General features: G+C 39.1%; 1 long non-coding RNA gene across 4 annotated transcripts; it reads right to left on the bottom strand.

The window, feature by feature from the left end:
- Window positions 1-11771: 11771 nt before the first annotated feature.
- LOC121033900 (uncharacterized) lies at window positions 11772-68897 on the bottom strand. Of its 4 annotated transcripts, none has more exons than XR_005792186.1 (7): window positions 68532-68897; window positions 57616-57822; window positions 54591-54779; window positions 53981-54085; window positions 53119-53212; window positions 34336-34423; window positions 11772-12149 (listed from the first exon to the last, which is right to left on the bottom strand). It is a non-coding gene; the product is annotated as an uncharacterized LOC121033900 (long non-coding RNA). The 4 variants fall into 4 exon arrangements; XR_005792184.1 differs by lacking the exon at window positions 11772-12149 and adding an exon at window positions 33224-33570 and having other exon boundaries at window positions 68532-68895; XR_005792187.1 differs by lacking the exons at window positions 11772-12149; window positions 57616-57822; window positions 68532-68897 and adding exons at window positions 33224-33570; window positions 55287-55435.
- Window positions 68898-72089: the final 3192 nt, after the last annotated feature.

Here is a 72089-nt window from a genome sequence, read left to right as displayed (position 1 = left end):
ATCCGCTGCCGGGGGGTTGGCTCTGCAGAAGCACAGCGTTGGGTGTTTGCCAGGAGCAAGCAAGTTCCCTGGCAGGAACTGGTTCCCTTTGGGATTTTGGCTGGGGGATGGGCGAGGGAGATGGCGCTGGCAAGCGCCTTTGTTCCCCACCAAACTGAGTGCTGTCCTCCGGGGGCTCAGCAACTCTCCCTCCCTTTGTCCTCCAGCCTTCCCGCTTTCCGAGCAGAGCTGTTAACTTATGACCTCCCAGACGCTAAATCGCGCTTGCTGTCGGAACACACTCCGTCTGGCCCCTCCGCTTTTGCCAGCCAGACTCGGGGGCTCTGCTTGGCCGGCAGGCTGCCCCTCCACCCCGGCTCCCTCCCGCCAGTCCGTGGAGCGCGCATCGCCTCGCCGCCCTTCCTACCCTCTTCCGTGGGCCTCTCGTCTGCGCTTGGCTCTGGAGACTCCCTTCTGCTAATCCTCTGGCGGCTTTCTGGGTTATTTAGGCAGGTGTAGGTGGAATCTAAGTGATCAGCAGGACGCGTGGTGAGCCCAGGGTCCTCCTATGCCACCATCTTCTTAATCCAAAGTCCCTGACTGCATTTTAAATAAAGTTTCTTTTACGCTCTGATTTCCTCTTTTATTTTTTTATTTTTTTTAAATTTACACCCAAATTAGCATATAGTGCAACAATGATTTCAGGAGTAGATTCCTTAATGCCCCTTACCCATTTAGCCCATCCCCCCTCCCCCCAGCCCCTTCAGAAACCCTCATTTTGTTCTCCATAATTAAGAGTCTCTTATTTTTTGTCCCCCTCCCTGTTTTTATATTTTTGCTTCCCTTATGTTCATCTGTTCTGTATCTTGACGTCCTCATATGAGTGAAGTCATATGATGATTGTCTTTCTCTAATTTCGCTTAGCATAATACCCTCTAGTTCCATCCACATAGTTGCAAATGGCAAGATTTCTTTTTTGATTGCCAAGTAATACTCCATCTTCTTTATCCATTCATCCATTGATAGACCTTTGGGCTCTTTCCATACTTTGGCTATTGTTGATAACACTGCTATAAACATTGGGGTGCACGTGTCCCTTCAAAACAGCACACCTGTATCCCTAGGATAAATACCTAGTAGTGCAATTGCTGGGTCATAGGGTAGTTCTATTTTCACTTTTTTGCGGAAACTCCATACTGTTTTCCAGAGTGGCTGCACCAGCTTGCATTCCCACCAGCAATGCAAAAGAATTCCTCTTTCTCTGCATCCTCGCCAACATCTGTTGTTGCCTGAGTTGTTAATGTTAGCCATTCTAACAGGTGTAAGGTGGTACCTCATTGTGGTTTGATTCAGATCCTTTCTTGAAAGCACTGCTGAACAAGAGTCAGGTTTTCTGCATTTAGCGTTTTGTCCCTTGGTGCCCGGAACAACCTTCCCTGGTTGGTATGTCTTCTCATGAAGGGAAGGTGCGCTGATTAGAAACTATCAAGGCCACATTTGATTAATAAGGAAGGGTAGGAGGGACAACTTTTAGGTATCTTCCACCTAAAGTCTGTTTCTTCTCAAGGCTGTAAGTGCTGGAGGTCCTCTCAAAGCACTGAACCAGCATCACCCTACCTGGTGCATCAGTTATGAAGAGATCTGACAGGCAATAGGTACAAAGTTAAAACTGATTATACAAAATAAGACTAAAAGCAGTAAAATGACTCTAGTTGGTATAATATAAAATTAAGAGCCCAAACCAAAGAGGTGATCAGCTAAGGACATGGATCATTAGGTGGAATTGATTGTAGCCAATGTATTCATTCTCTAATTTTATGCACCTGGGTTTCTGCTTCCCAGGGGAATTCATCCAGGTGCAACAGGTATTCACTATTGTGCAACACCTTGTTGAGTAAGTAATAATCAAGGGCTATGCAATTATACAAAATTACTTTAACCAGTGAGTCAAGTGATCCTTGTTGGGCTGTTAACACTTTGCTTATGGAAGAGATTTCTAATCATGCACCCATTGGCATTTACTCTAATCCATCAGTGGGAGAAAGGGTCCCCAAACCGAGAGTCATGTGTGCCTCCTGGAAGATTCCGTTTATGGCAGAGAGACAGGCTCAGTGGGATGGACCAGTGAGAGGATATTGATTTGCTATGGCTGTTAACAGGGGCAGTTAAATGCCCTGATACACATTGACCTCTGATTCACCAGGTATCTAAACATGTAAACACTCATATGCGACTGGGAAATGGTGTCCACTGCAAACAAACAAAAAACCCAAGTGGAGCACAGAGGATGCATGCTAAGGTCTGGTTATCCATAGATTTATTAGCTGGAATTTTCTGACCTTTCCAAGCCATGGGTCAGAATGTTGGGATGACATTCTGTAAGAACTTATCCCTTCATGAAGAGGTCTTTTCTAAAAGCCTCACAGAAAGGTATAAGCTCCATTGTATTTTCTTAGGAGGTGGGGGAACAGATCATATTTAGATAAGGAAAAATAGAGGAGCAAGGGTTGTATGACTGACTTTTGTGGAAATGTTTAGCTCAGTAGTGGTTGAAACAAGAAGTAGAAACACCTGGTCTTAAACTACCCACATGAGTAACACCCCTAGGCTTGTAGGTAAAATCAGCAGCAGTATTTGAGACTAAAGAGAAATTAGTTACAAGTAAGACCAAGTGGTCTCTCACATTGTAAACACTGGAGTTTCTTGGTGAGAGATCCAACAGTCAGGTTTACCCCTTTTGCAATAGACTATGGAATGTGGATAAGAGTATTGCCTCCCCAAGAGAAAGAGGGGGAAAAGGTAAGAAAGAGCAGTGGGAAAAGGGTATAAAGGTCTGGTCATTTTATTCTAGGAAATCTGTCTCCTTCAGGTGTCACTTGCTTCAATTCCTGGAAATCTTGACTTTTAGTCACCAGTTGGTGTGCAGGTCCAGAATGGATTGGTGCTTTCTTTAGATGTAACACATGAAGCCAAGTATCTATTCCTTGGTGTTTGGTTGCACAAGGGTTGGTTAACAGTACCTGATGGGGTCTTTCCAAAGGAGTGGAAGAGAGTCTTTCTAGAGGTGTCTTTTCCAATAGATGAAGTCCCCAGGTTGCAAGAGGTGATGTTTAAGGTCTTCATTTCCTGGGAGCACTCTGTAAAGAATGCTCTACCACAAACATGGATATTTTAAGAGAAGCAATTAGGCCTTTACAGTACAGGAATGTATCTCTCTTTATCAGCTGTGGGTCAAAGAAGCAGGGGCTAGGTGCCTTGAGAGTTTTTGGCTGCAAGGAGAATTAATTCTTATTGAGCTTAAGCAAATATGTACATTGTCATGAAAAGTAAAAATACTTGATAATTTTCAGAATTCTGGAGGGATCCAGAAGGGAGAAAAAGATCCATGCTTCAACATTTTGTGGAAAGATCTATATTAATAAATTGCTATATGCATAGCTTCAAGGATAGGAGAAAAAGGGGGGTTTAAAGTTTAGAAAACAAAACATTAAAGCCACCAGTTTTCTATTAAAAATTTTAGAAATTCTTCTGCACAGTGTCATGATCTTAAATTTATCAAAATCCATGTCCTAGAGTACTTGTCAAAAGCTTTCTTATGAATGTCTTTGAAGAACGAAACACTGGGCCTAAATGACAAGACTTAAAAATAGCACTTGTTAGAGAGCTGATGAGAGTTCATTCTGCTGTATTTGACAAGGAAATTTGGTTATTTCTGTGACCTACAACATTTCAGGATAATAATTAGAATTATGACTAATAACATTATACCAGGACATATCAATTTTAGGGGTTTTTTTTGTAATTTGTAGAACACTTATGTATACCTATATAAATATAACATAAAACACAATATTCTCATTTGCCAATACTTCCCGTGTAATTTAACATATCAACTAATCCTCATCAGTGAAACCTCTCCCTTTTTATAAGGAAAGGGAACACATTTTTTGAAAACTCCAGGGACTCTCCATAAGTTACTGAGTTTACTTTTAGGTCAAAACAACTATGTTCAGAATTTTACTTGGGGAAGTGTGCAAAAAGAAAAAAAAAATCAAAAGGATTCAGACACTTGACCAAATAGGACCACAGATCATTATGAAACAATAGTTAATTGTCTACTTGGGCAAGTGACAGTAAAAGATGTCAAAGGCAAATACATGGTTGTAAGCAAAATTTAGCTAATATGCAGAAGACTCCGTTTACTTGATCATAAAGATAACATGAAGTACAAGGAAATTATTTTGATACAAACAAACAAAAACTTGCTTTCCTAGTAGATTACTTTAAAAGCTAAAGAAAACCTTTCACAATATCTTTTCAAAAACAGACCAACAGTCCAAGAAAACTTTGCCCTTTTAACACAGAAGAGGCAGTTAAGTTTAACTAAAGTGCACTAATGGTATTAAGGGTTAGCCGACCCTTAATTTTAGCCAACTTGACCATATATAAAATTTCTTTTTCAAAACTTATTTTCCATAAACCTTCAACAATTGTCTATATCTGTTTAGGTTTTGCTTGTCTTTTACTTATTCTGGATAAACGATTTTACTTGAGGACAATTTTTTTTTCCTTTACCAAACCAACCAACCATGTTCTTAACACCTTTCCTTTATCTCCCTTCTCTCCTGCCAAAAAAAAAAAAAAAAAAAAAAATATATATAAATATATATATATACACATATATATATATCTCACATTCAATTTTCTTTATGTATTTTTCATATAGTCCTTTTCTTTCATTCTTATTTCCAGTAGCTTTGTGGATGGGTGGGGAGAACTTTTGCTGACCATTTCATCTTCATTAGTTTAAGTATTTTCTCAGTTTTAAAAACTTACAAAGCTTATTTAAAAAGATGATGTTAGGCAGTTGTTATAAAATAATTCCAGAGTTATTCTTACAACATAATGCAATTCTTATGCATTACATTTAATGAATATAAACTCCTATATAATGTAGTTAAACCATATTCCTGCCTTCAGGCTCATCCTGACCTCTTTATTAGACTGAGGATGATAGAACAGGCAGGGGCAACAGTATCTCATTATTAATGAAGAATATCACTCGAGGCAGAAAAAAAGATTTGAAAAATAACTTCTAAACTGATAGCAGAGTCATAGATACCTGGAAAACCCCACCAGAATTAACAGCTTTGCAAGTAGTTATAAGAAACAGGGGAAGTTCTTTTAAATATACCGCTGCCTGGCTGCAAATCTGAAAAGGCCATGAAGTATGAGCCTATCAAACAGTGATTATCGCTTGGTCTTGAGGAGTTATTCCTGTGTGTGTTCAAAACAGAAAAAGTGGTTCTTATACTGGCCTTTTCAGTTGGCCACAGATTTTGTGGCACAACTTACTATGCTAGAAGAGCAGTGGTTTCAAACAGATTGGATCACTCTGCAGTAAGAAAGAGTATATTTTATGGCCCAGTACATACATACATGCACACCCATATGTTTAATAAACTGAAATAAGTTTAATAAAGTAACATGGATTTCCTATTTCCCAGTATATGCCATGCATTACTCTCTTGCATTTTATGAAATTACTCTTCTTTTATATACAGATAATCTATAGTGAATCCACTTATCAATTATAGATAAAATCGAAGATCTCCATTTACCTCTGCAGACCTAGTACATAGATTTTCTATTTACATAAATGTTCATCATAATTCATCAATGGTCTGTGACTATAGTTTGAAAAACAAGTTAACAAATTTTGTAATACAAAGATAGTCTGAGCTCTCTGATTAGTAAACTCAGAAAAAGTTGTTTATCTGCATTATATTCAATGCTGAGAACTCTGAAGATCTACCTTTTTAAAAATTAACCAATGATCTTAAACTACCAATTAGTGATTATCTCAGATCCTATGAACTTGAAAAACATTTAAGTTTGTTTATACGTTTCTGAAAGTATATTTGATTTATATAAATGCTTAATATTCAATTAAATGGAGCTCTTTGATTAATTTTGGTAATACCAGAAAAACATCATGTATCTGTAACCTATAACCTAGACATATATAACATATAGATTCAGATGTGTTGTATTAGCTTTTGTTTAGAAAATGTAGTCCCGTCTCAGGTACAAAACTCAAGAGACAATAAAATTGACCCTTGAACAATGTGGGCTGGAATTGTGCCGATTCCCTTACATGTGGATTTTTTTTCCAGTAAGTACAATATTGTACTATATACGTATTTTCTCTTCCTTGCCATTTATGTAATGATATTTTCTTTTCTCTGGACTATTTTTTGTAAGAATACAATATATAATATATATAACATACAAAATACGTGTTGACTGCTTATGTCAACAGTAGGCTATTAGTTAAGTTTGGGGGGGAGTAAAATGTTATACTTGCATATAATGTATATACACAAGTATATATTGTAAGGGGGATAATGTCCCTAATCCCTGCATTATTCAAGGGTTCAACTAAAGGGGATCCGAATTGTGCAGGTGGACTAAGTTGGAGTTTCCTGCTCAGATTGCTAAGGACTTTTATTAGAGTTTTTATTTATTTGTATACAGTATGGATCCTTTCAGAACTGTTTTTAAAGTCCTTGTCTTTAGAAGATTGTGCATATCAATCAAAGAACGCATTGCATTGTCTCTCTGAGGTTTGTAATCCTCATTAAGGGGGCTCCTTAAGGAGGATTTATCTAAAAGCTTTACCAGAGTGGCCATTATAATTCCAAATTCTTCAAAAGTTGACACATCTTTTCAAGAAAGGCACTAGCTGCTGGTTCAATAACCAGGTGGAGCCTAATTTGCCTTTGGATTCATAAAGGAATCTTAAGTATGAGAGGTCTTATTTTTAAACAACTGTTCTAAAACATTGTGAATCATGTGTTTTCCTCCCTTTTGGATACAATGAGTGACTGACCTGGAAGCTTCAAAAAAGAGAAACAAAAAAGCCTGCACCAGGAAGGGTGATGCCTTCATAAAAACAAAAACAGATTTCAAATAAAGCTAGAGAAGTCAAAATGAAAACAGAGCAGAGCTCCAAGTCTAAAAGAGACTCAACCTCAGAACTCCAGGGTCAGCAAGAAAGCAATGAGTTCAGTTGACTTTGTGGGTATTTGCACCTGTTTGTTCACCAACCTCAGAGTTGTTGGGGGTCTTCTCTGGATCTGCTTGTCTGACAGCATTAAATGTCCACCTTAAAACAGCCAGTTATTTTATTAGCAAAATGAGTTGATTCAGGAATAGCAGAGGAATTGCAATTTGGGACAAGCAAACTATGGCAAACCAATGGTGAGTGTGAAGAGACCAAAGGAAGGTCAGTTTTTACTAAGCTTTAGAAGAAAATTGGGGAGGGTTGTTTGGAACAAAAGCTCATTGAATAATAAGAGCTTGAAGTGACAATTTCTCATTGGCTGCAAGCAATAGTTCTTGTTGCTGGGGCTGAACCAGCTCTTCCTTCTTTTTCTTAAAAGCAAGAGATAAAATTCCTGTGAAGGTGTCTTACCTTGTCAAGATACAAGATAAGTCTTCTTTCTTTCCGCTGGTTAAGCAGGCTGCAGGAGTGGTATGTACACGAGAGCTCCCTCTTTCAGGGCTTCTTGACTCCATTATAAATGAGGTTTCCTTTACTCATTTTTACAGGGAAAAGATTTATGAGTCTCCATAAGCCCTAACTGACCCAATGGGCAATAACCCCTCTGAACGCAGAGCTCAGGGTTACTGGACAGGCTTGGCAAGGCAGGGCAGGAAGGGCTGCCCAAGGTATCCTCTAAAATAAGACACTCCTGGGAGCCCTGTTTTCTGGAAAAGCTCTGGAATCCTATAGGCAGCAAGTCCAAATGGAAATGGACAGTCTCCAGTTTGTAGCTATTGCCCCAGGGTGATGCTTGGGGGTGGTACCTTCTATATTAAACTTTTGTGGGTATTTGGGGTCAAATTCCAGCTACACTAGCCTGGTGAGCCCTGACTTCTTGAGGCTGGCTGAAGGGCTTCCGATTCCAGGTGCTTTGACAGCACAGTCCAGGGTCACTGGGAATCTGGACCTTAGCAAGTGTCAGGAGATCACTGGTATCAAGAGCATAATGTTGGGAGCCTGTGGATTCTGCCTAATTTCAAGCCCTAACCTCCATAGACACACTTCTTTCTTTTAAAGCAAAGCTGGAGGAATCTGCATTTACTTGCCAATTGACCAGGGTATGTTCCAGTAAGAGACATTTGGGAGATTTGATTACTGGTAAGCCCAGGACCCCATTAGGCAGCCAGTCTAAACAGGAACAGATTGTCACCAGTTTAAAGCTGCTATCTCAGATTTTTGGGGGTGGGCTCCTTCTGCCCTGATAGAAAGGTAGTTGAAAATGGCTTGGGTCCCAAACAGCCAAGGGCTGGCTGACAAAGTACAGACTGCACATGTACAGGTCCACAGGTCAGAGTAGTCAAGGACCTAGAAAGGGCAGGGTTGGGTGAGGCCATGTCACAGGAGAGGGATATTGGGGGTATCTTCCATCTGCCTAATCCCAAGCAGTAACCTACAGAAATGAACACATTCTCCCTGAAGGCAAAGCTGAAGGACTCTAGATGGCCATGCCAGGCTGTGGCCAGGCAGACAGGCCTATAGTCTTCCAGTAAGAGACCTTTGGAAGACTGCTGGAAAAACTCAGTACTCCATCAGGCAGCCTGTCCAAATGTGGACTATCCTGTTCAAAGCAGCTGATGCAGAAGTATTTTGGGATTCCCCCCCCCCCCCACCCAGGAGACTATAAAAGGTTGGTGACTGGGCCAAATTGCACAGGACTGCAGGGTACTGACTTCCAAGACCAGCTGATAGGATACATACTGAGCATGTGCAGAACATGCAAGTCAGGTACCCACGAACTTGGAACAGGGCAAGCATTGGGAGAGGCTGGGCCATGGGTGTGGGCTCTTGGAGCTCCAAGGCACCTGCCTAAATCTAAGACCTAACCTACACAAGTGGGCATGTGCAGTCCAAGGCAGTCTACCCCAAAATGTGCCACTTCAGCATATTGATTATTTTTTTAATTTTTAATGTTTATTTTTGATAGAGATAGAGTGAGGGCAGGGGAGGGGCAGAGAGAGAGGGAGACACAGAATCTGAAGTAGGCTCCAGGCTCTGAGCTATCAGCACAGAGCCCGATGCGGAGCTTGAACTCACAAACCGCGAGATTGTGACCTGAGCCAAAGTCAGATGCTTAACCGACTGAGTCACCCAGACGGCCTACATATTGATTATTTTGAATTAAAGTTTCTTCTCAAACAGTCAGTGCAAGGATAACACCCTGACTCTCTTTGTCTCCACAAAACAAAAAATAAATCTCCCATGCAAAATTTACCTCCCCTTAACCAGGTGGTAAAAAGACCTCAAAATCACCAGAGATCTGGAATTCAAATCTAAGAAGGCTACATAAATAAACCTTGTCACTTTTACTAATTTCACTATCCCAGGCCAAATTCTGTTTCGAATTCCTTACTAATTAAAGCTTGCAAACATAACTTCTTTGTACTGTCAGTTCCTCACAGATGTATCCTTTCTAGGTCTAAAATAAGCATAGGGGCACCTGGGTGGCTCAGTCAGCTAAGCATGCCCTGCGTTGGACTCTGTGCTAACAGCTCAGAGACTGGGCCTGCTTTGGATTCCGTGTGTGCCTCTCCCTCTCTTCCCCTTCCCCACTCATGTTTTGTCTCTCTGAAAAATAAATGTTAAAAAAAAATTTAAAGCATAGAAGCTGCCTGCCTTGGTTATTTCATCTCAATTTTAATATTGGGCCTCTGTTAATCTGTTTCCTCCTGTTAATCTGTCTCTTGTCAATTTAATTCTTAGATCACCTAGAAGAACCTTGAAGGTAGAGAATCGTTCTTCCTCCTCAACAGTTGGCATAGCCAGCAGGATAAACTTTAGCTGGCTGGACACTGCTGCGGCTGAGAGATTATGGGACATCTGACAAAAGCTGGCACGAGGGAAGAATCCTCATCACCACATCAGCCAACTGGATCTCTGCCTGCCAGGTCTCGTGCAAGTGAAAGTGATGTGAGTCCTTTTTCTCTCTCTTCCTAAATCTAGGTTAGCAGGAGAAAATATTTGTGGAACTAGTGCCTTGGCTCTAATGGCTCTGGTGCATTTGGTAGAGTTCTCTTGGCTTGGCACATCGATTTCCACCCAGAGATGACCACAGCTTTTCTTTATCATTGTATTTTGTGTCATTTGTCATCAAAATGAATTACCATAGCAGAGCACACAGACATAGTCCCGGTCAGCCTGTTGTTCGAGTTGGCCTCACAGACTGGTGAGGTCACAGTTACCATCACATCTGTATCTGTTTAGACAAACTTTGCTGCGGGTCGTCTATGTAAAAGCCGGATGAGGTTTTTCCTTTTGTTTTGTTTTATGTCCTCAGAGCTTGGCTTTGTGACCAGTGAGAATATTCTCTCTGGTCTCCACCATCCACAAGATTGAATTACCAGAGGGTACTGTGGTGGCCTGTCAAGTAGAATGAGGTTCTGAGACACACAGTTACAAGCAGTACTCTCATTGTCTGGCCTTGCCAGCAATCGGGAGTTCTATGTTATAAGAGGTCCCAGCCCATAAGGGACCCTTGTCTTCGTAACCGCCATTAGTGCTAGAAAAGTCTCATTACAGTAGTGCCTGCCCCATGTCACAGATTAGTGGGTCTGTGACTAGAGATGTCTCACATTTTTTTGCAGGAGACTGGACATGCTGTTTTCTCTACATCATGTTTACTGCCTGTGCAGTGAAGGCCTGTGCTGTCTTAGACTATTTTGGGAGTAAAATTTTGGACCATAGGGGAGGCATCATCTATGCTCTCACCAAGGATGCTTCTTGTGTCTATGGTTTAAGCCTGGAAAGTTGCCTGTATGTCTTCCCATAAAAGTGCTTATTGGATTGAGTCACTATTGAAATTAGTAAGATCCTACTCATCATTGCCAGATGATGGATCCTTTACACTGGCTATATTTGCAAGAAAAAAATTACTTTATAGAAAGTTCTCTATTGACTTACTAGTATAATAGCTAACTAGCTTTTGGGACTCTGTTGAGAAGACGAAAAAACAAAAATTAGACTGAAAACAAAAATTAATATTCATATCCAGTGTAAATTCCCCTTCTCAAAATCTGGCCCCATTCACCTATTTTAATTTCCCTTTCCAAAAATCTGTATAGACCACTCTGACCTGATCTCTAAGTTCAAAGTATGTAGGTTATTCAGGTAAATGCTAAAAGGCAAGAAATAAAATTAAGAAAAGCTGAAGACTGGCAATAAGTCTGGCTTTGCTCCTACTTTCAAGGACTCTGTAAAATTTTTTTTTCTTTTTTTTTTTATTTTTAAATTTTTTTTTTCAACGTTTATTTATTTTTGGGACAGAGAGAGACAGAGCATGAACGGGGAGGGGCAGAGAGAGAGGGAGACACAGAATCAGAAACAGGCTCCAGGCTCTGAGCCATCAGGCCAGAGCCCGACGCGGGGCTCGAACTCACGGACCGCGAGATCGTGACCTGGCCGAAGTCGGACGCTTAACCGACTGCGCCACCCAGGCGCCCCTAAAATTTTTTTTTCTTATGTAGAGTAACATGTAAGTGAAATCACATGGTATTAATATTCCACTGTCAGACTTACTTCACTTAGCAGAATAGCCTGTTGACAATCAATCTCAATCTCTTTCATGGCAAAGTAATATTCTTTTGTGTATATAAATATAATATATATATATTATATATATACACACATGTATACACATATATTCCTTTGTAAATATATATGCATATTTACATACACACACACACCAATCTATCTATTCCTCTATTGATGGACCCTTAAATACTTCCATGTCTTGGATATTGCAAAAGAATATAAAGTGGCAATAAACTTAGGAGTACATATATCTTCTTGAAGTAGTATTTTCCATTCCTATGACTAAATACTCAGGAGTGGAATCACTGGATCCTTCTTTAGTTTGTGCAGTCAACATAGTGTTTTTCATAGCAGTTGCACCAATTTACTTACCTACCAGGAGATAACAAGGGTTCCCTTTGGTGGATATCATTGGTGGATCAAATCCAGTGTGCTTGGTGTGAGGTAGTACCTCATGGGGTTTCCTTGTGGGTCTTCTTAATGATATCTGATGTCGAGCATCTCTTCCTAGGTCAGTTGGCTAGCCAAATCTCTTCTTTGAGGAAAAAATACTATATCCAGTTATTCACAAAAGTATGTGGAGGGGTGTGTGTGTGTGTGTGTGTGTGTGTGTGTGTGTGTGTGTGTGTGGTTTACAAGTATGTGGTTATTTCAGATATTAACCCCCTATGGTATATCAGTTACAAACCACTTGGGCCATTCAGCAGGGTTCCTTTCACTTCACTGATGTTTTCCTTTGCTGGGCAAAAGCTTTTCATGCCAGTGTGCTCTCCATAGTTTATGTTTGCTTTGGGTTCTCTTGCCTGGTGAGACCTATTTAGAAAACTATTGCTTCAGCCAATATACAAGAGATTACTATCTATGGCTATTTGAGTGAGTTTGATGGTTTCATGGGTCACCTTTGGGTTTCTCTTCCACTTTGGGTTTGTTCTTGCACATGGTATAACTGTCCTTATTTTGCACACAGGTATCCAGTTGCCCCAGCACTACATATTGAACATGTGGTCTTTTCCCCTTTGTCTATTTTTGCCAATTTTTTCCTAGACTAATGGACCATATAATGGTGGGTTTATTTCTGGGCTCTTTACGTGGTTCCATGTATCCATGTGTCCTCTCATTTGTGCCAGAACCATACTCTTTTGGTTACATACAGCTTTTTAGCATATCATGAAATCAGGGACTGTGAGAACTTCCGTTCTGTTCTTCCTCCTCAACATTACTTTGGGCTCTTTGGGGTCTTTGGTGATTTCATGCTCATTTTAGGATTATTTATTCTAGTTCTATGGAAAACACAGTTGTCCTTTTGATAGGGATCACATTCAATCTGTCAATTGTTTTGGGTAGGGTGGAAATTTTGACACAATTGATTTTTCTACACTGTGGGTGTCCTGTCTCTCTACACTGATTCGTGCTATCTTTAATTTGTTTCATCTGTGTTTTATGATTTTCAAAGTCGAGGTCTTTCACTTTCTTGGTTATGTTTCTGCCCTTTTTGGTGGTTTTTCTTTTTCTTTTTGGTTCTAATGTAAATGGATTGTTTCCTTTCTTTTTCCTACCTCCTTATTCTTCTGTGGAAATGCAATGAATTTGTGTATATTAATTTTTACTGAATTCATGAATCCGTTTAAAGAGTTCTTTGGTGAAATCTTCAGATTTTCTGTATATGATATCACATCTTTTTAATGTGACTCTTTTCACTTTCACTTTCTTTTTTTTTTTAATTTTTTTTAACGTTTATTTATTTTTGAGACAGAGAGAGACAGAGCATGAGCGAGGGAGGGTCAGAGGGAGGGAGACACAGAATCCGAAACAGGCTCGAGGCTCTGCGCTGTCAGCACAGAGCCCGCACAGAGCCCGACGTGGGCCTCGAACTCACGGACCGCGAGATCATGACCTGAGCCGAAGTCCGCCGCTTAACCGACTGAGCCACCCAGGCGCCCCTCACTTTCACTTTCTATGTCTTTTCTTTTTCTTGTCTTATTGCCATTGCCAGAATTTCTAGACATTTGTTAAGAAAATATTGAGGAGTATGAACATCTTTGTCTATTTCTGATTATTTCAGTTCTTTTCTATTGAGAGCAATATCACATGTGGTTTTGTCATGTTTTTTTCAGTGTGGTGGGGTGTTTTACTCCCAAACTTTGTTTAGAGTTTTTATCATAAACAAATGTTAAATTTTATTAAACTTCTTTTTGCACTGATTATAGTGATCCTGTGCATTTTATCCTTCCCCTTTTATGTTTTGTATCACATTGAATGATTTGCAATATTGTACTCTCTTTGCATCTCTTTAATAAATCCCCCTTGTTCTTTTTTTCCCCTAATTTTTTTAATGTTTCTTTATTTTTGAGAGAGAGAGAGAGAGAGAGAGAGAGAGAGAGAGAGAGAGAGATAGTGTGAGCAGGGGAGGGGCAGAGAGAGGGAGACACAGAATCCAAACAAGCTCCAGGCTCTGAGCTGTGAGCACAGAGCCAAACCCAGGGCTCGAACCCAGGAACCATGAGATCAAGACCTAAGCCAAAGTCAGATGCTTAACCAACTGAGGGACCCAGGTGCCCCCTCCCACTTCTTCTTTTTAATGGTTCCTTTAATGTATGTTGAGTTTGTTTTGGTGAGGCTTTTTCCATCTATGTTCACCTGAGATATTGGTCTCAAGTTTTCTATTTCTGTACTACAGAAATTTCAGTAACTTTGTGGGGGTTTTTGTCTTTGTAGACAAGATTTTGGTCTAATTTTGATCAAAGTGATATTCATCTCTAGAGTGAATTTGGAAGTTGTCCTTTGGTTTCTATGTTATGTATTGATTTAAAAGTTATTAATCTTGAGGCACGGTTCAGTCAGTTGACTTCGGCTCAGGTCATGATCTCATGGTTCATGAGTTCAAGCCCCGTGTCAGGCTCTATGCTGACCACTTGGAGCCTAGAGCCTGCTTTGGATTTTGTGTCTCTCTCTCTTTCTGCCCCACCGCCCCCCACACTCTGTCTCCCTCTCTCTCTCTCAAAAATAATAAACCTTTGGTTAATATTAATGTTAAATTAGAATCACGTAAACAACATAGTGATGTGATAGCTCTTGACATTTTACAATGCTCACAAGTGCATCTTTAATCTGTCCTCATAGAATACTATTTCAATGCTAGTGACTATATGACCTATGCTACACTTTAGTTTTCATGACTTCTTATATCATAATGGAAGTTTTTACCTCACATTTTTTTCACCTATTGTTCCCTTCTCACTCTCCTCATCTCAGTCCACCACCAGTTTGTTCTTTGTGTTTATGGATTTCCTTCTGTTTGTTTGTCTATTTGTTGTGATTTGGAGATTCCACATATAAGAAAAATCACATGGTATTCATCTTTGATTTATTTAACTTAGCATAATACCCTGTAGTTCTATCCATGTTGTCACAAATGGGACATTTTCACTCTTTTATGGCTGAGTTACATTTCTGTGTGTGTGTGTGTGTATCACATGTGAGATACATATACACATACACACACACACACAGAAACACCTTCCTTATTCAATCATTTATGGATGGACATTTACGTAGCTTCCATATGTTGGCTATTGTAAACAATGCGGCAATAAACAGACCTGTTTATTGAATTTTTTTGAATGTGTGTTTTCGTTTTCTTTGTGTAAATACCTAGTAGTGGAGTTACTAAATCACATGCTTCTGTATTTGTTTTGGGGAACCATCATACATTTTCCACAGTGTTTCATAATTTATATTCCTATTAAATATGCACAGTGCTTCCTTTTTCTCCACATCCTGGCCAGCACTTACTTTTTTAATTCTAGCTAATGTGACTGGTGTGTGATTATACCTGATTTTTTGTTTCATTTTGCATTCCCTTGATGATTAATGATGTTGAGCATCTTTGCATGCTGCTGGTGGCCAGTTGGATGAGTTCTTTGGAAAAATGCCTATTCTAGTCTTCCATTTTTTAATTGCAGCGTTTTTTGTGTGGAGTTGAATAATTTCTTTTTAATCATGCTTTTATTTTTTTAAATTTTAAAAAATTTGTTTAATTTACATCCAAGTTAGCATATGGTGCAACAATGATTTCAGGAGTAGATTCCTTAATGCCCCTTACCCATTTAGACCATCTCCCCTCCCACAACCCCTCCAGCATCCCTCTGTTTGTTCTCCATATTTAAGAGTCTTTTATGTTTTGTCCCCCTCCCTGTTTTTATATTATTTTTGCTTCCCTTCCCAAAATGTTCATCATTTTGTATCTTAAATTCCTCATATGAGTGAATTCATATATTTGTCTTTCTCTAATTTCACTTAGCATTAATACCCTCCAGTTCCATCTATGTAGTTGTAAATGGCAAGATTTCAATCTTTTTAATTGCTGAGTAATACTCCATTGTGTGTGTGTGTGTGTGTGTGTGTGTGTGTGTGTGTATACCACATCTTCTTTATCCATCCAGAGTAGGATAATTTCTTTACAGATTTTGAATATTAAGCTTCTCTGATACATCATTTACTAACAGTTTTGACTTTTAGTATGTTGTCTTTTGTATTGTTGATGGTTTCATTTGCTATATAAAAGTTTTTTTTTTTTTTAAGCATACTCTCAATAGGTTTTTTTCTTTTGTTTCTTCTGCTTGAAGAGACATATCTAGAAAAATGTTGCTAAGGCCAATGTCCATGGGACTACTATGTTTTCTTTTAGGGTTTTTTTTTTTTTAATGTTTGTTTATTGTTGAGAGAGAGACAGAGTGTGAGCAGTGGAGGGACAGAGAGAGAGGAGTGACAGAATCCAAAGCAGGCTCCAGGCCCCAAGCTGTCTGCACAGAACCTGACGTGGGGCTCAAACCATGAGATAATGACCTGAGCTGAAGTTGGATACTTAACTGACTGAGCCATCCAGGTGCCCCTCTTTTAGGAGTTTAGTGACTTCAGGTCTCATATTTAGGTTTTTAATCCATTTTTGCCTATTTTTGTTTATGATACAAACAATGGTTCCATTTAATTCTTGTGCATATAGCTGTCTTGTCTTCCTTGCCCCATTTATTGAAGAGACTGTCTTTTTCCCATTGTCTATGTATGCCTCCTTTGTTGTAGACTGATCATATAGTGAGGGGTTTATTTCTGTGCTTCCTATTCTGTTCCATTGTTCTATATGTCTGTTTTTATTCCTGTACCATATTCTTTTGATGGCTATATATTTGTCATACATTTTGAAATCAGTGATTGTGTTACCTCCAGCTTTTTCTTAAGATTGCTTTAGCTCTCCAGAGTGTTTTGCAATTTCTATACACATTTGTAAATTATTTATTCCAGTTCTTTGAAAAGTACTATTGCAATTTTGATAGGGATTGCATTAAATATGTAGTTGCTTTTTGTAGTGTGGAATTTTAAAATTATTAATACTTCTCCACCATTAGCATGTTCTATCTCTCCATTAGTTATGCTTTTTTGAATTTCTTTCATCAGTGTTTTATAGTTTTCAGGGTAGAAACGTTTGTGATTAAGTTCATTTCTAGGTATTTTTGTCTTTTTTGGTGCTGTTGTAATTTTTATGTGTGTGCAATTTCTGTTTCTTCTACTTTGTTCTTAGTATATTTTGAAACACAACCAATTTAGGTTTATTAGTTTTGTACCCTGCAACTTTACTTACACATTTGTTCATTCTAATAGTTTTTTTGTGGACTCTTTAGTGTTGTGTATTTATCTATTTTATATAATATATATTATATACATATTATTGTGTCTCCTGAAAATATGACAGCTTTACTTCTTTCTTATAAGTCTGGATGTTTTTTATTTATTATATGATTGCTATGGCTAAGAGTTCCAGTACTCTACTGAATTAAAGTGGTGAGTGTGGACATATTTGTTTCTGATTATAGAGAAAAAACTTTCAACTTCTCTTCATTTAGTATTATGGTAGTTGTGTGTCTTTCCTATTTTACTTTTATTATGTTGAATTATGTTTCTCTATACCTACTTTTTGGAGAATTTTTATCTTGAACAAATGTTGAATTTTGCCAAATATTTTGTACATCTTGTGAGACACTCATATGGTTTTTATCCTTTTGTTAATATGTTGTATCAGATTGGTTGATTTGGACTATTGAATCTTCTTTGGGTCTTGGTAATATATACCCTTGATCATGGTGAATCATTTCTTTAATATGATTTTCATTTCGGTTTGGTATGAATATTTGGCAATATATTTGTATCTGTGGACATTAGAAGTATTGGCCTGAAGTTTTCTTTTTCTACAGTGTGTTTGTCTTATTTAGGTATCAGGGCAATTCTCACCTTGTAGAATGAATTTGAAACTTTGCTTCCTCTTCTGTTTTTTTGAATAGTTTAAGTATGTATTAACTCTTCTTTACATGTTGGGAAAATTTACCTGTGAAGCTATCTTTCCTGAACTTAGGTTCCTGAGAGTTGTTTTGTTTTTGTTTTTCTACTGATTCTATTTCCTTTCTTATAATTTGTTACATTTTCTATTTCTTCCTAATTTGATTTTGGAAGATTGTGTGTTTCTATTTATTTCTTTCACATTGTCCATTTTGTTGGGATTTAATTTTTCATATTCTCTTATAATCCTTTTTGTCTCTGTGTTATCTGATGTTATTTCTCTTTCTCTTTTTTCTTTATTCTTGTTAAAGATTTATCAATTTTTTTTCAGTCAGCTCTCCTTTTTATTAAACTTTTGTTGTTTTTTTAGTATCTTGTTTGTTTCTGCTCTAATCTTTATTATTTTTCCACTGACTTTGGGATTTTTTATTCTTCTTTTTCTGATTCCTTTAGGTGTATGGGTCAATTGTTTAAGACTTTTTTTGTTTCTTGAGGTAAGCTTGTATTGCTATTAACTTTCCTCTTAGACCTGCTTTTGCTGTGTTGAAAATGTTTGTATCATTTTGTTTCTGTTTTCATTAGTTTCCGTGTATTTTTTAAATTTCTTGATTTCTACATTGACCCCTCCTTTTCCTAATATCCTGTTGTTTAACCTACATGTGTTTTTTTTTTTTTAACGTTTATTTTTTTGGGACAGAGAGAGACAGAGCATGAACAGGGGAGGGGCAGAGAGAGAGGGAGACACAGAATCAGAAACAGGGTCCAGGCTCTGAGCCATCAGCCCAGAGCCCGACGCGGGGCTCGAACTCACGGACCTCGAGATCGTGACCTGGCTGAAGTCGGACGCTTAACCGACTGCGCCACCCAGGCGCCCCAACCTACATGTGTTTTTTATGCAATTGTTTCCTTGTAATTGATTTCTAGTCATACTGTTGTGATCAGAAAAGATGCTTGATAGGATTTCAGTCTTCTTAAATTTTTTTGAGGTTTGTTTTGTGGCCTGATATGGCATATATCCTGGAGAATGTACTATGTGCACTTGAAAAAAATGTGTAATCTGTTGTTTTGGGATGGAATGTTCTGAAGATATCTGTTAAGTCTTTCTGATCTAATGTGTTTTTCTTGATTTTCTGTTGCATTTTATGTCTGATCTATCCATTGTTGTACATAGAATATTAAAGTCCTCTATTGTTATATTACTATTTCTCCCTTTATGTCTCTTAATATTTAAGTATTTGGGTGCTTCTATATTGAGTACATATATATTTACAATATTTATGTTCCCATGTTTTATTGATCATTTTATCATTATGTAATGAATGCCCTTCCTTGTCTTTAGTTACAGTCTTTGTTTTAATGTATATTTTGTCCACTAAAATATTGGTACCCTAGGTTTTTTTTCTTCTATTTGCATGAAATATTATTTTCCATGCCTTCACTTTCAGACTGTTTGTAGGTCTGAAGGGAGTCCCTTGTAGACAGCATAGAAATGGGTTTTTTTTTTTTTCCATTCAGTTACCATATTTCTTTTGATTGGAACATTTTGTCCCTTTACTTTTTTTTTTAATGTTTATTTATTTTTGAGAGAGAAAGAGTGAGAGAGAACAAGCACGTGTGCAAGAGAGAGCATGAGCGGGAGAGGGGCAGAGAGAGAGAGAGAGAGAAAGAATCCTAAACAGGCTCCAGGCTCCAGGCTCCAAGCCGTCAGCACAGAGCCCAATGTGGGGCTCAAACTCACAAACTGAGAGATCATGACCTCAGATGAAGTCAGATACTTAACCGACTGAGCCTCCTAGGTGCCCCTCCATTTACTTTTAATGTAATTATTGATATGTATGTATTTCCATTTTGATCATTGTTTTCTGAAATGTTTTTATAGTTCTTTTCTGTTCCTTCTTGTTTTTTTCTCTAATTTACATCCAAATTAGTTAGCACATAGTGCAACAATGATTTCAGGAGTAGATTCCTTATAACATTTAGCCCATCCCCCCACCCCAACCCCTCCAGTAACCCTCTGTCCTCCATATTTAAGAATCTCTAATGTTTTGTACCCCTCTCTGTTTTTATATTATTTTTGCTTCTCTTCCCTTATGTTCATCTGTTCTGTGTCTTAAAGTCCTCATATGAGTGAAGTCATATATTTGTCTTTCTCTGACTAATTTTTCTTAGCATAATACCCTCTAGTTCCAGCCACATAGTTGCAAATGGCAAGATTTCATTCTTTTTGATTACCAAGTAATACTCCATTGTATATATACTACATCTTCTTTATCAATTCATCCATTGATGGACATTTGGGCTCTTTCCATACTTTGGCTATTGTTGATAATACTACTATAAACATTGGGGTGCATGTGTCCCTTCAAAACAGCATACCTGTATCCCTAGGATAAATACCTAGTAGTGCAATTGCTGGGTCATAGGGTAGTTCTATTTTTAGTTTTTTGAGGAACATCCATACTGTTTTCTTGAGTAGCTGCCCAGTTTGCATTCCCACTAGCAATGCAAAAGACATCCTCTTTCTCTGCATCCTCACCAACATCTGATGTTGCCTGAGTTGTTAACGTTAGCCATTCTGACAGGTGTGAGGTGATATCTCATTGTGGTTTTGACTTGTATTTCCCTGATGATGAGTGATGTTGAACATCTTTTTGTGTGTTGGTTGGCCATCTGGATGTCTTCTTTGGAGAAGTGTCTATTCATGTCTTTTGCCCATGATTACTTCTTCACTGGATTATTTGTTTTTTGGGTGTTGAGTTTGAGAAGTTCTTTGTAGATTTTGGACACTAACCCTTTATCTGATAATGCTGTTTGCAAATATCTTCTCCCATTCCATCGGTTGCCTTTTAGTTTTGGTAATTGTTTCCTTCACTGTGCAGAAGCTTTTTTATTCTGATGAGGTCCCAATAGTTCATTTTTGCTTTTGTTTCCCTTGCCTCTGGAGACGTGTTGAGTAAGAAGCTGCTGTGGCCAAGGTCAAAGAGGTTTTTGCCTGCTTTCTCCTCAAGGATTTTGATGGCTTCCTATCTTACACTGAGGTCTTTCATCCATTTTGAGTTTTTTTTTTTTGTGTATGGTGTAAGAAAGTGGTCCAGGTTCATTTTTCTGCATGTCGCAGCCCAATTTTTCCAGCACCACTTGCTAAAAAGACTGTCTTTATTCCATTGGATATTGTTTCCTGCTTTGTCAAAGATTAGGTGGCCACACATTTGTGGGCCCATTTCTGAGTTCTCTATTCTGTTCCATTGATCTGAGTGTCTGGTTTTGTGCCAACTGTTCATTCTTTTCTGGTTTTGTGTGTGTGTGTGTGTGTGTGTGTGTGTGTGTGTGTGTGTGGTTTTATGCTTTAGTGTTAACTTTGATTCCTTTCCTTTTATTTTTTTGTGTATCATAGGCTTTGATTTGTGGTTACCATGGGGTTTATATATAATACTGCATGTATAGTCTATATTAAGTTGATGTTGCTTAAATTCAAACATGAACTAAAAGCACTACATTTTTATTACCCCCTCAACATTTCATACAAATAAGGTCATACTTTACATCCTTGCATTTTGTGTATCCCTTGTTTAATTTCAGTACATATAATTTATTTTACTACTTTTGTATTTTAATCTCCATTTTGGCATTATAAGTTATTAATCTACCACCTTTACTATATATTTGTTTTTACCAGTGAAATTTTTTTCCTTTCATAATTCTCATTCTTCTAATTATAGCATTTTCTTTCCACTTAAAGAATTCCCTTTAACATTTCTTGTAAGGCTGATTTAGTGGTGATGAACTCCTTTAACTTTTGTTTGTATGAGAAATGCCTTATCCCTCAATTCTGAATGATAACATTGCTGGATAGAGTATTCTTGGTTGTAAGTCTTTTTTTTTTTTTTTTTAACTTTCTGTCCTACGAATTTTCTGCTGAAAAATAGCTTTATGGGGTTTCACTTATATGTTACTGTTAGTTTTTTCTCTTGCTGCTTTTAAGATTCTCTATCATTAATCTTTGCCATTTTATGTGTCTTGCTGCAGACCTCCTTAGGTTTATTGTTTGGGGATCTCTCTGCTTCCTGGATCTGAATGTCTGTTTCCTTCCCCAGATTAGGAAAATTTTCAGTTATTATTTCTTCAAATAAGTTTTGTGCCCACTTTTCTCTTTCTGGGATCCCTATGAGTATTATGCTTGATGATGTCACAGAGGTCCTTCAATCTAGTTTCATATATTATAATTTTTCTTTATTGTTCAGCTTGATTGTTTCCGTTACCTGGTCTTCCAGATTAATGATCCATTCTTCATATTTTTTAGACTTTTTAAAAAATTTTTCAAATATAATTTATTGTCAAATTGCCTTACATAACACCCAGTGCTCATACCAATAAGCGCCCCCCCTCAATACCAATCACCCATTTTCCCCTCTCCCATGCCCATCCACCCTCAGTTTGTTCTCTATATTAAGAGTCTCTTGTGGTTTGCCTCTCTCACTCTCTGTTTGTAACTAGTTTTTCCCCTTTTCTTCCCCCATGGACTTCTGTTAAGTTTCTCAATATCCACATGAGTGAAAACATATGATATCTGTTCTTCTCTGAATGATTTATTTCACTCAGCATAATACCTTCCAGTTCCATCCACATTGCTGCAAATGGCATGATTTCATTATTTCTCATTGTCAAGTAGTATTCCATTGTGTATATAAACCACATCTTCTTTATCCGTTATTCAGTTGATGGACATTTAGGCTCTTTCCACAATTTGGCTATTGTTGAAAGCGCTGCTATAAACTTTGGGGTACATATGCCCCTACGCATCAGCACTCCTGTATCCCTTGGGTAAATTCCTAGCAGTGCTATTGCTGGGTCACAGGGTACTTCTCTTTTTAATTTTTTGAGGAACCTCCACATTGTTTTCCAGAGTGGCTGTGCCAGTTTGCATTCCTACCAGCAGTGTAAGAGAGTTCCCGTTTCTCCACATCCTAGCCAGCATCTATAGTTTCCTGAGTTGTTAATGTTAGCCACTCTGACCAGTGTGAGGTGATATCTCAGTGTGGCTTTGATTTGTATTTCCCTGATAATGAGTAATGTTGAGCATCTTTTCATGCCCATCTTTCCAAGGGCCATCTGGATGTCTTCTTTGGAAACGTGTCTATTCATGTCTTCTTCCCATTACTTCACCAGATAATTTGTTTTTTGGGTGTGGAGTTTGGTGAGTTCTTTATAGATCTTGGATACTAGCCCTTTGCAGAGCAGAAACTTTTTTATCTTGATGAGGTCCCAATAGTTCATTTTTTCTTTTAATTCCCTTGACTTTGGAGATGTGTCCAAGCAAGAAATTGCTGCAACTGAGGTCAAAGAGGTTGTTGTCTGCTTTTTCCTCTAGAGTTTTGATGGTTTCCTGTCTCACATTCAGGTCTTTAATCCATTTTGAGTTTATTTTTGTGTATGATGTAAGAAAGTGGTCCAGGTTGAATCTTCTACATGTCGCTGTCCAGTTTTCCCAGCACCATTTGCTGAAGAGACTGACTTTATTCCATTGGCTATTCTTTCCTGCTTTGTCAAAGATTAGTTGGCCATACATTCATGGGTCAATTCTGTGTTCTCTATTCTATTTCATTGGTCTATGTGTCTGTTTTGTGCCATACTGTCTTGATGATTACAGCTTTGTAGTAGAGACTAAAGTCTGGTATTGTAATGCCTCCCACTTTGGTTTTCTTCTTCAATATTACTTTGGCTATTCAGGGTCTTTTGTGGTTCCACACAAATTTTATGATTGTTTGTTCTAGCTTTAAGAAGAATGCTGGTGCAATTTTGATTGGAATTGCTTTGAATGTGTAGATTGCTTTGGGTAGTATTGACATTTCAATAATAGTTATTCTTCCAATCCATGAGCATGGAATGTCTTTCCATTTCTTTGTGTCTTCAATTTCCTTCATAAGCTTTCTATAGTTTTCAGCATACAGATCTTTTACACCTTTGGTTAGATTTATTCCTAGGTATTTTATGGTTCTTGGTGCAATTGTAAGTGGGATAAGTTTATTTCTCTTTCTGTTGCTTCATTATTGGTGTCTAGAAATGCAACTGACTTCTGTATATTGATTTTATACTCTGAGACTTTGCTGAATTCATGTATCAGTTCTAGCAGTCTTTTGGTGTAGTCTTTCAGATTTTAAATGTAGAGTATCCTATTGTCTGTAAAAAGTAAAAGTTTGACTTCTTTTTTGCCAATTTTGATGCCTTTTATTTCATTTTGTTGTCTGATTGCTGATGCTAGGACTTCTAACACTATGTTAAACAACAGCGGTGAGAGTGGACATCCCTGTCGTGTTCCTGATCTCAGGGGGAAAGCTCTCAGTATTTCCCCATTAAGGATGATATTAGCTGTGGGCTTTTCATATATGGCTTTTATGATATTTAAGTATGTTCCTTCTATCCCAACTTTCTTAAGGGTTTTTATTAAGAAAGGATGTTGCATTTTGCCAAATGCTTTTTCTGCATCGATTGACAGGATCATATGGTTCTGATCCTTTCTTTTATTAATGTGATGTATCACATTGATTTGCAAATATTTAACCAGCCCTGCAGCCCAGGAATGAATCCCACTTGATCATGTGAATAATCCTTTTTATATACTGTTGAATTCAATTTGCTTGTATATTGTTGAGAATTTTTGCATCCATGTTCATCAGGGATATTGGCCTGTAGTTCTGCTTATTTGTGGGGTCTCTGTCTGGTTTGGGAATCAAGGTAATGCTGCCTTCATAGAATGAGCCCAGAAGTTTTCCTTCCATTTCTATTTTTTTGTAACAGCTTGAGAAGGATAGGTATTAACTCTGTTTTAAATGTCTGGTAAAATTCCTCAGGAAGTCGTCTGGTCCAGGACTCTTACTTGTTGGGAGATTTTTGATAACTGATTCAATGTCTTCACTAGTTATGCGTCTATTCAAATTTTCTATTTCTTCCTGTTTGAGTTTTGGTGGTGTGTGGGTGTTTAGGAATTTGTCAATTTCTTCCAGGTTGTCCAGTTTGTTGGCATATAATTTTTCATAGTAATCTGATAATTTCTTGTACTTCTGAGGGATTGGTTGTCTTTTGAGAAGTCTGGCTAGAAGTTTATCAATTTTGTTTATTTTAAGAAGAAACAACTCTTAGTTTCATTGATCTGGGTTTTTTTTTTTTTTTTTGATTCTATATTGTTTGTTTCTGCTCTGATCTTTATTATTTCTCTTCTTCTGCTGGGTTCGGGGTGTCTTTGCTGTTCTGCTTCTAGTTCCTTTAGGTGTACTGTTAGATTTTGAATTTGGGATTTTTTTTCTTGTTTCTTGAGACAGGCCTGGATTGCAATGTATTTTTCTCTTAGGACTGCCTTTGCTGCATCCTAAAGGGTTTGGATTGTTGTGTTTTCATTTTCATTTTTTTCCATTTATCTTTAAATTTCTTCTTTAATTGCCTGGTTGACCCATTCGTTCTTTAGTAGGATGTTTTTTAACCTCCATGCATTTGGAGATTTTCCAAACTTTTTCCTGTGGTTATTTCAAGTTTCATAGCATTGTGATCTGAAAGTGTGCATAGTATTGTCTCAATTCTTTTATATTGATTGAGGGCTGTTTTGTTACCCAGTATGTGATGTATCTTGGAGAATGTTACATGTGCACTTGAGAAGAATGTATATTCTGCTGCTTTAGGATGAAAAGTTCTAAATGTATCTGTCAAGTTTACCTGGCCCAGGGTATCACTCAGGACCATTGTTTCTTTATTGGTTTTCTAGATGATCTAGATTGGTCTAGATGATCTGTCCATTGCTATAAGTGAAGTATTAAAGTCACCTGCAATTACCACATTCTTACCAATAAGATTGCTTATGTTTGTGATTGTTTTATATATTTGGGTGCTTCCAAATTTGGTGCATAGACGTTTATAATTGCTAGCTCTTCTTGATGGATAGATTCCGTAATTATGATATAATGCCCTTCTTCATCTCTTATTACAGCCTTTAGTTTAAAATCTAGTTTGTCTGATATAAGTATGGCTACTCCAGCTTTCTTTTGAGTTCCAGTAGCATAATAGATGGTTCTCCGTCCCCTTACTTTCAATCTGAAGGTGTCCTCAGGTCTAAAATGGGTAGATAGCAAATAGATGTAGACAGCAAATAGATGAGTCTTGTTTTGTTTTGTTTTGTTTTGTTAATCCATTCTGATACCCTATGTCTTTGACTGGAACATTTAGTCCATTTACATTCAGCATTATTATTGAAAGATATGGGTTTAGAGTCATTGTGTTATGTGTAGGTTTCATGCTTGTAGTGATGTCTCTGGTACTTTGTGGTCCTTGCAACATTTCACTCACAGAGTCCCCCTTAGGATCTCTTGTAGGGCTGGTTTAGGGGTGATGAATTCCTTCAGTTTTTGTTCAGGAAAACTTTTCTCTCTCCTATTCTGAATGACAGGCTTGCTGGATAAAGGATTCTTGGCTGCATACTTTTCCTGCTCATCACATTGAAAATTTCCTGCCACTCCTTTCTGGCCTGCCAAGTTTCAGTAGATAGGTCTGCTACTACCCTTATGTGCCTGCCTTTGTAGGTTAAGGCCCGTTCATCCCTAGCTGCATTCAGAATTCTCTCTTGCCAATTTCACTATGATATGTAGTGCAGAAGATTGATTCAAGTTATGTTTGAAGGGAGTTCTCTGTGCCTCCTGGATTTCAATGTCTGTTTCCTTTCCCAGACTGGGAAAGTTCAAGTACATTTGTTCAAGTATCATTTGTTTACGTACACCTTCAGCTCCTTTCTCTCTCTTCTTCTTCTGGAACTCCTATGATACAGATATTGTTCCATTTCATTCACTTAGTTCTCTAATTCTCCCCTCATGATCCAGAATTTTTTTCTCTTTTTCTCAACTTCATCTTTTTCTATAATTTTATCTTCTATTTCACCTATTGTCCCTACTGCCTCTTCAATCCTCGCTGTGACCACTTGGTTTATTTTACACCTCATTTACAGCATTTTTAAATTCATCGTTAATATTTTTTAGTTCCTTGATCTTTGCAGCAATAGATTCTCTGCTGTCTTCTATGCTTTTTTTTTCAAGCCCAGCAATTAATCTTATGACTATTATTCTAAATTCTTGTTAAGTTATATTTTTTATATCTGTTTTGAGCAATTCTTTAGCTGTAATTTTTTTCCTGGAATCTTTTTTGAGGAGAATTCTTCCTTTTCATCATCTTGGCTAGTTTTATGTCCCTCATATGTTTTAAAAGCTTGTTATGTGCCCTGCACCTGTAAGCACTACTATATTAAAGAGGGGTCATACACTGTCCAGGGCCTGGCCTTTCAGGAGGTATTTTTTGGAGAGTGTTACTTGCTCTCTGTTGTTGTGACTTTGGTTACTTTATCTCCCCACTCATAGTGATGTTTTGGACCCTCCACCAGATGTGCTTTGATTTGTTCACTGAAGTAGCCCTGGAAAGGAAAACAAAAAAACAAACAGAAAACACACACACACACACACACACACACACACACACACACACCAGAAACACCAGCCACAAGTAAACAACAGGGTGGAGGCAGTGCTGGTGGAAGAGGCCTTATCCTATACAAAGAGAGAAATGACAGGGGCGGGGAAAAAGAAAAAATAAAAATTGACCAGAGAAACCATATGGCTTAATCCAGAGAGAGAGAGAAAGGAAAATAAAGAAGGAGTTGTAGAACATGTATCAAGAATGGATTAAATATGTATGCTTAAACAAACCAACAACCAGAGTAACCAGACTAAAGGAGGAAAGAGATGAGAAGGAGAAAAGGAAGGAAGAACACGTCTATATAATAAGAACTGTCCAAGAACTAAACCAGGCAATGCAGGAGTGCAGGTCTGGAGGAGGGGCCATCTGGTTCCTCAGGGTCAATCCTGCTCCAGTAGATAGGAAGTTACCAGGTGCGGAGTACTGTGGTTTGATGTAGGTGGATCCTGCCTCTACTGTGGGCCCTGCTGTCTCATCCCTGAGGGTCCCTCCTTGGTGGTGGTGGGGAGAAAAATGGCGACAACCCAGTGTCTCCTCCACAGACCAGGTGTACCAAACCACTCTGTTTGAGCTGTCCTCACTGTGCTGAGGGCACAAATGAGGTGGTTGTTTTGCTAAAACTCCTATGCCCTAGTGCTTGGCTGGGATTCAAACTCTTGCTCCATGGGCCCCCAGTACTGGGGAAGCACCAGTCTGTGCTGCTAGATATGTGGTCTCTGGCTGGCGGATGCAGGCAGGCTTTGTCCTTTGAATGGTTATACCTTCTTCCCACAGCACTCCAGGGAGGGGATTGCTTTCTCCTACTGCAGACTGCACCCCTGACCTAGCCGCTGAGCCCAGGGCTGGTCCCCCTCCTCCCCAGGTGCGTGATGCTGGCAGGAGAAAGTCAGGAGAAAGTCGCTCAGTCAGGAGAAAGTCTCTCAGTTAGAGGCTGGATCTTTCTCTGTCCCTGTCCAAGGTTTTTCTCTCGTCCAAATACAGTCCTATGCTTCCCCAGCCTCTCTTTCTCTTCCCTTTGTCTCTCCACAGAAGGGGATCCCTCCCCTCTGTTTGTTTTCTCTCTCCCAGTTTGCAATCATGCACCTATGGCCTGTCAGATTGTCCTGGTGGGTCCCTGGAAGCAACTCTTTGCCTCCTGGACTCTTGGGGTTCAAAGTCCTTTGGCTTCAACACTGCTTTGTTTGAGAGAATGGAACCTTGGATCCCCCTACTTCTCCACAATGTTGGCCCTTCTTCCTCTTCTGAGTCTTCTAATTTGTGGTAGATTCCCTCTAGTTAAATTTTATTTCATTTATTCTTGAGCTCTAAATGATCCTTTTTAAAATATTTTTTATCTCTTAGTTGAAGTTCTCAGAGTTCATCCACTCTTTTCTCAAGTCCAGTATCTTTATGACCATGACTCTGATCTCTTTATCAGACATATTACTTATCTCCATTTCCTTTCAATCTTTTTCTGTGATTTCTGTCTTATTCATTCATTTGGAAAATAACCTGTTCTCTAATTTTTTCTAACTCTGTTTCTATATATTAGGTAGATTAGGTACATCTCTTGGTCTTAGAGTGACCTTGTGTAGAACTCTTGTGGTGCCCAGTAGTGCAATCCCCCTTGGTCATAAGAATCAGACATCCTAGGAGTGTCTCCTGTGTGAATGGCATGCATCATCTTGTTGTGGCTGTGCTGTGTGATTCCTGTGGGTCTGCTAGTGGATGGGGTTGGTCTTCAGGCCAGATGGTTGCAATGACCAAAATCACATGCTGGGAGCACAATAGGCAAGGTTTGTTCCCTGTGCTGATAAGAAGCCTGACTGAATCCACTGCAGGATCTGTCTGGTGGCCCTGGCACTCAGCCTAGCTGTCTGTAATTAGCCTCTACAATAGCTACAGGTGTACTAATGGGCAGGGTTTCATCCCTTCACAGCCAACAAAGAGGCCCAGCTGTTGGAACTAAGGTATGCTAGTTTCTGCCTCAGGGAAGAAATTACTTTAGACTGGCACTGGTCCCAGCCAGATATACCTTCCAAGTGTGGCTTGGCAGGAGCTGCTTTGGAGGGATGCCTGTCAAAGTGAGGGGCTTGGGTGGAGTTGGTCTATAGGAGAATGCTGGGGTGGGATACAGGGTGCTATCAAGGTAGATGCAGAGTGTTGGGACTGGTTATTTACATTAGAAACTACAGCCCTGCTCAGATGAAACACTCTTGGATACTCCCCACAAACAGTATTTAGTCTAAATTTCCCCTTGCCATGGTACTTCTTCATATGTTTTTTATGGATAAGCTCCCAGCAGGGACCCTCAGAAGTGCTAATTCTTGTGAGTAAAAACAGATGAGATGAATACATCCTGATAGGGCTTACTTTATTGTGATATCAAGACAACTTCTAAAAACAACTTTGTCTTTCTCATATACTAGTGCTTTTGAAACTAATACACAACACTCCGTCCTAGTGTCATTCAGATCCTTGGGAATTCATGTGGAGATTGAAAGGCAAGTTTCAACTGCTTCAACAGCTTCTCTAACCATTTGGTTTCTCCATTGACTAAAGTTTTCTGAGTAGATGGTGCTGACAGTGAAGGGAGAAGTGGAGAGGTTGAGCTTGGTGATGCCTGTAATGCAGTTAAGTCATCAGTTGCTATAAGGTGACCAAAATGGCAACCCATGGAGGAAGAAGAGGATGTCACAGACTCAAATTAAATTTGGAGCAGAAGGTAGTCCATTTTGGAACACTGGCACAACTGATTTTACAGAGGAATATCTGTAGCTTTACTGAGTATGCTTTCCAAAGTAAGCAATAGAAGAGTATGGCCAATAAGCAGCATGCTGCACTGACCTACTTAATAATAGAGTTGAAGATGCAAAGCAGAGTCATGCCTGCAAAATACAGTGTCCTATAAATTTGTAATTCTTTCTTGTTCTTGCCACTCAAGGGAAACACTAGTTGTTATGACAATTATTGACATTGTCCCAAGTATTATCATCCTACATTATACTAGCTAATATTAGGCATTCAATGTTGATAAAAGATGTTCTATATGCCTGAAATTTTTACAGATGCATCATATTATGGTCTTTAATTTGTTGTAATATACCTTTTCCTTTGGTCACCAAGTAGGGTTTTATTATGGCAGGTGCTATGATTTTCCCCATATTCTTGTTTTTTAGTTAATACTTTTCCTATTTTAGATTCTGGGGTGGTATTAATGCTAATTCCTATCTCTGTAGCTGCCTGCGATACTAATAGGAATTTTTTCATCCTTTCTATATCTATGGTGTAGTGATTGCCACCTTCCAGATCATTTTAGTCCAAGATTTCATATCTAGATTGTTAGTAAGCAACCTAAGCTTTTGCTTAAGCCATGATACCTTTCAATTGATCCAGAGACAGTTGGGTTGTAGAATAAGAGGAAGTTTCATATTATGCCTTGTTCCTTAGCCCATTCTTGATTAGCTGTTATGTGAAGTAGGTGCCCTAATCTGATTTTATGATGGTTGAATTACCAGAGCAGGGAATCCAGATTTCTAAGGCTCATATGGTGGATTTTTTATTATTTCTTCCACAAGGATAGAGTAATTGATGTGTATAAAATTGTTGATACACATAATTTATTCTCCAATATAGGCTAGCATTCCATGTAATCACTTTGTACAATTTGGAAGGGTTTGTTGTCTTTGCATGTATCTGGATGATTCATTAATGAAGAATCAATGAATGAATCCTCTAAGCTTCAAAATTGTGGCAATTACATCCCATAATTTTAAATTAAAGGTATTTTGTGGATATATACATGTTTCTTTTCTCCAACGATGTTCTAGTGCCATGTTTGCCACTATGGCCTGTTTGGTGATGTGCCCATACAATGATCCTATCCATTGGCATATCTGTGTGTCCACATTTTATGTTCCATTGTCTTTATGTATGATTATGTTTTGAATTGATTTCATCCTTATACATGAATCATTGTTTTTTTTCATAAATTTAGGAATCTTTACCTCTTTAGTTTTCCTAGTGAGTTTGTTTACTTGGTTATTAAATTTGGTAACTTCATAGTTGTCCTTCTGATGTGCAGAGATGTGTGTAACCAATATAGAGATGTCATCCAGTGCTATTTTCTGCCATATGCCATTACCCCAAATGCTCTTACATCCTATTTCCCAGGTCCTGCCATGACCTGACCAGAGAGCTAGCTATTGATTTACCTACCATCCTTGGATCCAAAAATTACATACCTCGTTCTGACTTCCCTTAACAGACTGTTCAATTGCCAATTTTATAGCTATTAGTTTAGCCATAAATTGATGTTGTGCTGATTCTCCCAAGCCTGATTCTATCCTGGTTTGTCCATTATTAGTCATTCCTCTACAGATTGACTGCCAGGATATTCTGGATGATGGCAAGAAAGCTGATCCATCTAAAATCATGCACTGTTGGGACACTTGGCTAGCTCAGCTGGTTGAGTGTCCAACTCTTGATTTTCAGCTAAGGCCATGATCCCAGGGCCATGGGATTGAGTTCTGCATTGGACTCCATGTGGAGCATGGAGCCTGCTTGAGATTCTCTGTCTCTCCTTCTTCCCCTCTCCTCCACTCATGCACATTCATATTCCAGCCCCCCCCCCTCTACACACACACACACACACACACACATATAAATATATGTATATAAATTTACTATATATATATATATATACACACATATACATATATATAAAGTAAATAAAAGCATGCACCATTGACTGCTGTGATCCCTATTACCTAACCACTTGAACTTACTCCTCAAAATCCAGCAAGTCCACTATTGGCATTGCTGAGATATTTTTTAGTTAATGCAGGTCAACTTTTAATCTGTGGCCCTACTCAGATATGTACCATTGTTATTTTATAGCTTTATAGTCAAGAGTACTTCCCATCTCTTTGTAGAGGTCTGCTTTATCTACTACAGAAGGGTTTTGGGGAGTTTAAGTGTAATTGGTTTATTTTCTTAGTGTGTATTTTCTAGGGCCTTGTAGAATGTTTAGGTGAGCCTTTCAATTGGTTGGTGTATGTTCTCAGACAATGGGAACTCCTTAGTGTAAAGCCCAGTTGGGTAAAACTTGGAGTTCTGTGGTGTTTCGGTCCACAGTGATGCTGCTGCAAACTCTCCTGAGTACAGGCACTCTAATTTGTATTTAAAGTCCTCATTAGATGATGCCAATGTGTTAAACATTCTGACAGCATTTTTCAAATAAAGGCTGTCTTGAGTCTCTAGCCATCTAAAGTCTCTACTCATCCTATTTATTTCATGAATGTGTTTTAATATTATCACCAGAAGTGGTATGTGCTATACCAAATATCCAAACAGTCCTCTCAGTTTCTGAGCTGCTTCTTTTGTGGTAGGAGTCAATACACAATTGATATTGTTTATGACTAGGTGTGGGTTTTTTTATGCCTCCAGAGGACTACATTTTGCCTAGCACTTTTACTGTAGTGTGTGGACCTCACTTGGGTCAGTTTTCCATTTTCTGAGTGTAAGTAATTAAATTAATTCTATTTTGACCCTAATGTGTTTTTCCTAGTTACCGCCATAAATAAGGATGTCATCAATATATAGGAAATACTGGGTTTTTGTGTGTGTTTTCATCAAAGGCCTGGATGTCTTGTGTTGAAACATTATGGGCTATTACTAGACTGCTAAGGTATCCTTGTGGTAGCCTAGCAAACTGATACCGCCTGCCTTGCCAGATAAATGCAACCATGGGTTGGCTCTCCTCCTCAATTACAATAGCAAAGAACATGTCACATAAGGTCTGGATGTCACGGTGATATTGGTGACATATCACCATGTCATAAAGTCTAGATCCAGTGGTGATACTGGTTATGATAGTGTCTATATCCCAGAGTGCTGCCTCAGTTTGGGGAGACTGAATTGTAAAACGGTTTCTTAGTTCTGAGGGTAGCCAGTTGAGAAGATGTCTAGATCCAAATTTCAAAGCATCTTAGATGGAGTGAAGGCAAGTCACAATCAAATGATCTTTCTGGTTTGCAGGTTAAATGTCTGTGGTGATCTCTGGCCACACAACAACCAGTAAAAGATTATCCATACATATGCTGTTCTGGTGGTTTCTCTGGTCCCATCCAAGTCATTCATATTCACTTTCAATGTTTCAAAAGAATGGGAGATAATCAGAAATGTTACTTTGGAAAGATGTAACCAGATTTGAGATACTAAAATTAAGGATCTAGTCTAGTTTACAGGTAGAACAAAGTCAATTAATAGAACTAGAATCTAATATCTAAAAGTTCATAGTTTCAGTCAAAACAATTTTTCTCTCTACAATTACCCCCATTTCTATCAATTATAACCATTAAGACTAATTTGTTTGCAAACAAGGCTAGTTTCAATGAACTTAGCTTGATTATATATAAGTGCAGTGAGAGTCATGATTGATCATATAGGATCTTTTACATCTGCTTTGGTGGAACTTTTCATAAAACATCTCAGGTTGAATTTTTAACAGCGCCTTGAGGCTAAGAAATAAAGCAAAATATGTGCCATCATGCTTTGCCTGCAATACCTATGGATTTAGGTTACTTCCTTTTTTAACAGGGTCCCCAAAATATCCTGAGGTTCCTGCACGTGCCTGGAAGTGGCCCTCTTTACTTACCTGGTAAGAATGCTGAAAACCTGTAAGCAAGTATCACACTAATTCCAAGGTACTTTATTGGCTCCATAAAGTCAGTATTAGTTGCTTAAAGCTGTCTAGTTATATCTGAGCCTATGCAGATCTCTCTTAAATATGACATTCCAGTCAAAACCTTAGTAATAAAACCAGTGTTCCCAACTGTCCTGTTATAAGGAAGACAGATTCTTATGGCAATATATTTGTATATGTTCAATAAGTATATAAGAATACTCACTGAGAGTTTCCAAATTCTGGGGTGATCAGGCAGGCAGAGCTTACAAAGGTATAAATTACCAAATTGCTGAGGAAAGGTTTTCCTGTATCTGGGAAAAAAAAGATGAAAAAGCTAGTATTTTGGGGCATCTGAGTGGCTCCGTCAGTTAAGGGTCCATCTCTTTGTTTCGGCTCAGGTCATGATCTCAAAGTTTATGAGTTCAAGCCTCACATCAGGCCTGCACTGACAGTGGGGAATCTGCTTGGGATTCTCTTTCCTCTTTCTCTGTTCCTACCCCACTTGCATTCTCTCTCAAACTTAAAATTTTTTTTTACAAAGCAGTATTTCAAAAAATAAAAATCCTAAAAATTTTCAGTTTATTCACTCCCATTCGTAATTAATTTCTCTTTTTGTTTTATTTGAGAGAGAGAGGGAGAGAATCTCAAGCAGGCTCTGCACTGACAGATGCAGGGCTCCATGAGATCATGACCTGAGCTGAAACCAAGAGTCAGTGCTTAACCAACTGAAGCCACCCAGGCACCCCTGTAATTAATTTCCCTTCATCTTGACCTTCTGTTACTTTTGTGAAGCCATCAGTTTCTCCAATAGAGCTGTGTAAATTCTTACTCAGTTCAACGGTATGATCTTAAGTTATAAGAGACCGATATTCCAGGTATTTATCAGTCTTTTTCCTGAATCTCCTTGAAGATGAAGCACTTTTGCAAAAGCATCAAAGTAAAACAATAACTGAAAATTACTTAAAAATGGTAATGGTTAATGATTTGATTAGAATTCATTACAATGCAGGGGCACTGGGTGGCTCAGTGGGTCAGGCATCCAACTCTTGATTTCAGCTCAGGTCATGATTTCACGGTTTGTGACTTTGAGCCCTCAATTGATCTCTGCGCTGTCAGTGCAGAGCCTGCTTGGGATTCTCTGTCTCTCCCTTTCTCTCTGCCCCTCTGCTCTCTCTCAAAAACAATTTAAAAACATTGTTACAATGCAATTGACAAGGAGATTTAATCATCACAGAAATAACCAATACTTCAAGATAATAACTAGAATTACAAGTGATAACATAACCAATTTCTAGGAGTCTCACACAATTTCTAGAACACTTAATTATATTTATGGAAATATAATCTAAGAAGGTTTAGCATCACTTACTTGACAATGATTCCCATGCAATTTAACATACCAAATAAACATAATTAACATCTCTTTATTCTCAAGTTAGCTAACATACAGTGTAGTCTTGGCTTCAGGAGTAGAATCCAGTGATCTGTTACATATAACACACAGAGCTCATCCCAAGTGCCCTCCTTAATGCCCATCACCCAACCCCTATCAATTGTTTGTTCTCTGTATTTAAAAGTCTCTTATGGTTTGCCTCTCTGTTTTTATTTTTCCTACCCTTCCCCTATGATCATTTAAGTTTCTCCAATTCCACATATGAGTGACATCATATCTTTCTGAATTATTCTGCTTAGAATAATACCCTCCAGTTTCATCCATGTTGTTGTAAATGTCAAGATTTCATTCTTTTTGATGGCTGAGTAGTAGTCCATTGTAATACAATTCCATTGTGTATACACACACACCTCTTTAATCCATTTATCAGTTGATGGACACTTGGGCTCTTTCCAGAATTTGGCTATTGTTGATAGCACTGCTATCAACATTAGGGGGCATGTGCCCCTTCGGGTCAGCACTCCTGTATTCTCTGGATAAATTCCTAATGATGCAATTGTTGGATGGTAGGGTATTTGTAATTTTAATTTTTTGAGGAACCTCCACACTGTTTACCAGAGTGGCTGCACCAGTTTGCAGGCCACCAAAAGTGCAAGAGGGCTCCCCTTTTTCCACATCCTTGCCAACATCTGTTGTTTCCTGAGTTGTTAATCTTAGGTATTCTGACCAGTATGAGGTGGTATCTCAGTGTGGTTTTGATTTGTATTTCTCTGATGATGAGCATTGTTGAGTATCTTTTCATGTGTCTTGGAAAAGTGTCCATTCATGTCTTCTGGCTTTTTCTTCACTGGATTGTTTGTTTTTTGGATGTTGAGTTTGGTAAGTTTTTTATAGATTTTGGATACTAACCCTTTATCCAATTTGTCATTTGCAAATATCTTCTCCCATTCCACAGGTTGCCTTTCAGTTTTGTTTCTTTTGCTGTGTAGAAGCTTTTTATCTTGATGACGTCTCAATAGTTTATTTTTGCTTTTATTTCCCTTGCCTTCAGAGACATGTCAAGGAAGAAGTTGCTGTAGCCAAAGTCAAAGAGGTTGCTGCCTTTAACATCTCTCTTTTATGGGAATAACAAACCCTTGAAATCTTCCAGAGATCCTCTGGGAAGTTTCAAACTCAGGAAGACTTCATTTTAGAATTTGGGAGTTTTGTCAAAAAAATAAAAAATAAAAAAAGTTCAGACTTTTCATTAAACAGAGTAACATATCATACAATAATTATCCATTTTATCTAAAGTGGCAGTTAAAGACTTCATAGGCAAATAAAATTAAACACTCTTTTTTCTAAGTAATCAAAGACTTGAAGACAAAACATGGAACCTTTATTTTTCTAGGTACATTGCATTAAAAGTAAAAAAATTGTTTACAATTAAAAGGACATTTTCTTAGATTACTGTTATGATTTGAACAGACAAAAAACAAATTTTAATTTGTACCAGCTTTTTATATTAAAACTCATTTTTCAAATAAATCATTTTAATCTTAGCCAGAATGATCATACATTAAAATCATTTTAAAGATTCCTTGTTCACAATCTTTTAAGACTTTTTTTTTTTTTCAACGTTTATTTATTTTTGGGACAGAGAGAGACAGAGCATGAACGGGGGAGGGGCAGAGAGAGAGGGAGACACAGAATCCGAAACAGGCTCCAGGCTCTGAGCCATCAGCCCAGAGCCCGACACGGGGCTCGAACTCACGGACCGCGAGATCGTGACCTGGCTGAAGTCGGACGCTCAACCGACTGCGCCACCCAGGCGCCCCAAGACTTTTTAAAGAGGAAAAAATCTGAATGTGAAAAAAAAAACATTAGTCTCACTTTAGGACAAAAATTTTTGATAAAGAAGCTATAAGAAATGGAGGAGAAAAACACATGTTCTAATTTTCTTGCATATGGAGATGTTTCCCTATTTTTAGTAGCTCTAATCACATACTAGAAGCTTTAACCCTTAGGCATCCAAATCGGCCAGGAGGAGGTCAAATTTTCACTCTTCGCAGATGACATGATACTCTATATGGAAAACCCAAAAGATTCCACAAAAAAACTGCTAGAACTGGTCCATGAATTCAGCAAAGTGGCAGGATATAAAATCAATGCACAGAAATCAGTTGCATTCCTACACACCAAAAATGAAGCAACAGAAAGAGAAATCAAGGAATCGATCCCATTTACAACTGCACCAAAAACCATAAAATACCTAGGAATAAATCTAACCAGAGGTGAAAAATCTTTACACTGAAAACTATAGAAAGCTTATGAAAGAAATTGAAGGAGACACACACAAAAAAAAAAAAAATGGGAAAAGATTCCATGCTCCTGGATAGGAAGAACAAATATTGTTAAAATGTCATCACTACCCAAAGCAATCTATACATTCAATGCAATCCTTGTCAAAGTAACACCAGCATTCTTCACAGAGCTACAGCAAACAATGCTAAAGTTTGTACAGAACCAGAAAAGACCTGGAATAGCGAAAGCAATCTTGAAAAAGAAAACCAAAGCAGGAGGCATCACAATCCCAGACTTCAAGCTATACTACAAAGCTGTAATCATCAAGACAGTATGATACTGGCACAAAAACAGACACTCAGATCAATGGAACAGAATAGAGAACCCAGAAATGGACCCACAAACATATGGCCAACTAAAGACAGTCTCTTCAGCAAGTGGTGCTGGGAAACTGGACAGTGACGTGCAGAAGAATGAACCTGGACCACTTTCTTACACCATACACAAAAATAAACTCAAAATGGATGAAAGACCTCAATGTAAGACAGGAAGCCATCAAAATCCTTGAGGAGAAAGCAGGCAAAAACCACTTTGACCTTGGCCACAGCAACTTCTTACTCAACACGTCTCCAGAGGCAAGGGAAACAAAAGCAAAAATGAACTATTGGGACCTCGTCAAAATAAAAAGCTTCTGCACAGCAAAGGAAACAATCAGAAAAACTAAAAGGCAACTGACAGAATTAGAGAAGATATTTGCAAATGACATATCAGATAAATAATATCCAAAATCTACAAAGAACTTCTCAAACTCAACACCCAAAAAACAAATAATCCAGTGAAGAAATGGGCAAAAGACATGAATAGACACTTCTCCAAAGAAGACATCCAGATGGCCAACCAACACATGAAAAGATGCTCAACATCACTTATCATCAGGGAAATACAAATCAAAACCACCATGAGATACTACCTTACATCTGTCAGAATGGCTAACATTCACAACATCAGATGTTGGCGAAGATGCAGAGAAATAGGAGCTGTCTTGCACTGCTGGTAAGAATGCAAACTGGGCAGCTACTCTGGAAAACAGTATGGAGATTCCTCAAAAATTTAAAAACAGAACTACCCTACGACCCAGCAATTACACTACTAGATATTTACCCAAGGGATACAGGTATGCTGTTTGGAAGGGATACACGCACCCCAATGTTTACAGCAGCACTATCAACAATAGTCAAAGTATGGAAAGAGCCCAAAGGTCCATCAATGGATGAATGGATAAAGAAGACACACACACACACACACACACACACACACACACACACACACACAATGGAGTATTACTCGGCAATCAAAAAGAATGAAATCTTGCCATTTGCAACTATGTGGATGGAACTAGAGGGTATTATGCTAAGTGAAATTAGAAACAAATATCATATGACTTCACTCATATGAGAACTTTAAGATACAAAACAGATGAACATAAGGGAAGCAAAAATAATATAAAAACAGGGAGGGGGACAAAACATAAGACTCTTAAATATGGAGAACAAACAGAGGGTTGCTGGAGAGGTTGTGGGAGCAGGGGATGGGCTAAATGGGTGAAGGGCACTAAAGAATCTACTCCTGAAATCATTGTTGCACTCTATGCTAACTAACTTGGATGTGAATTAAAAATTAAAAAAATGTCTTTTACCCTTAGAAACTTTATAGTGAAAAATACTAAGCAATTATGAATTGTTACATTTACTTAATTTGCCAATCTAAAAATGCACTATGAAGGTATTTATAAATTTCTTGAAATATGTGCTTATTCATAACAATCTTTCAAAAAGCACAAAACACTGTTTACTAAGAGACTCAAGTTTTAATTCCTCTGTGATAGGAAAGCCAAAAGAATAGATAAACCTATAGTCATTAATGTTTTATTCTTTACTTATTGGGAAATAAGTTAAATTCAATGATATCTACATTAACTCATTTAGCAAAACTTAAAGGTTTCAGGGTACCAAAAGACTTAGAGAAACTATTTTAAATAGTTGATCTATAAACTTTTATGTTTTCTTTTTTTAAGTAGGCTTCATATCCAGTGCGGAGCAGAGCGCAGGGTATTAACTCACAACCCTGACATCAAGACCTGAGTTGAGACCAAGAGGCAGATGCTTAACTGATTATAGGTAAAGGGTGCCTGAGTGGCTCAAACCTTTTTTCTTCAACTTACTTGCTCTTTTTTTTTTTTTAAGTTTATTTTTGAGAGACAGCACATACAAGTGGGGGAGGGGCAGAGAGAGGGGAACAGAGGATCCTAAGTGGGCTCTGTACTGACAGCAGCAGGCCCTATGTGGGGCTCAAACCATGAGATCATGACCTGAGCCAAAGTTGCATGCTCAACTGACTGACCCACCAAAGTGCCCACAATTTACTTAACTCTTAACAATTATATTTAGATTACTCATAAAAACTTCATGAGATATCAAACTCAGCTATTCTCCCTGTTGAAAATTCTGTAACCTAATCAGACTGCCAGGGAAGATGTCAGAATAGGAGGATCCTAGGCTTACTTTGTTCCATAGATACACTGTCTTATGAATCTCCCCCTCCAACCAGCCACACTGGGCAGGAGTTCCTCCAAAATGGCTCCAAGTCTCTTCCCATAAGCAGACAAGTACAAACCTTGTTTATGTTATGCATCCCACCCTCGTGTTCTCCTGCAGACTATCCCATCCAACCCACCCCACTTGGCAGGAGTCCATCCAAAGTGGCACCACAAGCATGGCATTCTGTAAGCAGCACTGACAGTGGCCAGCACCACTCAAAGTGACTCCTGCCCTGGGGAAGGTGGAAAATAATCACACACACTAGTTTGCAGGCCAACCAGTGGGCTTGGGGCAGACAGCTGGTCTGACTGTAGGTCCCACCCACCAACAAAAGCCTTTCAGGAGACAATGCTGGGAGTGTACCCTGTAGTTCAGTGCAACCACAATTCTGGAAAATGAGCTGAGGGCATGCATCTTGACTGACCCAACTCAAGCCCCTGGTGGCTCTCAGACTGGGCCCTTAAAAAGCACAGGTACGAAACCCTACCCCTAACAGGCGAAGAGTCATTGCAGACAACTAGACTAAAGTCAAACACACCTCAACCACAACAGTAGGATGCACACAACACACATAGCAGAAAACCCAAAGTGCCAGCTTCTGCTGCATAGACCTCACATTGCAGGGCACTATAGGGCCTCTTGTTCATAAGCCCACCAATTTCAAAAGCAGGAGACCTAGCTGACTAGGAGACCTAGTTAGAAAAAATGAGAGGAATAGGTCTCAAATGAAAGAACAGGACAAATACACAGCAAGAGAGCTAAACAAAATGGAAATAAGCAATAGGCCAGATACAGAACTCTAAGTAATGGTCATAAAGGTACTCACTGGGCTCGAGAAATGAGTGGAGGATCTCAGCAAGTTCCTCAACAAAGAGAAAATATTAAGAAGAACCAACCAGAGATGAACTCAATAACTGAAAAATACACTACATGGAATAAAGGACTAGAGGAAGTAGAAGAATGGATGAGTGACCTGGAGAACAGAGTAATGGAAAGCAACCAAATGGAACAGAAGAAAAAAAGAATATTAGAAAATGAGAATAGGTTAAGGGAGCACAGTGACCCCACCAAGTATAATAACATTCATATTATAGGGATCCCAGAAGAAGAGAGAAAAAAGGGGGCAGAAAATTTAATAAATAATAGCTGAAGACTTCCCTAATCTGCAGAAGGAAACAGAAATCCAGATCCAAGAGGCACAGAGAGCCCCAACAAAATCAACCTAAGGTGCTCCACACCAAGACACAGAATAGTTAAAGTGACATTTTAAAAAAAGTGATGAATTTTAAAAATAGCCAGAGAAAACAGTTACATACAAGGGGAATCCCATATAAGGCTATCAGCTGAGTTTGGGCACGATATATTCAAAGTGCTAAAAGGAGAAAAATCTGCAGCCAATAATACTCTCTATCCAGCAAGGCTATCATTCAGAATAGAAGGAGAGAGAAGTAGTTTTCCAGACGAAAATAAAGACATTCATGACCACTAATCCATTTCTACAAGAAATGTTAAAGGGTTTCTCTGAGTGGAAAGGAAAGCCCATAAGCAGGAGTAATAAAAGTAGGAAAGGGAACACTTTCATAGGTACATATAAACATTATAAAAACAGTATATTAATCCCTTATAAAACCAGTGTGGAGGTTAAAGCACAACAGCAGGAATATTGGGCCACAAATTCAAAAATATTAAAATCAATATATCTATGAAAATTGGTTAAGGTATTCACAAAATAAAGATGTAAAGTATAACACCATATACCTAAAATGTGGGGTGGGGGAAATAAAGTATTAGTGCTTTTAGAACGGGTTCAAGCTTTACCAACAATCAATATAGACTGCCATATGCATAGGATATTATATATAAACCTAATGGTAACCACAAATCAAACCACAAACCTAATGGTAACCTGACATAAATATGCAAAAAAACCCAAAAAGGAATCCAAGCATATCACTAAAGAAAGCCATCAAACCACAAGAGAGTAAAAAGGAACAAAGAACTGCAAAAGTGACCATAAAGCAAGTAATAAAATGGCAATAAATACATACTTACCAGTAATTACTTTGAATGTAAATGGACTGAACTACCTAATCAAAAGAATAGGGTGCATAACTGGATAAAATTGTAAAACCCATCAATATCCTGCCTACAAGAGACCTAAAGACACATGCAGATTTAAAGGGAAGAGATGGAAAAACATTTATCATGCAAATGGAAGTGAAAAGAAAGCTGGTAACAATATATTGGACAAAACACACTTTGAAACAGACTGTAACAAGAGATAAAGATGGACACTATATAATCATAAAGGGAACAATTTAACAATAAGGTATAATAATTGCAAACATTTATGCACCCAACATGAAAGAACCCAAATAACATAAATAAGTTAATAAACATAATAGAAGAAATCAACAATACTAGTGAACTGAAATTTTAACATCCCACTTACATCAATAGATCACCTAGAAAGAAAATCAACAAGGAAACAGTGGCTTTGAATGACAAACTGGACCAGATGGATTTAATAGATATATTCAGACACAGCAAAAATACACATGCTTTTCAAGTACACATGGAACATTCTCCAGAATAGATCACATTAGGCCACAAATTCAAAAAGACTGAAATCATAACATGCATCTTTTCTGACTACAACACTATGAAACCAGAAATCAACCACAAGAAAAAAATCTGGAACACAAATACATGGAGATTAAATAACATTCTATCAAACAGCAAATGGGTCAAAGAAGAAATCAAAGAAATTTAATAATACATACATACAAATGATCAGGAAAATACAATGGCCCCAAATCTTTGGGATGTAGCAAAAGCTATCCTAGGAGAGAAATTTATAGCAATATAGACCTACATCAGGAAACAAGAAAAATCTCAAACAACCTAACTTTACACCTAAAGAAGCTAGAAAAAGAGGAGCAAAGCCCCAAACTAGCAGAAGGAAGGAAATACTAAATATTAGAGCAGAAATAAATGAAATAGAGATTTAAAAAATCATAACAGATTAATGAAAACAAAACCTACTTCTTTGAAAAGATCAATAAAATTGATAAACCTTTAGCTAGACCCATAAAAAAAAAGAGAGGACTCAAAATCAGAAATGAAAGAGGAAGGGCTCCTGTGTGGCTCAGTCGGTTAAGCATCCGACTTTGGCTCAGGTCATGATCTCAAGGTTCGTGGGTTCCAGCCCCACGTTGGGCTCTGTGCTGACAGTTCAGAGCCTGGAGCCTGCTTCAGATTCTATGTCTCCCTCTCTCTCTGTCCATCCTCCACTCATGCTCTGCCTCTCTCTCTCAAAAATAAATAAACATTAAAAAAAATGTTTAATACAAGGATAAAGAGAAAATTCTGAAAGCAGCTAGGGATAAACATGGTCTAACATATAAAGGGAGACCAATAAGACTAGTGATGGATCTACCTACTGAAACTTGGCAGGCCAGAAAGGAATGGCAGGAAATCTTCAATGTGATGAACAGAAAAAATATGCAGCCGAGAATCCTTTATCCAGCAAGTCTGTCATTTAGAATAGAAGGAGAGATAAAGATCTTCCCAAACAAACAAAAACTGAAGGAATTCATCACCACTAAACCAGCCCTACAAGAGATCCTAAGGGGGATCCTGTGAGACAAAGTACCAGAGACATCACTACAAGCATGAAACCTACAGACATCACAATGACTCTAAACCCATATCTTTCTATAACACTGAATGTAAATGGACTAAATGCTCCAACCAAAAGACATGGGGTATCAGAATGGATAAAAAAACAAGACCCATCTATTTGCTGTCTACAAGAGACTCATTTTAGACCTGAGGACACCTTCAGATTGAAAGTGAGGGGATGGAGAACTATCTATCATGCTACCGGAAGTCAAAAGAAAGCTGGACTAGCCATACTCATATCAGACAAACTATACCTTAAAGGCTGTAACAAGAAATGAAGGGCATTATATAATAATTACAGGGTCTATCCATCAGGAAGAGCTAACAATTATAAATGTCTATGTGCCAAATACGGGAGCCCCCAAATATATAAAACAATCACAAACATAAGCAGCCTTATTGATAAGAATGTGGTAATTGCAGGGGACTTTAATACTCCACTTACAACAATGGATAGGTGATCTAGACACAGGATCAATAAAGAAACAAGGGCCCTGAATGATACATTGGATCAGATGGACTTGACAGATATATTTAGAACTCTGCATCCCAAAGCAATAGACTATACTTTCTTCTCAAGTGCACATGGAACCTTCCCAAGATAGATCACATACTGGGTCACAAAACAGCCCTTCATACATATACAAGAATTGAGATCATACCATGTATACTTTCAGACCACAATGCTATGAAGCTTGAAATCAACCACAGGAAAAAGTCTGGAAAACCTCCAAAAGCATGGAGGTTAAAGAACACCCAACTAAAGAATGAATAGGTCAACCAGGCAATTAGAGAAGAAATTAAAAAATATATGGAAACAAATGAAAATGAAAATACAACAACCCAAATGCTTTGGGATGCAGCAAAGGCAGTCCTGAGAGGAAAATACATTGCAATCCAGGCCTATCTCAAGAAACAAGAAAAATCCCAAATACAAAATCTAACAGCACACCTAAAGGAAACAGAACAGCAAAGACACCCCGAATCCAGCAGAAGAAGAGAAGTAATAAAGATCAGAGCAGAAATAAACAATGTAGAATCTAAAAACACTGTAGAGCAGATCAATGAAACCAAGAGTTGGTTTTTTGAAAAAAATAAACAAAATTGATAAACCTCTAGCCAGGCTTCTCAAAAAGAAAAGGGAGATGACCCAAATAGATAAAATCATGAATGAAAATGGAATTATTACAACCAATCCCTCAGAAATACAAGCAATTATCAGGGAATACTATGAAAAATTATATGCCAACAAACCGGACAACCTGGAAGAAATGGACAAATTCCTAAACACCCACACGCTTCCAAAACTCAAACAGGAAGAAATTGAAAGCTTGAACAGACACATAATCCGCGAAGAAATTGAATCAGTTATCAAAAATCTCCCAACAAGAGTCCAGGACCAGATGGCTTCCCTGGGGAATTCTACCAGACATTTAAAGCAGAGATAATACCTATCCTTCTCAAGCTGTTCCAAAAAATAGAAAGGGAAGGAAAACATCCAGACTCATTCTATGAAGCCAGCATTACTTTGATTCCTAAACCAGACAGAGACCCAGTAAAAAAAGAGAGAACTACAGGCCAATATCCCTGATGAATATGGATGCAAAAATTCTCAATAAGATACTAGCAAATCGAATTCAACAGCATATAAAAGGAATTATTCACCATGATCAAGTGGGATTCATTCCTGGGCTGCAGGGCTGGTTCAATATTATCAAATCAATCAATGTGATATATCACATTAATAAAAGAAAAGATAAGAACCATATGATCCTGTCAATCGATGCAGAAAAAGCATTTGACAAAATTCAGCATCCTTTCTTAATAAAAACCCTCGAGAAAGTCAGGATAGAAGGAACATACTTAAACATCATAAAAGCCATATATGAAAAGCCCACAGCTAATATCATCCTCAATGGGGAAAAACTGAGAACTTTCTCCATGAGATCAGGAACACGACAGGGATGTCCACTCTCACCACTGTTGTTTAACAGAGTGTTGGAAGTGCTAGCATCTGCAATCAGACAACAAAAGGAAATCAAAGGCATCAAAATTGGCAAAGATGAAGTCAAGCTTTCGCTTTTTGCAGATGACATGATATTATACATGGAAAATCCGATAGACTCCACCAAAAGTCTTCTAGAACTGATATATGAATTCAGCAAAGTTGCAGGATACAAAATCAATGTACAGAAATCAGTTGCATTCTTATACACTAACAATGAAGCAACAGAAAGACAAATAAAGAAACTGATCCCATTCACAATTGCACCAAGAAGCATAAAATACCTAGGAATAAATCTAACCAAAGATGTAAAAGATCTATATGCTGAAAACTATAGAAAGCTTATGAAGGTAATTGAAGAAGATATAAAGAAATTAAAAACATTCCGTGCTCATGGATTGGAAGAATATTGTTAAAATGTCAATACTACCCAAAGCTATCTACACATTCAATGCAATCCCAATCAAAATTGCACCAGCATTCTTCTAGAAGCTAGAACAAGCAATCCTAAAATTTGTATGGAACCACAAAAGGCCCCAAATAGCCAAAGTAATTTTGAAGAAAAAGACCAAAGCAGGAGGCATCACAATCCCAGACTTTAGCCTCTACTACAAAGCTGTCATCATCAAGACAGCATGGTATTGGCACAAAAACAGACACATAGACCAATGGAATAGAATAGAAACCCCAGAACTAGACCCACAAAGGTATGGCCAACTAATCTTTGACAAAGCAGGAAAGAGTATCCAATGGAAAAAAGACAGTCTCTTTAGCAAATGGTGCTGGGAGAACTGGACAACAACAAGCAGAAGAATGAAACTAGACAACTTTCTTACACCATACACAAAAATAAACTCAAAATAGATAAAGGACTTGAATGTGAGACAGGAAACCATCAAAACCCTAGAGGAGAAAGCAGGAAAAAACCTCTCTGATCTCAGCCACAGCAATTTCTTACTTGACACATCTCCAAAGGCAAGGGAATTAAAAGCAAAAATGAACTATTGGGACCTCATGAAGATAAAAACAAACAAACAAACAAACAAACAAACAAACAAACAAAACAAAACAAAAAAAAACTTCTGCACAGCAAAGGAAACAATCAACAAAACTAAAAGGCAACCAACGGAATGGAAAAGATATTTGCAAATGACATATCGGACAAAGGGCTAGTATCCAAAATCTATAAAGAGCTCACCAAACTCCACACCCGAAAAACAAATAACCCAGTGAAGAAATGGGCAGAAAACATGAATAGACACTTCTCTAAAGAAGACATCCAGATGCCCAACAGGCACATGAAAAGATGCTCAATGTCGCTCCTCATCAGGGAAATACAAATCAGAACCACACTCATATATCACCTCACGCCAGTTAGAGTGGCCAAAATGAACAAATCAGGAGACTATAGATGCTGGAGAGGATGTGGAGAAACAGGAACCCTCTTGCACTGTTGGTGGGAATGCAGACTGGTGCAGCCACTCTGGAAAACAGTGTGGAGGTTCCTCAAAAAATTAAAAATAGATCTACCCTGTGACCCAGCAATAGTACTGCTAGGAATTTACCCAAGGAATACAGGAGTGCTGATGCATAGGGGCACTTGTACCCCAATGTTTATAGCAGCACTTTCAACAATAGCCAAATTATGGAAAGAGCCTAAATGTCATATCCATCAACTGACGAATGGATAAAGAAATTGTGATTTATATACACAATGGAATACTAGGTGGCAATGAGAAAGAATGAAATATGGCCTTTTGTAGCAACGTGGATAGAACTGGAGAGTGTGATGCTAAGTGAAATAAGTCATACAGAGAAAGACATACCATATGTTTTCACTCTTATGTGGATCCTGAGAAACTTAACAGAAGTCCATGGGGGAGGGGAAGAAACAAAAAAAGAGGTTAGAGAGGGAGACAGCCAGAGCATAAGAGATTCTTAAAATTGAGAACAAACTGAGGGTTAATGAAGGGTAGGAGGGACGGGAGGGTGGGTGATAGATATTGAGGAGGCCACCTTTTGGGATAAGCACTGGGTGTTGTATAGAAACCAATTTGACAATAAATTTCATATTTAAAAAAAATTTTTTTAAAGAAATGAAAGAGGAAAAATAACAATGCCACAGAAATACAAAGGATTATAAGAGAATGTTAAGGAAAATGATATGCTAACAAATTGGACATCCTAGAAGAAGTGAATTCCTAGAAGCATATACTCTCCCTAAACTGAATCAGGAATAAATAGAACATATGAATACACTGATTACTAGCAATGAAACTGGAATCAGTAATTCAAAAACACCCAATAAACAAAAATCCAGGATAAGATGGCTTCACAAGTGGATTCTACCAAACATTTAAAGAAGAATTAATACCTATTCTTCTCAAACTCTTCCAAAAACAGAAAAGGAAGGGAAAGTTTCCAAATTCATTCTGAGGCCAGTATTATCCTGATATCAAAACCAGATAAAGATACTACAAAAAGCAAAAAAGCAAAAACAAAAGCCTACAGGCTAATATCTCTGATGAACATAAATGGGAAGTCCTCAATAAAATAGTAGCAAAAAAAAAAATCCAACAATATATTTAAAAAATCATTCACCATGATCAAATGGAATTTATTCCTGGAATGCAAGGCAGTTCAATATTTGCAAATCAATGTGATACATGACATTAACAAGAGGAAGGATAAAAACCATATGATCATTTCAATAGATGCAGAAAAAGCATTTGACAAAGTACAATATTCATTCATGATAAAAAAACTTTCAACAAAGTAGGTTTAGAGTGAACACACTTCAAAATAATAAAGGCCATATATTAAAAACCCACAGTGAGCATCATATGCAATGGTGAAACACTGAGAACTTTCCTCTAAGATAGGACCAAGACAAGGATGTCCACTGTCATCAATTTCATTCAATGTAGTCCTACAAGTCCTAGTCATACTAATCAGACAAGAAAAAGGAATAAGAAGCATTCAAATCAGTAAGGGAGAAGTAAACTTTCACTATTTGCAGTGATTCTATATAGTATCATATGATACTATATATAGACATGATACTATATATAAAAACCCTGAAGACTCCACCAAAAATTTACTAGAACTGATACATTCATTAAGGTTGCAGGATACAAAATATATAATGTATTTATATACTAATAATTAAGCAACAGAAATTAAGAAAGCAATCCCATTTACAATTGCACCAAGAATAATAAAATACCTAGGAATAAACATAACCAAAGAAGTGAAGGGCCTGTACTCTGAAAGCTATAAAATGCTGATGAAAGACACTGAAGACAACACAAACAAGTAGAAAGATATTCCGTGCTTATGGAATGGAATAACAGATATTGTTAAAATGTCCATACTACCCAAAGTGATCTAGATTTAATTACTAGATTTAATGTAATCCATATCAAAATACCAACAGCATTTTTTTACAGAACTAGAACAATCCTATTATTTTTATAGAACCACAATAGACCCCCAAACAGCAAAAGCAATTTTGAAAAAAGAAAAACAAAACTGGGGCTAGTACAGTTCCAGATTTCAAGTTATACTACAAAGCTATAGTAATCAAAACAGGATGTAAGTGGCACAAAAACAGACAAAGAGATTAAAACAAGAGAACAGAAAAACCTAGAAATAAGCCCCCACTTATATGGTCAATTAATCTTTTATAAAATAGCTGAAAATATGCAATGGGAAAAAGCCTCTTCAACAAATGGAGCTGGGAAAACTGGGTGGCTACATGCAAAAAAATGAAAACTGGACCACTTTCTAACACCATACACAAAAATAAACTCAAAACGGATTAAAGGACCTACATGTGGCACCTGAAACCACAAAAATCCTAGAAGAGAGCACAGGTAATAATTCTTTTTGACATTGGCCATAGCAACATCTTTCTAGATATGTCTCCTGAGGCAAGGAAATCAAAAGCAAATATAAGCTATTGGGACAATATCAAAATAAAAAGTTTCTGTACAGCAAAAGAAATAATCAACAAAACTAAAAGACTGCCTACTGAATGGAAGAAGATATTTGTAAATGACATCTAGTAAAGGGTTAGTATCCAAAATATATAAAGAACTTATATATTCTTTATATATAAAGAACTTGTACAACTCAACATCCAGAAAACAATCCAATTAAAAATGGGTGGAAGACAGGAAGACCTGGGTGGCTCAGTTGGTTGAGAGTCTAACTTTGGCTCAGATCATGATCTCATGGTGTGTTGGAGCCCCGTATGAGCCTGCTTCAGATTCTGTGTGTCTCTCTCTCTACCCCTCCCCCACTTGCTCTTGTTCTCTCTTTTTCTCAAAAATAAACATGCATTACAAAATTTTTTAAATAAAAATAAATGGGCAGAAGACATGGACAGATATTTCTCCAAAGAAGAAATACCGATAGCCAAACACACGAAAAGATACTCAACATCATTCATCCATCGGGAAAATGGATCAAAACTACAATGAGATATCACTTCAAACCTGTCAGAATGTATAAAATCAAAAACAAAAGAAATAGCTAAGTGTTAGAGAGAATGCAAAGAAATAGGAACCCTTGTGCACTGTTGGTAGGAATGGAAACTGTTGCAGCCACTGTGGAAGACAGTACGGACATTCCTCAAAAAGTTAAAAATGGAACTACCATTAATGCAGTAATCCCACTACGGAGTATGTACCCCTCAAATACAAAAACACTAATTCAAAGAGATACATGCACCCCTTTGTTTATTGCAGCATCATTTACCGTAGCTAAATTATGGAAGCAGCCCAAGTGCCCATCGAAAGATGAATTGATAAAGAATGGAATTATTATATTATTTCAATCATAAAAAATGAAATCTTGCCATTTGTAACAACATGGATGTATATGCTAAGTGAAGTAAGTATAATGCTAAGTGAAGTATAATGCTAAGTGAAGTTAAGTTAGTTAGTTAAGTTAGTTAGTTAAGTTAAGCTAAGTTAGTATAATGCTAAGTGAAGTAAGTCAGAGATAGACAAGTAACATATGATTTCACTCACGTATGGAATTTAAGAAACGAACAAAGAAGAAAACAGACAAACCAAGAAACAGACTCTTAACTATAGAGAACTGATGATTACCAGAGGGGAGGTGGGGGGGGAATGGGTGAAATAAGTGAAGGGGTTTAAGAGTACAGTTATCACGATGAGCACTGAGTAATGTATAGAATTGTTGAATCACTTTATTGTACACCTGAAACTAATCTAACACTGTATGTTAACTTTACTGGAATTAAAATTTTTTAAACTTAATTTTAACAAATCCACCAAAAGAGCTTTAGAAATCTGAATCATTTCTGATTGTATCCCAAACATCATAAAATCAGATTAGGGCACACATTTCACAGGAAAGCTAATCTAAGAATGGGCTGGGAAATACAGCATATTGTGGAATTTCTAGATACTATACAACCCAACTGCTTCTGGATCAGTTGAGAAGTATGGCTTATTCAAGCAAAAGCTTAGGTTGCTTAGTAACAATCTAGGTATGAAAGTCTGGACTAAGATGATCTGGGAGGCAGCAAGATCTCTAAACCATAGATATAGAATGGTAGAAAAACTTCTATTGAATTAATACGGCAGACATCCACAGAGATAGGAATTAGCACTAACAACACTCCAGAATCAAAACTAATCTGATTTAAAAACAATCATTAGAGTACTGCAGAAATTATAGCACCTGCCATTTAAAAAAACAATCTCGTTGACCAAAGAAGAAAGAATACTACATCAAACTAAATCGTCTATAAAAATTTCAGGTATGAAGAACACCATGTTTTACTGTATCAACACTAGATGTTTAATACTTAGCCTAGTATGATGCAGGATGATTATGCTTGGGGCGGTATTCGCAATAATGGCCAATATTGGCCATAAACTATAGATCTCCTTGAGTGGCAAGAACAACAGCTGCCAAGATTTACAAATTTATAGGACACTATCTTAATTTTGTAGGCATGAATCTGTTATGCATTATTAAACCCCTAAGTATTACTATGGGGGTCAATGCAGTATGCTACCTTACTGCTCACTATTGGATACCATACTCATTGCAGCTTTGGATACTTCCATGACCTATTCAGCAATGGTGGTTATACAAAATAGATTGCCACATTCTGCTGCAGATACAACTCCAGGGTCTGTGACATCTTTTTCTCCTCCACAGATTACTACCCCTATCACCTTATTGCAACTGAGGACTCAACAACATCACCAGCATCACCAAATGCAACCTTGCCACCCCTCCCCTTTACTATAAGATCTATCTATTCACTGTGAAACCTTCAATCAATGGAGAAACCAAATACCTAGGGAAGCTGATAAAGTGGAAACTTCTACTTCAATCTCCACGAGAATCATTATGGATCCTGAACAACACGCCCTATTAGAAACTGACTTGAAGGAGAAAGATTGGCCTGAACCACTGTCTCTTGGTATTATAAGCTAGCGTATATACCAAGACAACCAGGTACTGATTTCTGTAATTTTTATCTTACAAAATTGAATGTAGCACTGGACACATGCCAGAGATTCTGAAAATAACATCAATTTAATTCCTGACTTATTTTGTGTAGTAGCACTTTATCTTACAAGAGCAACTGCTAAATATTCAGAATGGGCAATTATATTTGTAAATATAAATTAGCCAAAAAATTGAACTTTACTATACTCTCAACTTATTAGAAAATTAAGAATACATTCATGCACACTATGTCCAGACTTTATAAGAACAGACACCTAGTAAGGTCTACAAAGGACACATAGGAAACTTAGTACATACCATTATCCATGGTGGTATACATCTGACTTCTGTCTCACCACAAATTTTTATTCTAAGAATATGGGAATTTATATTAAGAAAGCCTCTCATGGTCATAGTAGAAGCCACAATAGTAGCCTATACTTTGTAACTTAGTATACAGAACTTTTAACCAAAATATAGATTCCCAAATCAGGCTCAGTTTTATCTACCACTGAAATAGCCAAGTTGGTCCCCATGTGTACTTACTGTTTGCTGGGGTCCCAGGCATCTCTTATTGAAGTTCCTTAGCAAGCCACCCAATTTAGCCCTCGTAAGGTAGTCCATATTCCTCCAGCGCTGACTTCAGGGGAAGTACGCACATGTGTACAGATTAGGATTTGGAATTAGGCAGAAGCCAGTTACCTCCAATAGCCCCCTCCTGTGACCCAGCCTTGCCTGACAGTACCATTCCAGGTCCCTGGTTACCCTGAACTGTACCTCCCGAGCATGCACAGTCTGCACCTTATCAGCCAGTCTTGGGCGGCTGGGGCACTCCAGGCCTGTTGAACTCCTGCCACACCAAAACCCTGTGAATGGCCGCAGGATAGAGACATCCTCCCTCCAAAAATATTTCTGAGGCAGCAGTAATCCCCCCTTTGGACTGGATGCCTGATGAGGTCCAGAACATGTTGAACATCAGGGCTCCCAAATGTCTGTTACTGAAGGATACCCCTAGCTAGTCCTCCCAGCTCTGCCCTAGCAATATGGTCCAGATTCCTCCAATTTTACATTCAGGAGGAATATGTGCATTTATGTATGTTAAGGTTTGGAATTAGGCAGATTCCTTGTGTCCCCAGTAGCCGTCTCCCATCACCAGCTGCTCCTAACACTTGACGTGTTCCAGGTCCCTACTTAGCCTGACCCAGTCTGTCAGCCTCATGTAGGCAGGGCACTCCAGGGGTGTGGAGCTGGGGCCATCTGCAACCACTTGCATAAATGTCAGGCTTGAAGCGTCTTCAAATACAGCGAGGGAAGGTAATGGAAGTCTGAGAGATTTTCCTAGTGTGTAGTTTGAATGTCTCTCCTGAGTTTTTTGAATGGCCCAGAGAGCATCAGGCATGAAAATTACCTTTATGTTATCTACTGTGCTGATTTTCCTGAAGTTTATATCAAGTCATTCATATTTAGTTTGCAGGGCTTCAGGGAGAGAAGTCTGTTTTAATTCTCAATGATTCTAAATCAAAAGGATGGGAGAAAATCAGAAACATTGTTTGGAGAGTTGTAGCCAGTCACAAGACATCAGAATTCAGAATCTAGTCTGGTTTACAGGTAGAACACAAAACCTCAAAGATAGTCAACAGAACTGGAATCTAATATCCACAAAAGTATTACTGAAACAATTTTTTCTCTCTGAGGTCACCCTCATTTTCAAAGTTAGCCAAAATAAGACTAACTTGTCTATAAATAAGTTTGCTTTTATTAAAATTGGCCTTCTTTACATAAGGACAGCAAGTATAGTAATTGATTGTGGTCTTTTAAATCTGCTTTGCTGGAACTTTTCATAAGGAATCTTCAGACTGAAATTTTAATAGACTCTTGAGGTTAAGAAGTTTAGCCAAACACTTATCATCAAACTTTGCCTATAATACCTATGAATTTGTGTTACTTCCTTTATTCTTGATGTCCCCAAAATGTCCTGAGGTTCTTGTACCTACAATGAAGTGATCTTCCTTACTTACCTTGTAAGGCTGCCGGTTACTCTGTAAGCAAGGTGTCAGGCTGATATTTGCAATGGGCTTTATTAGCTCCATTAAGTCAACTTCAGTTCCTTAAAGCTATTTGGTCATATCTGAGTCTATGCATGTTTCCCTCAAATATGACATCCCCGTCAAAGCCTTGATGATATAGCCCATGTTTCCAATTGTATCCTGTTACAAGGAGAACAGATTCTTATTGAATTCATGCAAATAAATATATTGCCATGAAAATATAAAGTAACAGAGAGTTTCCACATTCTGGGTGGTGGGGGGGGGGATCAGGTAAGGAGAAGATAAAGGTTTCAAATCTGTTTATAAATGTGTAATTTATTGCTGTAAACCCATTAGCTTAAGGGAAAAAGTTTTCTTAAATCTGGAAATAAAACATTCTTAAAAATCAGCAATGTTTTGGGGCACTGGAGTGGCTCAGTCGGTTAAGCATCGAACTCTTGATTTTAGCTCAGGTCATGATCCCAGAGTCATAGGATAGACCTATCAGTTGGGCTCCACGGTGGGCATGGAGTTGCTTAAGATTCTCTCTCCCTTTCCCTCTACCTCTCCCCCGCTCGTGTACGTGCTCGCTCTCTCTCTCTCTCTCTCTCAAAAAAAAACCAACAATATTTCTAACCAAAAGTCATAAAAATTATATTACTCCTCTTCATCAGTTTATTCACTCACATGGAATTATTCTTGTTTTGTTTAAATCCAGTTTTTCCATTAACTCTGGATTTTTTACTTAAAGATCTTAAAGTTCTCAGAAACCTGTATCCTAGAGTGTTTTTCATGAGTTTCCTTGAAGATGAAGCATTTTTGTAGCAACACTTGTGAAAGCATTGAATAAAAGTAAAGCTGTTTATAAATGATAAAAGATTTAAAAATGACAGTGGTTAAAAATATGATTAGAATTCATGATGCAGTTGAGATGGAAATTTGGTTACTTCTGTGACACACAATTCAAGATAATAAGTAGAATTACAAGCGATAGTCTTTTAACACATTAGAGATTTGCAAGACAAAGGCAGGTTTTTTTAAATTTCCACAAAGTACTAGGGTGTCAAGGGACTGACCTGCCTTTTAAAATGGAACTTGCGGGGTGCCTGGGTGGCGCAGTCGGTTAAGCGTCCGACTTCAGCCAGGTCATGATCTCGCGGTCCATGAGTTCGAGCCCCGCGTCAGGCTCTTGTCTGATGGCTCAGAGCCTGGAGCCTGTTTCTGATTCTGTGTCTCACTCTTCCTCTGCCCCTCCCCCGTTCATGCTCTGTCTCTCTCTGTCCCAAAAATAAATAAACGTTGAAAAAAAAAAATTAAAAAAAAATAAATAAATAAATAAAATGGAACTTGCTTCCTATATCAGGGAGATTTAGAACTAAAATGGGAGTCAAAATACTTATGCCTTTGAAAAGTCTGTACAAAGCATTTTTTACAAAAACCTCTTTCTGAGGTATACAATTTAACCTTGGCCTCTATTAGGCCAAATGTCTCCTAGGAGACATTTTGGTCATCCGTTTGTGTGAGGGGTGGGGGTGTTGTGGATGACCACTAATCTTCCTAATTCCTCTCTAAATTTGGTAGGAACTTCTGAAAGTGGAAGTAAAAGGGCTATGCTGCTGTCCAGCGGGCATAAATTTTATCGCGTGTATGGTGAAGGTGGGAGTGTCTAGGATACATCTATAAAGGATATTGCATAGAAATGCCTGAAGCTGGCAGAGTCCAATTATGGAGTCCTGAAAAGCAGGAGCAAAGCAGGCCTTACTGTCAGTCTGTTAAGTTTAATAATAAACTGTTAAGTTTATTTCCTGGCTTTTGGCATTTACATGATTAACCTGTATATATTGAACCTAGAAATTAGGCTGGAGTGCTCTGTGTAAATCTTGTGGGGAAAAAGGAAGTTAAAACAGGCAGATGGGGCTGGATTTCAAGAAGGGGAATTTACATTGGATATGGACAGTAATTTTTATCTTAAGTTTAATTACTGTTCTTTCATCTTGTCAAAGGAGCTTCAAAGGGTAGCCATCATCCTAATAAGATAATTGAAAACTCTCTGTAAATAATATTTTTCTTTCAAATATAGCCAATTGAAAGGATCCATCGTCTGGCAATGATGAGTAGGATCTTACTAATCTCAACCATGACTCAAACGATTAAGGTTTTTTATGGGAAAACCTAAAGGCAATTCTTCAGGCTTAGACCAGAACCCAAGAGGCATCCTGGGTGAGGGCATAGATGATACATCCCCCATGGTCCAAAATTTTACTCCCAAAATAGACTAAGACAGCACAGGCCTTCATTGCACAGGCAGTTAGGATGGTGTAAAGAAAATAATACCTTTGGTCTCCCACAAAAATGTGAGACATCTCTAGTCACAGACCCACTAATTTGTGACATCGGGCAGGCACTACTGTAATGAGACTTTTCTAGCACTAATGGAGGTTACGAAGACAAGGGTCCCTTATGGGCTGGGACCTCTTATAACATAGAACTCCCGATTGCTGGCAAGGCCAGACAATGAGAGTACTGCTTGTAACTGTGTGTCTCAGAACCTCATTCTACTTGACAGGCCACCACAGTACCCTCTGGTAATTCAATCTTGTGGATGGTGGAGACCAGAGAGAATATTCTCACTGGTCACAAAGCCAAGCTCTGAGGACATAAAACAAAACAAAAGGAAAAACCTCATCCGGCTTTTACATAGACGACCCGCAGCAAAGTTTGTCTAAACAGATACAGATGTGATGGTAACTGTGACCTCACCAGTCTGTGAGGCCAACTCGAACAACAGGCTGACCGGGACTATGTCTGTGTGCTCTGCTATGGTAATTCATTTTGATGACAAATGACACAAAATACAATGATAAAGAAAAGCTGTGGTCATCTCTGGGTGGAAATCGATGTGCGAAGCCAAGAGAACTCTACCAAATGCACCAGAGCCATTAGAGCCAAGGCACTAGTTCCACAAATATTTTCTCCTGCTAACTTAGATTTAGGAAGAGAGAGAAAAAGGACTCACATCACTCTCACTTGCACGAGACCTGGCAGGCAGAGATCCAGTTGGCTGATGTGGTGATGGGGATTCTTCCCTCGTGCCAGCTTTTGTCAGATGTCCCATAATCTCTCAGCCGCAGCAGTGTCCAGCCAGCTAAAGTTTATCCTGCTGGCTATGCCAACTGTTGAGGAGGAAGAACGATTCTCTACCTTCAAGGTTCTTCTAGGTGATCTAAGAATTAAATTGACAAGAGACAGGTTAACAGGAGAAAAATAGTTTAATTATATGCACAAGGAGGGCTGATATTAAGTTTGAGACTCGATGAACTAACCAAAGCAGGCATTTTCATGCTTTATAATCAAAGAATCAATAAATCTGTGAGAAATTGATGAGACAAAGAAAACTTAGGTTCACAAGCTTCAGTTTTAAAGAAATTCTAACAGAATTTGAGCTAGGGTAGTAAATTAGTAAAAGTAACAAGATGTTTACACAGCCTTCTTATCTCTGAATTCCTTATCTGGTGATTAAAATTTATCTTTACATCCTGATACAGGGAGGGTACTTTTCACATGGGAGATTTATTTCCTGCTTTCTAGAGACAAAGCTGTTGGGAGTGTTATTCTTGTACTGGCTGTTTCCTAAGTGACTTTAATCCAAAATAATATGCTGAAGTGGCACATTTTGGGGGCATTCTGCCATTTGCCCCCACATGTACATTTTATAGGTTAGGGCTTGGATTAAACAGATGCCTTGGACTTAACAATGGCCCACACTTGTGACCTGGCCTCTCCCAACACTTGCCCATTCCAGGTCCCTGGGTACCCTGACCTGCTTGTCCCACCCATACCCAGTTCACACCTTGTTAGCTGGCCTTGGGCTGCAGGTGGCCATCCAGGCCCCTGGAGCTCTGGGTGAATCCAATCAACTGAAAAGCCTCAGGGTGGGGGGAGCCCATACTGAGAAAAATTTTCCAAGGCCACAGATTTAAACTGGCAGTAGTCAGTCCCCATTTGGACTGGCTGGCTGATGCTTTCTTGAGCTTCTCTAGCAATCAAGGCTCCTAGATATCTTTTTTCTTTTTTTTTTAGTTTACTTATTTTTGAGAGAGAGAGAAAAAGTGTGAGTGGGAGAGGAAGCAGGGAGAGAGGGAAAGAGAATCCCAAGAAGGCTTCCACACGGTCAGTGCAGTGCCTGATGTAGGGCTGGAACCCACAAACTGTGAGGTCGTGAAGTCTCTTAGGGGAGGGTTCCTAGACCATGCTGCCTCACCTGCCCTGGCAGGCAGACCAGATCCCCCCAGCTCTGCCCCCAAGGGGAATATGTGCATTTGTGTAGATTAGTGCTTGGAATTAGGCAGATTCCTTGGACATTCAGCATGTACTCCCATGGTCCAACCTCTCCAGATACTCACCCTCTTCTAGGTTCCTGCCTACCCTGACCTGAGCAGCTTGAGAATGTGTAACACACACCCCATCAACTTGATGAGGGCAGCCATGGCCTTCCAGGCCAGCAGAACTAGGGTGGGTCCGAACCACCTGTATCGCCATCAGCTCAGAGGGTGTCCACCTCCCCAAATTCTGAGATGGTAGCTTTTAACTGGTGACAGTCCCCATTTGGACTGGCTGCTTGATGAGGTCCTGAGTTTACAAGTCTTCCAGGTGTCTCATACTGGGAAGACCCTGGCCTATGGGCCCAGCCCCACGTTGACAAGGCCATCCACTTTCGTCCAGCTGGCCATAGGCGACAGAGCTGCAGTCCAGGTGCCTGAAGCTCTGGAAACACCACAGCTACCTGCCTGGCCTCATGGTGGAGGGAGTCCACATCAGGAAAACCTTTCTGAGGCAGATTTAAACCGGTGACAGTCAGTTGCCATGTGGACTGGCTGCCTGGTGGGGTCCTGGGGTTCCCCATCAAGCAAGTCTCCCAGATATCTCTTCTCGGAATATACCCCAACCATCTTGTGTGGACTCACCCTAGCAAAGCAGTCCAGATTCCTCCAGCTCTGCCTTCAGGGGAAATATGAACATTTGTGAAAATTAGCACTTGGAATTAGAAGCAAGTACCCCCAGTAACCTGCTCCTGGGACCCAGCCTCTCCCTACAGCTGTCATGTTTTATGTCCCTGTCTCCCCTGCCCTGTGCTACGTATAAACATGCAGTCTGTACTTTGTCAGCTGGCCTTTGGGTGCCCAGGCCCCCTAGGTCTGTTGGGCTTAGGCCTTTCTCCAAAACCTTCACAAGCTCCAATGTGGAGAGTGCACACTCCTTATAAATCTTCTGAGGCTGCAGATTTAATTGGCAACAGATAGTCCCCATTTGGAATGGATTGCCCGATGTAATCCTAGGCTTCTCCAGGTGTTACCTGGATCCAGGGATCTAAGGCTCCCAGGTGTTTCTTCTTAGAGAGTACCCTAACTATCCTGGGCTGACCCACTTTGGCAGGTCTGTCCAAATTCCTCCAGCTCTGCCCTCAGGTGGAATATGAGCATTTGTGTAGGTGAATGCTTTGAATTAGGCAGATGTCAGGAACCCCCAATGCTTCTCCCTGTGAACAGGCGCTTCAGGATATTGTCCTGGCCACCCTGACCTGCACGGACGATGAATGTGCCGTCTGCACACTGTTAGCATTTGCAGGGGCACTCCAGGTCCATGGAGCTCTGGTAGGACATCAACCACCTGAGTGGTCTCAGGGTGTAGGGAGCCCACCAGCTCAAAGTATTTCTGAGGCTCCATTTTACATTGAGGACTGTCAGTACACATTTGGGTGTACCTGACCATCCCGTGCGTCCCCACCCTGGTAAGGTCATCTAGATTCCTCCGGTTCTACCCCCAGTTGAACAGGCAGATTTGTCTATGTTAGAGCCTGGAATTAGGGAGATATGTTATAGTCCCTATAGCCTGCACCTGTTATCTGGCTTCCGCATACACCTGTCCCTGGCTACCTGCATGGCCCATGCATGTGCAGTACGCACCTGTCAGCCTGCCCAGGCAGCCAGTGCCCATCAGGCCTAGGATTTCACGCCAAGTCCCCAATCACCTACATAGCATTTTGGGTGGATGTAGCTCACCACCAAAAATCTTTCTGAGGAAGCAGCTTTAAACTGGCTACAGTCAGCCCACATGGCCTGGCTGCATGATGGGGTTGGAGGCTTCTGCAGCAATCAAGAACCCTAAGTGCCTCTTATTGAAGGATACCTTCATGGATCAGAGTAGCCAGGAACAGGTCAATGTCAGGTGAGGCCCAGGCAGGGGAGGGGACTATTGGAGGTACCTGATCTGCCTAATCCCAAGCCTTCTGGTACACAAATGCACATATTCACCTGAAGGCAGAGCTGAGTGAATCTGGACTGCTTTGCAAGGTCTACATTGGTTTGGCTCACCAACGTATCCTCCAAAGAGAGACACCTGGGAGCCCGACTACAGCACAAGCCCAGGACCACATCTGGCAAGCAGCCCACAAGGAGACTGGCAGTCTCCCATTTCAGCTAACACCTTAGAGTGATTTTGGGGGGTGGTGGGTGGGCTTCCTCCACTTTTTGCAATGCAGGTGGTAAGGGATGGGCCCAAGCTCCGAAGGCCTGGAGGGCCTCTCTGCTCAAGGGCAGCTGTCAGTGTGTGTGCTGTGTATGTGCCAGACTCACATGTGCCTGTGGCCAGGGTCCTGGAAAAGGGTAAGGGTTGGGAGAGGTTCTCGCACATGAGAACTGAGAGGAGAACCCCCACAGGTTCTTTGGGGGTAGAAAAAACTTTAGCCTAATTGCAAGGCCTACCTACCATTGTACACAATTCTCCCCCTCCAAGGCAGAGCTGGAAGTTTTTCAACTTCCTTGCCAGGAAGGAGCCAGGCAGGCAGGGCAGGGTATCCTCCATTAGGAAACACCTGGAAGCACTAGTCTCCATTGAAGCCTCGAGTAAGGAAGCAAATCCATAGAAACACTGTTAGCCATTTCCAGTTGCCATCTCAGAGTGGTTTTCAGGAGGTGGGCTCCCACGACACCAGAGGCTATGCAGGTGGTTGGGGCCTGGCTAGAGTTCCACGGGCTTCAGTGCCGAGTCTGCCCAAGAGTGCAAAAAAGTGCATGCAAACAAAGTAAGCATGCACAGGTGGCATGGGTCAGGGTGGCCAAGGACCTAAACAGGGCAAGGCATCTGGAGAGGCCAGGTCACTGTAGTAGGCCCTGGGGGTTATAAAGCATCTACCTAATCCAAGCCATAATCTACACAAATGTGCCTATTCCTATTGATGGCAGAGCCTGAGTAATCTGGGTTGTCTTGCCAGGGATGGAATGTGTGGTCTCCAAGAAGAGACACCTGGAAGCCTTGATTGCCACCCGAAGCCTGGGACTCCAGCAGACAGTAGGTCCACATGGGGTCCCCAGTCACCCATTTCAGTGGTTGTCTCAGAATGGTTTTCAGGGGGAGGTCTCCCTCCATTCCCGAAGATGTGCAGTTGGTTAAGTGTAGGCCCTAGCTCCACAGGCCTAGAGGGTTCTGGCTACCCAAGGATGGATGACAGGGGACGCCCTGCCCATGTGCATGTCACACAAGTCAGGGTGGCCAGGAACCTGGAACAGGGTGAGGCCAGATCACAGAAGCAGTCTTTTTCTAGTACCTGGCATCTAATTCCAAGCCTTATTTTACACAAATGTGCATATTTCTCCTGAAGGCAGAGGTGGAGGAAAGTGCACAAACCTGCCAGCATGGAACAGCCAGAACTGTTGGGTACCGTCCAAGAATAGACACCTGGGAGCATTGATGGCTGACTAAGACCACGACCACATCAGGCAGTCAATCCAAATGCAGACTGTTTAATCAAATCATTGGTTTAATCAAATCAAATCAGAAAGATTTTTGAGGAGTGGGCACTTTCCATCCTGGAGGCTATGCAGGTTTCGGAGACCAGCCTGAGCCCAATAGGCCTGGAGGATGCTAACAACCGAAGGCCAGCTGAGACAGTGCAATCTGCACATTTGTGGGCAGCGCGGGTTAGGGTAGCTAGGGACCAGAAACAGGGCATGTCTCTGGAGAGGCCGGGTCACAGGAGCAGACTTTTGGGGGTACAAGGCATCTGCTTAATTCCAAGTGCTAACCTACAAAAATTCACATATAGACTTACCGCAGAGATATTGTGGGTTTTGTTTGCAGACCACTGTAATAAAGCAAATATTGCAACAAAGTGAGTCAAATGAATTTTTTGGTTTCTCATTGCATGTAAGTTATGTTTACACTATAGTCCCTTAAGTGTGTAATAACATTATTTCTTAAAAAAATAACGTACATACCTTAATTAAAAAACACAGTACTTTATTGCTAGGGGCTCAATTGGTTAAGTTTCCAACTCTTGATTTCAGCTCAGGTCATGATCTCACAGTTCGTGAGTTCCAGCCCCGCGTCAGGTTCTGCACTGACAGCACCGGGCCTTCTTGGGAGTCTCTCTCTCTCTCCCTCTCTCTCAAAATAAATAAAAACTTAAAAAATATTTTATTGCTAAAAAATGCTTACCATCACCTGAGCTTTCAGCAATTACTAATTGCTGATCTCAGATCACCATGACAAATAAGGAAAAAGTTGGAAATACTGAATTGCCAAAACGTGACACAGAGACATGAAATAAGCAACTGTTGTTGGAAAAAATGGCACTGATAGACTTGTTCAAGGCAGGGTTGCCAAAAAATTCAATTTTGAAAAAAAAAAAACAAAAAAAAAAAAACAACAACCCAATATCTGTGAGGCACGATAAGATGAATCACACAAAACGAGCACACGCACTTTCTGAATTTGGGTAGACTTATGACTCCTTCGACCAATAGTTTACAGCAGACACAATAGTGAGGCTGAGTCATAAAAGGCAATGCAGCACTGGCCTTATGCACGAGAACACTTGAGGCTGGAGCCCTGAACTGCCACATAAAGTCTAATTACCCAGACGACACTAGCTGTAAGGAAGCCAACCCACACAAAGTAGCCAAGAGTAGTTGCTCCTAGTCTTTGAGCCAGACCAGCCCAAGGGACTCCTCAGAGAAGAATCAACCATGCTGTGCTTGGATGGAATTTCTGAGCCACAAAATCTATGAACATAATAAAATGGTTGTTTCTAAGATGCCAAATTTAGGTCAGTTTGTTATGCAGAAAAAGTAACTGCAATGGAATATGAGGGTCAAAGACATATGGGTATGAATGGACAGATTCATTATCCAAATATATTCCAATCTGCAGAATGGAAGTTCACAATACTTTGGAATAAAGTTTTTCCAAATAATCTAAAGAAATTTTTGTACATACATGTTGTCCCACTTGAGAGATTCAGAACATGTAAAGCCTAGTCCCTTTAGTTCATGCTTTCTGTTCAAACTACTTGTTAGTTGTGTGAGCCTCTTAGTTCTAAGATAGAAGAATAAAGTCAGTAAACCTTGCTCTTTTTTTCCTAAAGTTTATTTATTTTGAGAAAGAGGGGGAGAGAGGGCATGTGCACATGGAGGAGGGGCAGAACGAGAGGGAGAGAGAGAGAACCCCAACCAGCTCCAGGAGGACAGCACCCACTGTGGGGCTCGATGTCACAACTGTGAGATCATGACCTGAGCCAAGATCGAGTCAGATGCTTAAATGACTGAGCCACCCAGGTGCCCCTAAACCTTGCTCTTTGAGCCCCCATTTCAAATTGTATCTCATGAATGACGTTAGTAAAAGACATCCTCAAGTTTTCCAATAAAAGAATTGATTAGCCTAACTTCTCAGGTGATTATATTAATTCATGTCTCTATTTTATAGTTCTAGCAGTAAAAATGTCAACACTATTGCTGACATTTTAAACACTAATACAGACATTATTTTTATTTGTATTTTAAAGCCACAAAACCCCAACACAAAAAGCCACGAAGCCACAAAAAAAAAAAAAACCAACAATGCTCCTGCTTTATATTTTGTCTTTAAAATAGTGCATATAGTAAGGATAATAATAAAGTCCTATAAATATATAAAAAGTTTTTTGGAATAAGCAAGTTTTGTGTTTCTACCATCCTGGGATCCAGGTTTCTAATTTTATGATAAATGTAAGATATAAAATATATAAAAGATATAAAAAAATATAAAAGATAAAAATCACTACTCTCGAAGGTAGAATTTTTTTGGGGGGGAAGAATAACATAAAATAACAGTGCTTCTGTGAATTGCAAACTTCAGGATACACATATAACATTACACAGACATTATGGGAATAATTTATCCTAATATAAATGTTTGGATTAAATATCACAGATCATATTTTTTCTGTTTTCATTCTTCATTGAAATCAACAATTTTTTTTAATTCTCTTTATTTTTTCACCCCAGTTTTACTGAGATATAACTGACATATAATATTATGTAAGTTTAAGGCACATGATGTGATGATTTGATAAACACATACATTATGAAACATTGACCACAACAAAGGTAGTCAACACATCCCTCCCCTCACATAATTACCACTTTGTTTTTGTTGTCATTATGTTGAGAACATTTAATATCTGCTTTGTTACTGGGAAAACTAGATAACTGCATGCAGAAAAATGAAATTGGACACTTATCTTACACTACTCATAAAAATGAACTCAAATGGATTAAAGACTTAAACATAAGACCTGTAACCATAAAGGGAACAGCAAAAAACTCCTTGACATTGGTCTTGCAGCAATTTTCTGGATATGACACCAAAAGCACAAGCACCAAAAGCAAAAATCAATAGGAGCACCTGGGTGGCTCAGTCCGTTAAGCGTCCGACTTTGGCTCAGGTCATGATCTCATACTTTGTGAGTTCGAGCCCCGCATCGGGCTCTGCGCTGACAGCTCGGAGCCTGGAGCCTACTTCAGATTCTGTGTCTCCCCCTGTCTCTACCCCTCCCCTGCTCACGCTCTGTGTCTGTCTCTCAATAATAAATAAACGTTAAAAAAAATTTTTTTTAAAAAGCAAAAATCAATAAACAGGACCACATCAAACTAAAAAAACCACACAGCAAAAGAAACTACTAACAAAATTAAAAGGCAACCTACAGAATGGGAGAAAATATTTGCAAATTATATATCTAATAAGGGGATAATTTTCAAAATATATAAAGAATTCAACTCAATAGCATAAAACAACAAAACAAAAACCTGATTAAAAAACAGGCAGAGAAATTGAATAGTCTTCCAAAGATGACATACAAATGGGCAACTAGCATATGAAAAGGTGCTCCCATCACTAATCATCAGGGAAATACAAATCAAAACCATGAGATATCACCTCATACATGTTGGAATGGCTATTATCAAAAAGACGAGAGACAAGTGTTGGTGAAGTTGTGGAGGAAAAGGAATCCTTGTGCATTGTTGGTAGGAATGTAAACTGGTACAGCCACTATGAAAAATAGTATAGAGAAGTTCCTCAAAAAATTAAAAACAGTACTACCAAATGATCCAGCAATCCCACTTCTGATTCCAAAGGAATTAAAATCAGGATTTCATAGAGATATCTGCAATCCCATGTTTACTGCAGTGTTACTTGCAATAGCCAAGATATGGAAACCATGTAGGCATCCATCAATGGATGTATATAACAAAAATATGGTGTATACATATAATGTAATACTATTCAGTCATGAGAAAAAAGGAAATTCTGCCATTTGAGACAACTTGGATGAACTTTGAGGGCATTATGCTAAGCGAAATAAGCCAGTGTATGATCTCACTTATATGTGGGATCTAAAAAGCCAAACTCAGAGAAACAGTAGTGGTTACCAAAGGCTGGTGGAAGGAGGCAGGGAATGGGGAGATAACTGGTCAGAGGATACAAACTTCCAATTATAAGAGGAGTAAGTTCTGGGATGTAATGTACATCCTGGTGAATATGGAATAGTATTTGTCTGCTTCACTTAGGTTAATGCACTCGAGTTTCCAATTTTTTTTTAAGATTACTTATTCATTTTGAGAGAGAGCTTGCAAGCAGGGGAGGGGCAGAGAGAGGGGGAAAGAATCCCAAGCAGGCTCCATGTGGAGCCTGACTCAGGGCTCGAACTCAACAATCTAAGCCAAAATCAAGGGTCAGATGTTTAACCGACTGAGCCACCCAGGTGCCTCTCCAATTATTTTTAAATTATGGAATACAGAACAGTGTATTTTCTTTCAATATAGGGAAATAACACATAAATCAAACTTCAGGACTACCCTCAAATCAATATACAAAATATGTTTCCAATCAACTTCTGCAAGTTACTGTTGACCAAGCAGAGTAAGACAAACACCAAAGAAATAAATTGCTAATAAGACAACATGCTTCACTCAGTTGGTATATTTTAGTGAATTCTATTATTCGTTCAAAGTTAGATAATATTACTAGATATGTTCACCCAGAAACTAGAAAATGGAAAAAAACAGCAGTTCTGTCTCATTGTAGGTCTGTAAGGTAGGCAAGGGACTCTGTGCTTTAGGTTCCCCACGTGTAGAAGAAGGATAACAACATCCACTGGCAGAACTGGAAACAGGTGCCACCATACTGAGAAGCCTATAGGGTGGCCATGTAGTCTGGAAACACTGATATATTATTTCATTATTTATGAAATAGATCAACAGAACTCCTAGGATTACTTTTTCTGGGGCAGCTAAAGCTACAGGTTTACTCTTTGAAAGACACAAATCATCTAAGGAAATGCATTACTGAAGCACTTGCAGGGATTGATTGGAAACGATGTATTTCTTTCATAGAACCTACAGTTGTGTCATTTTGAATTGAGTAGAGCACCCCTCTGTTTATATATTTTTTCTCCGGTTTCTGATTCCAAACAGTGCACCACAGCACTCCCTCCCCTCTCTCCTCTCTTTCTCTTTTCTTCACTGCACGCACATATGCGCGCGCGCGCACACACACACACACACACACACACACACACTCCTACTTTCACTGTATTGCTATGAATGAAAAAAAGCTATGAGGCAGCTTTTACCAGAGGAAGTTTTATATCTATCCATATACAAACTTACCTGCACCCCCCAAAACCTCCCTTAACATAAGAAAATAAACTTTAAAAATCCTTCCACTTCCTTTCACAGGTATTTAAAATTTTTTTTGAAAGAGAGAGAGAGAAAGATAGACAGTGCAAGCAGAGGAGTGGCAGAGAGGGAGACACAGAATCCAAAGCAGGCTCTGAGCTGTCAGCACAGAGGCCAGGTGGGCTCAAACTCACTCAGTGGGAGATCATGACCTGAGCCAAAGTCGGAGGGAGGGCTCAACCAACCGAGCCACCCAGGTGCCCTCACTTTTACAGGTATTTTGTAAAAAGAGGTATTTAAAGGAAAGGCTGATTCAACTATCAAGAAAACAGAGTAAGTTAAACAGAGAAAGCAAAAGGGAGGAGAGGGCAAGAACCAGAATCATGGAAAAGGGGAAAAGACCAGTGAGGGAGGAAGCCAAGAAAAGTGGCAATAGATGCCCAGGTCCAGCAGCGGGTTCTAAAGGCAGCTTTAGTCAAACTGGGAAGAGTATTGGCATTGTGAAAGCAGTGGCCTGGATTCCATCCCTATTGAGCAAGTCACACAAATCTCTGTGTCTATTTGACTATCCCTAAAAACAAAACCTTCACCCCTTACAGTTTAAATGCTTTTTACTTGTATTACACCCTGATTTTCATTTTGGCTTTAAACAGATTACAAAACGATTAAATACTCCTGGAAGCTCTTTAACCGTTTTTTATACCCACGCTTTCTTGATGACACTCCTGGATAATTCAAATGGAAACTAAATTTAAACTAAATTAAAATTACATTAATTTCATTAACCCAGACTAGGTACTGCTTATCCCAGCTTCCAATATACAAAGTTACGATTTTATGGATGTCACTTTCTGCCAATTGACACACCAAGAGAACACATAAAAACAACAAGCAAAAAGCCTCCAAATAAATCCAAATAACAACACATTTTGCAGCTTACTTCTAACAGAACTCTCAGCTTGGAAGGAGCTGGAACTAGGGTGAGGGCCGTTTTCTCCCTTATTAGGAAACGGGAACAGTTTAAAGATTTAATCTAAAGTCTTAGGAAATTACAAGAGGTTTCCTTTACAAAACAAGTTCAGGTTGGGGAGGAGCAGGCAACCAGCCCATCCGGCCCGCCCCTCACTTAGCACTATATCGACTGAGAGGAGTCTGCTGCTGACGTCACAAGAGACCGGCGCCGCGGGAGGACGAGAGGAGGAGACCGGCTACGTCACGGCCGCTCAGGCGCGGAAGTCGGCGCGCCGGGAAGGCCCACAAGTTAGATCCGGCAGCTGGCGGAGGGAGCCTCTCAACCTCAGGCGCAAGAGAGCTTTGCGCGTGCGCCGGTTGTCCCTGGATTTGCAGTTGTTTTGGGGAGTGTGCGGTCCTTCCCGTCCGCCCCCGCAGCCTGGCAGGCCCCGGCCTTCCTAGAAATGACGGAGTGGGCGCGCGCTTTCCTCTTGACAGTTGTGAAATAATTTCTCGCCTGGAGCCTACGTCAGCCCAGCCAGGCCTTGCATGGGTTCAGCGGCAGAGCTGGGCGCGATTGTCCCTGGGCGGACCGTGAGGCTCAGCGGGGCCTGAGAGCCTGGGGTGGTGGGTTGTTTGTCTGACGCCCTGTCAGTGCTGAGCTTTCTCCGAGCTCAAGCTTGTAGCAAGGGGAAAAGGACTTTCCGATTGACCAGCCCACTTCAGTCACTAACCCCCACGGTAGAGCCCTTTGGGAAACCTGCCTGTCCTCCAGAATCGGGAAGGCGGGCTCTTTAGCAGTTGGCGGAGGGAGTTCTCTCCAGAGTCATATGTAAAAAATTGTAAATGTAATATTTAACTCTTTAATTAAATTCATTTATCCCAAAGCACGCAGAATGTTACAAGGTTCGGTATTGAGAAGCACGAACAAAGGTCAAATGATATTGTGGCCTTCAGGGTCTATAGATCCAAAACTGAGCCCAAAAGAATCTCATGACTCACCAAACCAATGCCTAAAACAGTTCATTACCAGAACCAGCTTTTAAATTTGAAGCCGATAGTCCTGCATGAATGTATAATACATACTTGAACGAATGTATGTATAAGACTATTTCTCTTATGTTTCTATTCTGAAAAGTATACACTAGAGATTCTTAAATGTTAAGGCAAAGCATTTAGCAATCCAGACTATATGTACCGATCCGCACTTCCCACCTTAAGGAGTAAGTGGGTCGTTTTTGAGATTCCAGTGAGATGTATGCAAACACTCATAAAGCAATTATGTGTCAACTGTAAGCGCTCTCAGGATGTAGGATTTAAATACCTTTGAATTGTTTCCTGACTTGTGAATAGAAAAATCTTGTTCCGTAGTAGATTTAAGGTGTGGCAGATGAGCAACATCAGATCTGCAAGTGTGTTTGTCACTGTCAGTATGAGGAAGCATTTCTCGGAGCTAAAACTAGACTAGGTGTCCAATGGAGTTAAATGTCACAATGTACATAATTTAAATCAATCTAAATAACATTTTCTCTGAAACACATTGTGGTGGGCCTGGAGAAAGCTTGTTCTTTTAGTTACATAGTAAGGTGTCATGAACTGTTTTCACTGTAAGAACAAATGTTACACCTGTCCTGGAAAACCAGCTTTACAATACAATCTTCTTAGGCTGTCACGAAAAGAACGCTGGATTGGATATCAGAAAAACCAAAGTTCTAATCTCACTTCTGACATTTGATTGTAAAATCTCGGTCAAGTCATTGCCTGTCTCTGAACTTCCTCTTCCTCACTTTTAATGTGGTCTATGTCATTCTCCCAAATTCTCCTGTGGTATTTTGCTCTTTGTTTTACTCTGGTCAGTCTCACTACTGTGTGGTCGTAGCACCTAGGATGACATAGTTTAGTGGGTAGTAACTAGAAATTTGTTGAAATAATCCTTTCCAACTCTGTAAGGTTTCAACTGGGCCATTTTTCTTCTTTGAAACAATGTACAAAAGATATTGAGAGTGTTATTTATTGCCAAAGAATCATCCCACAGGTTATTAAAAGGTGTAAAGGTATAATGGATAAATCTGGTGGACGCCACCTTAACTAAACCATCAAAATTAAGTAAAAATTGGACAATAACTGGACATCATAAGACCCTTGCTCTTAAACTTGGAGATACAACATCATCTATGGAGTGTTTGTGGGAAGATGTTCACCCTGAATCTAATCACAATCTAATCACAATCAGACAAATCCAAATTAAGGGACATGCTGTAAAACCACTAACTTGGAATCATGAAAAATATAAAAGAAAAAAGCCTAGGGAATTGTTATAGACTAAAGAAACAGGACAAATATATGTAGGCAAGTTGATGTGAAGCTCATTTATTTTTGTTATAATGTCCAAAATGGCTGAAGTGTTACTTCTTGTTCCTGCTGAGAAAATGAATTCTGTGAGTAGGGTGCTTCAGAAAAGAAGATTCTTAATATTCCTAAAAGTTTCTACAGTGAAAGTCTGCTTATACTGACTGCTTATTAGAAAACACAAGTAAATAGAGTCTGCTACTTCATTGCTCAAAATAAAATAACAACTCTCATTTCTTCAAAGGAAAACACTTTAAAATGTCATTTTCAGGGACTTGCTAGGTCCTTTCTATGTTTAATTGCCTAGCCCCAACCAGAGGGAAAGAAAGAGAATAATAAAAATGAAACTGCTAGAAAAACCTGAGGAAGTAAATGTTCTTAATATTAGTTTCTGAGTTATAGCTCTTCATTTTCTTGAGGTAATCACCGCAGTTAAATAAAAATTCAACAGAGTAAAAAAAATTCAACTGTGTTTTAAAGATCTAAATGGCTTTATTGAATGATGTATAAATTGGGCAGTATTCCATCTAGCAAATAGAAAGGAACTCCAAAGAGCTACAGAAAAGGAAAGGTTTTAAAGGCAGAGAAGGGATGGGATAAGGAAGTCACAAATGAAGAAAAAAAAAAAGGATTATTTCAGTCAAGGTCACCTTCCTTTGGGAGATAAAAGAGGGCCTATTAGCTAAATTACCTCACTACTGCCAACCAAGAAATTCCAGATCAATGAGTTAAGATTACATTCCTGGAGGAGACTGAAACTGCAATGAAGTTAGATGTTAGTTTTGGTTTGGTGATGTAGGCTTAGCACTAGTGACTCCTTTTTAACATTGCTTTAGACCCTCCAGAGCTCCTCCGTAAATGAGGGCCTGTTCCTAAGCTCTTCTAGCCCCTGCCCACCCTTGCAGCCTCTTAGTCCCTAGTGTATACACACACACACACACACACACACACACACACACACACACTATTCTAGCACACCAAAATATTCCTTGTGTAGGTCTTTCAGTTAAGATTAAATGAATAAAAAAGTTATTTGTTCATGTAACTGAAAATCTCAGGGGTAGAAGATAGGGTATGGCTACATGTGAGGGCATAAAGTCTTTGGATTGAGTTTCTATCTCTGGTCTCTGCTCTTTTTCTCTGCAGGCTCCATTCTCAAACTGGTTCATTTGTCCAGTGTTAAACTGGTACTCTGTCA

Source organism: Herpailurus yagouaroundi, unplaced genomic scaffold, assembly GCF_014898765.1.
Source record: "Herpailurus yagouaroundi ecotype Mexico unplaced genomic scaffold, PumYag 159, whole genome shotgun sequence".
Classification (NCBI taxonomy): Eukaryota; Metazoa; Chordata; class Mammalia; order Carnivora; family Felidae; genus Herpailurus; species Herpailurus yagouaroundi.
The sequence above is the reverse complement of the archived record's forward strand: the minus strand, read 5'-3'. Positions and strand labels throughout refer to the sequence as shown.